Here is a 71,673-nt window from a genome sequence, read left to right as displayed (position 1 = left end):
TGAAAGAGTTAATTGATCAGTTAAATGTGAGATTACTTTTCGTAGAAGCTTGTGCTATGATTCCTGCTTTAAGAAAATACATGAAGGGTATTCTAACAAATTCTTTAACTCTTGAAGAAAACCCATGAATGTAGATCTATCCTGCAAAGCCGAATCCCTGAAAAGAAAAACGATCCTGGAAGCTTTGTACTTACATGCACCATCAATGATGTAGCTTTTGAGCGTGCTCTCTGTGATTTCGGATCTAGCATAAACATGATGCCTCTTTCTGTAGCAAAACGTTTAGGACATCACACTTTCAAGCCCAGTAAGATTTCTTTAGTACTAGCTTATCGTTCCGTTAGACAACCTGTAGGTATCTTAGTAATGTTCCCGTCGAAATCGAAAAATGTTCCATACCAACCGATTTCGTAGTTCTAGAACTAGAAAAAGAACCTAAGGATCCACTTATTCTTGGAAGACCATTCTTATCTACAGCCGGAGCCATAATCAATGTTCCTGAAGGAAAAATCGACCTTCATCTAGCCGGTTCAGTTATGCAGTTTGACATGAACAAAAGTTTCGATAAACCAACTTTGGATGGCAAAATTTGTTGGGTTGATGAGTTAGACGGAATTATTGAGGAAGTCTATGAAGATCTGCTTCTAGACGACCCTTTAAGGGTCTTGCTTTCACCCGCAAAAGATGAACGCAATTTCCTTGGAAGAATTTCGAGTGAATGCGCACGTATGCTTGATAAGTCCGAAACTTATAGGAAACCTCTACACTATCTAGATCTTAAGGACCAAACAAACATTCCTACACCTCCTAAAGACACTGCCGCCGCAATTAATGATCCTTGGAGTGAGCTTAAAGCCCCTAAAGTCGAGCTTAAACCTCTTCCCGTCGGACTTAAGTACGCCTTCCTTGGACCAAATTCAACTTATCCTGTCATTATAAACTCTGGTTTGACGGAAGAAGAAACCACAATGCTGTTGACTGAGCTGAGAAAGCATAGAAAAGCCTTAGGATATTCACTTGATGACATACCTGGAATCTCTCCAGATCTTTGTATGCACAAGATAAATCTGGAGGATAATGCTAAAAACTCAATCGAAAGTCAAAGGAGACTGAACCCTAATCTCATGGATGTTGTCAAGAAGGAGATTATGAAGCTTTTAGAAGCTGGAATAATTTTTCCTATCTCAGATAGCACTTGGGTTAGCCCAGTTCATGTTGTCCCGAAGAAAGGAGGAGTCACTGTCATTAAAAATGATAAAGATGAAATGATCGCTACAAAAACAGTAAATGGACATCGTATGTGTATCGATTACCGGAAACTGAATGCAGCAACTAGGAAGATCATTTTCCACTTCCATTCATAGATCAAATGCTAGAAAGATTAGCTAATCACCCTTACTATTGCTTCCTTGATGGATACTCCGGATTTTTCCAAATTCCTATTCGCCCGGAGGATCAAGAAAAAAAGACATTCACTTGTCCATACGACACGTTTGCTTACAGACGTATGCCTTTTGGATTGTGTAATGCATCTGCTACCTTCCAGCGGTGCATGATGTCGATCTTCACAAACTTTATCGAAGACTTCATGGAAGTATTCATGGACGATTTTTCCGTCTATGGATCTTCTTTTGAAAAATGCTTAGGCAACCTTGGTAAAGTTCTGCAAAGATGTGAAGATAAGCACTTAGTATTAAACTGGGAAAAATGTCACTTCATGGTACAAGACGGAATCGTGCTTGGGCATAGAATTTCTGGAAAAGGAATTGAAGTTGACAAAGCTAAAATCGAAGTCATGACCAGCCTACAACCTCCCACAAACGTAAAAGGAATTCGTAGTTTCTTAGGACACGCAGGATTCTATAGGCGTTTCATAAAAGATTTTTCTCAAATAGCTAGACCTCTTACGCGTTTGCTTTGCAAGGAAACGAACTTTGAGTTCGATGATGAGTGCTTAGTCGCGTTTCATAAGATCAAACAAGCCCTTGTCTCCGTTCCAGTCGTGCAAGCACCTGATTGGGAACTCCCGTTCGAAATCATGTGCGATGCAAGTGACTATGCAGTCGGAGCAGTGTTTGGCCAACGAAAAGATAAGAAACTGCATGTAATCTACTACGCTAGCAGAACTCTAGACGAAGCTCAATGCAATTATGCTACAACAGAGAAAGAACTTCTGGCTGTCGTATTTGCATTTGAGAAATTCCGTTCTTATCTCGTAGGATCTAAGGTCATAGTTCATACTGATCATGCTGCAATCAAGTATTTAATGTCTAAGAAAGACGCTAAACCACGGTTGATAAGATGGATCCTCTTACTGCAAGAATTTGATATCGAAATTCGAGATCGAAAAGGCGCAGATAATGGAGTTGCAGACCATCTTTCACGAATTCGAGTTGAAGAAAGATTGCCTCTAAATGACAGTTTGCCTGAAGAAAACATCTATGCTATAGATACTACCCCCAATGCTAATGCTGCACCACCACGTCCTCTAATGCGACGAGCAGATGCTTTCAACACCCCATGGTTTAGGCACATAGCAAATTACCTAGCAGCTGATGTAAAACCACCACAATTCTTTGGTTATAGGAAGAAAAAATTTCTGAAAGACGTAAGACATTATTTTTGGGATGAACCCTATCTCTATAAGAGATGTGCTGATGGGTTATTCCGAAGATGCGTGGCTGAAGAAGAGGTGGAAGGAATTTTATTCGGATGCCATAGCTCGTCTTACGCAGGACACTCTACAACCTTCAAAACCGCTTCAAAGATCTTACAAGCAGGTTTTTGGTGGCCTACTTTGTTCAAAGATACTCAAGCTTATATATCGCGATGCGATAAATGCCAATGGATGGGCAACATAAGCAAAAGGAATGAGATACCTCAAAATTTTATTCTCGAAGTCAAAATTTTCGATGTCTGGGGAATAGATTTTATGGGACCCTTTCCTACTTCTTTTGGAAACCAATACATCTTAGTAGCAGTAGACTACGTCTCTAAGTGGGTTGAAGCAGTCGCTAGTCCCACCAATGATGCAAAAGTCGTCATGAAGCTGTTTAAATCTGTTATATTCCCGCGTTTTGGAGTTCCTAGAATTGTGATAAGCGACGGAGGATCGCACTTCATCAACAGAGTTTTCAAGAATCTTCTTAGAAAGAATGGAGTTACACATAAAGTTTCTTCTCCATACCATCCCCAAATCAGCGGTCAAGTGGAGATCTCAAATAGAGAAATCAAGTCGATTTTGCAGAAAACAACTGCAGTACATCGCAAGGATTGGTCTACAAAGCTTGACGATGCATTATGGGCGTATCGAACAGCATTCAAGACACCATTAGGAACAACACCATTCAATCTAGTTTATGGAAAAGCATGTCACCTTCCAGTAGAACTCGAGTATAAGGCGCAATGGGCTATCAAGGAGATGAACATGAACCTGAAAACAGCTGGAGAAAGAAGACTACTTCAACTTCATGAGTTAGAAGAAATCCGACACAATGCTTATGAAAACTCGAAGATCTACAAGGAGAAGACTAAAGCATATCATGATAAGAAAATTATCCATAGAACTTTTGCTCCTAACGATAAAGTTCTTCTTTTCAATTCTCGTCTTAAGCTTTTTCCAGGAAAATTACGTTCAAGATGGTCAGGACCCTTCACGATAAAGGAAGTCAAGCCATACGGAGCCATTGTCCTGTGGGACAGAATCGGAAACTCATTCACAGTGAATGGACAGCGTGTAAAGCCATATCTGGCTGAAGAAACCGAAGACGAGAGAGAAGTGATGTTTTTGATTGATCCATCATCGGCCAATGATGAGATCAAGGAGTGTCACGACCCCGGTTAAGTCTAATCGAGCAACAATGTCAAGCTAATGACTTGAAACAAGCGCTTAGTGAGAGGCAACCCACTTGGTATTTTATCTATTTCCCTTTGACCTTTATTTTCTATTTCCATTGCTTTGTTTCTGTTTCATTTAATTTCAGATTTTCAATAAGGAAGAATAAATAAAAAAGACGAGCAGCACTCTCCAACACGATAAGTTCACTTAAACATTTCTATTTTTCTATTTTCTTTACCATTCATTCCAAGATTTATCACACTGAGGACAGTGTGAAATAAGTCTGGGGGAGGATGTTCATCCGTTACTAATGAAATTTGATTTGTTTTGAGTTTGTTTTGGACACATAAAATTTTTCAAAAAGTTTTTCATAAAATTTTTCATAAATCGTTTTCAAAAAATGTCTTTCAAAAAGTTTTCAAACCAATAACACAATAAACATTACTATGATGAATTAGACCAGTGTGCTTCTACGTTGTTTCCTCGTTTTTTACTCTTTTTGTGATTTAGGCCTAGACTAGGCGGTAGCTAAGTACTTGCATTACGAAATCCCACCAGAGGACTTCTGTTCATGGAGATTCTTTCTGACAGGATATACTAGCTTATTTTATCCGGACTTAATTTTGACTTAATTCTCTCATTAAAGCGTTAAATCAGGGAAACGAATCATAAATTCAGGACTCCTTTATCCTTTTACCATTCTTTGTTGATCCTGAATGGCTAGTTCATCTTTAGCTAGTTCCCCACCGAATCTAACCTCTTTCAAACCACATGCATTCTTGTTTTTCATTACCCTATATGCAGATATGTGCAAAAACGTCGGAGAAAGAGGATCAATGCGGTTTTCAGTCACCGAAGACGGAGACCTGCGATTTCATTGGAATGATTCAACAAAAGGAGATAGTTCAGTTTGCGATTTCATTGGAATGATTCAACAAAAGGAGATAGTTCAGTTTGCCTTGGAAAAACTTCAAAATCTTGGTACAATTTCGTCCCTTACACTCTCTCTTTATAAAATGTTATTTCCTCTCTAAAAAAAAAAAAAAAAAAAAAATTCCGAAAAAAAGAAAAATATGAAGGGAGAGGAAATTAAAACCTTAGAGAGTCGAGGAGGATTGAATGTTATACTTGAGGCAAGCTTGAATTGTATTTATGGAGTTTTGGAGATTATCCTTATGATTCCCGGAAAAGATCTAAGTCTGGGGGAACAGCTGTTTAGAACAAAGGAGGAAGGATTATGCAACCACATTTGGCAAAGGAGAAGTGACTGAAAATCTGCGGTCATCAACAGGTCCTTCTCTCTCTTGCGGTTTTGCATAATATCTTGCATCCTCCATATTCTTCAGGTAACCCTAAACACCTAAGCTCCACCACTTAAATAGCCTTAATGCCAAACGCCGTCTACCCTGAATAATGTCTTTGATGAGAATTCACTACTATACTTAATGAATGTAGAGAGCTAATTGACTGAAAGTTAGATCTAAGTGTGTAGATTTTCGCATGACGGATTAACGGACTAGTTTGCTTGTATTTTGGTGAGATTTTTCTAGACTAGATCCAAATAGATGTTTCACGATAAGTTATAGTTTAGAAGGACGGTCACTGAGATATTGTTTAGTTCCTGCGATTTTTCAAAAATTTATTTCCTGACTTAAGTTTGTTTGAGGACAAACAAAAAGGTAAGTCTGGGGGAGTTGATAACACCGTAGTTTGACCACTTTTATGGATCATAATTGTATCTTATGCAGGTATTTAGGGTTTAGGAATGGTGAAAGAAGGTGCAAAAATGATGAAACGGGTATTTTGGAACCTCTCAGGACAAACCTGTACCACAGGTCGACTTTTCTCGGATAAAAACCGTACTGTGGGAAGGAAAACTCGGCCAAAACACTTACCGCGTGCATAATCCTCGGCCAAAAATCTTCTGTATCGGAAGGTCTTCCCGTCAGATTCAGCTTCCGGGGTCTTCAGCAAAGATCAAGATAATTGAGTCAAGATTCCAGAACAGTTGGGATAAATGGATTTGGAGCTGTGAGCTGAAAGATATGGCTAATGGAAGACGAACCTGTCTCGCATTCATTCCAGACCAATCCAATACGTCTCAAAGACGCCGTTACTGGAAAGCCTTCCCGTCCAATCCAGCTTCCGGGGTTTGATAGCATTGAATTTAGTTTCCAGAAAGCTTAGATTCATGAGATTTGGAGCTGTGAGCTGGGAGATAAAGCAAACGGAGAAAGCACAAGTCTAGAAGCCAATTCGGACCAGTGCAATGCACTTCAAAGATCGGCCGTCCGGGAATCCTTGCTCTCCCCGGATTGATAACTAGAGTTTTGATAACACCGTATTTTGACCACTTTTATGGATCGTAATTGTATCTTATGCAGGTGTTTTAACTCTGTTTTCAATGTTTTTAAAGTGTTTTCAATGTTTTAGAGTTTCAAAAGACTTTACAGGAAACTTGGGCAAAAGATATGCAATTTGGAACAAATGAGCAATTTTGGATAAATGCAGACCATCAGAAGTATGACAAGCGATGAAGACCTTCTCACCGTCCGATCACCCCCAAAATTTGAGACAACATAGAGGATCCAACCAGCTTTCTAATGCACTTAGTTTGGAGACAATCCAACGGTTAGATCTTCAGATACTCCCGATGCAAGAATGACAGAAAATGCAGTTCCGGAAGAGAGCAAGTGCCGGGACCGCGGCAAACACCTATTTTCCCGCGGGTAGAGCCACCGCGACCGCGGACTTTGGTAGTTCACTTTCCCAACGACTTAATTAAAGCCCATATCAATTCCTTTTGTTATTTTTGAAGCCCTAAGTGTCCAGAACCACCCCAGAAGCTATAAATACCCCCTTTGGTCATTCCTAAAGGTGTAGAGACGAGATAAGATAAAAATAGAGAGAGAATTCGTGTGGGTGCTTCACAAACCCTAGAGAGGCCGCCGTCTTCGAAGAGGAGCCGCCGCAGGAGTGACCATCGCACCTCCTTCTGCTTCTCCGTTCTTCGTTCTTCTTATTTCTTTTCTTTAGTTTCCTGCACTTTCAATTTCGTTTATGATGCTTTGTTACTATATGTTTGAGTAGGTACCCAGTTGGGTTTAAAGGGATTATTCGAAGGGAATTTCATGTGTCTTTGCTTATGAATCGATAGATTTAGGATTTATAATCTTCTAGATGTTCTTCGTTTGCCTTTAATCTTACTGCGTGATTCTTTGCTGGCCACTTAGAAGCCGATCTGATATGATACTTTGCGAAAGCTTTCATTGATTGTCTGAACTAGGGTGAAACGAGCAATTCTTCTATAGGAGTGGAAACCTACCTGTAGTTGAGTTGTGAATATTGATGAGTCTTGTTCTGCTATTGCATCTTCTCCCTTCGAGAATCAGAGTGGAAACCTACTGATTAGGGTTGCGAGAGATAGTTGTTTAGTGCTGCGAAAGTAGGCTATTCATACTTCCGTGCCTCGAGTTCTAGAACATACGTAGTTGATTACCTTTATCACTTGTTTAAATTGACATAGCTTAGTCCATGAACCCCTGCGAATTACCCTTGAGCCCCAACGTTTGTCTTTCATTGTTTACAACATTCGATTTAGCTTGCTTTCCATTCGCTTGTTCTTTGTTTTCAATCGCCTAGTTTAATCGCTTTTTAGTTGCTTTACTTGCTTTCGTTTTTCAATTGCCTTTACTTTCTTTGCTTTCTAGTTTAGATTTAGTGACAACCAAAACTCAAAACCAAAACCCAAACCGTTTAGTTCTAATCTGATTTAAGCGTTGCAGTGAATTCGTACTGAAACAACTAAGTCTCTGTGGATCGATACCCTAAGTACTACAGCGCACATCTGTGCACTTGCAGACATTTAGGGGTTATAAATTTAAAACCTGAAGCTTAGTAGAACGAAAACAACAAACCCCGTTTACAACTCGCATCAAGTTTTCAAGGCTCTAAATGAGGGGTTATCAATCCCTTTTGTATCTTTGCAGTACAAAGGGTATCAAACCATCATGTGTAGACACTAAGATGCAGGATTAGTTCTTAATTCAAGCCAAATGAGTGAGGTTTTGATGTTACTTTCACTAAAAAAAGTTAAAACAAAAATTAAAGCTAATGATCAACTTAAACAAGCAAGTAAAAGAGCTTAAAATGATATGAGAATGTAGATATGATGATGAGAAAGGTCTTAGACATGATAGTGGATTAGGGTGCCTTGATGCCAGACTAATGAGCTAATGAATCATGATGATCAAACAAGCCATTCAACTTAAACTCAATCAACCAAGCAAATCCTCTCATGAAGGTATTAACTTCTAAGTTATAACAGCTCCTAACCTAATTATCATTAGTGAAGCATGAGATAACCAGCATTAAGAATCAGTTTAATCAGTCATTTAAGCAACAAACAATTAAACTCTTGATGAAAGTCGCTTAAACCCTTACAAGCATGGTTTAGGCATTTCATCAAACACTTTTGGTGCATGAAATGCCTATAGATCTAGACCACATATGATGTGTATGGATCTAGCAATGATGCTTGCTTGTAAGGAATGGAATATGCATGATCTAATTCCTAAACTCATTAATCTAACACCTAATCACCCTAATCTACATATCTAAGACCTTAATATGGATTTACTCACTAATCATAATCAACACACAAGTTCTTTTGCAAGATGTGTTGTTAATCATGATTAGAAGTGTTGTTTGATGATTAGAAATGATAAGACAAGATGGAAACACTCTCAAATCGATATTAAACTCAAGCAAAGGTCTTTAACCAATGGTTTTCACCAAACAAGAAAGGAGATAAGGATAAGATAAAAGTTGATAGCAAATTAGGTCTAAAATGTATTTATACTAGTCTTGGACGAACCGGGTCAGCCCGGAACAAACCGGGTACTGACCCGGCTTTGATGGGTAAAAATGAGGGTTGCCACGGTCAAGCAGGTCCTGGACAAACCGTGGCATGTGACCGTGTCAAGGCTGAATCCTTTGCTCTTGATGAATCTTGGTGTCACGGGCTCTCTCTAGTCTTGATGCATGGCCGCGTCTAAGTTTTCTGGGTTCGGATGAAGAACAGGTTGGAGATGGCACGGTCTGGCTTGGACAGTGTCTCCTGGGCGTGGCGAAAGCGTGGAACATTCGGTGATTGCCACGGCCTGATGATTGGCCGTGTCTCTTGGTCGTGTAGAATCCTTTAAGCTTTTGCCGCGGTCAGGCGCAAGCCGTGTCTTTTGACCGTGTCATTCGCTGAAGGTTAACATTCTAAAGCAGCATCTTGCCACGGTCAAGTGTAGACCGTGGCATTCTCCCCGTGTCATTCGCCGAAGATTGGTAAAACCCTTTTCACGGTCAAGTATGAACCGTGGCGATATGACCGTGTCATGAGCCTTTGTCTTTAGCAAGCATTCAGGTGTTGCCACGCCTAAGTGTATGGCTGTGGCACAGTAACCGTGTCAAATCCCGAAAGACGTCATAACATGCCATGACTAACCTCAGACCGTGGCGTTCTCACCGTGTCATTGTATGACACTTAGCTTAATATCCATCCTTGGACGCCTGATTGACCTGCCTGTCTCCTGCTTCCCGAAACTCACATCTCACAACTCCAAATGACGTCAGATCAAATCCAAAAGAACGATGACTCATCAGGCTCAAACTTTGCTGAAGACACCTTTGATGCTAGGGGAGTGAGAGGTTCTCCGGACGGCTCATCTCTGCAATGCATTGAAACGATCAACTAGAGGCTCTTGGACTAGTGTTCACTCTGGAGACTGTATCTTTCACCACATAGCTCCAAACTGGATGATCTCAGACGTTCTAGAAAGAGAACTTAAAGATCTCGAATCCTGATGAAGATCCCGGCAACTGAATCAGCATGGAAAGACATCGTCCTATGCAATCTCTATGATTCATTGGACCGGTCTTGAAACTGTAGCGAGACAGGTGTGCCTTCCGGTGAGCCTAACTCTCTGCTCACGACTCCAAATCAAATGATTCACCCTTTTCTGGATTCGGGACCTGATCATCTCCAACGTTTCTGAAGACCCTGTAATCTGAATCAGACTTTAAGACTTCCCGGACAGGCGATCTTTCCAGACGTATGGGATTGCTCCGGAACGGGTGCGAGAGAGGTCTGCCTTCCGGTGGCCGTATCTTTCAGCTCGGTGCTCCAAACTCATCGATTCCAACTGTTATGATCTTGATCTTTTCTGAAGACCCCGGAGACTGAATCGCCCGACAAGAGGTTCTGGTTAGGCAATTTCGAAGATGTATCTGTACGTGGGAATTTCGGCCGAGAAACTTGAACAGCCGGTACGTGTTTTGGCCAAGAAATCCACTCGCGGTACATGGAAATCGCCAAGAAAAAGCTCCCTGCAGTACAGGCCAGCGCCGAGAACATCCAAAAGGCTGCTTTCACCATTTTCAAAGCTCTGATCACCATTTCTTTTCCTGGTCTCACCTTTTCAGCTCCAATTAGCTCCAGATACACCTGATAAACACTCCAAACATGCAAAGACTCATTGGGACCTAATGCAACTCCTAAGTCCTAAAACAACACCTAAGGACCTAATATGCATGAGAAAAACATGATTTAGAATGAAATATACAACCTAAATGATGCAAATTATAAACATATCAACTCCCCCACACTTGTCCTTTGCTTGTCCTCAAGCAAAAAGAGCAAATGAGAGAAAGAGGTTGGACGCATTGGGAGTTAATATTCCTTAATGAGAGAGTGTATCACTAATATAATTCAAAGCTCACTGTCCTAGTTGCTAATTCTAAGATGCAGTGCAAACAAGATTACTCACAAAACTTTAGTCATACTCATCATAAAATGCATCAAGCTCAAGCTTAAGTTTTCACAAACAGCCATAGTTCCAACCTTTTGACATTCATTAAAGCTCATGTGAATCATGCTTATGCAAATCATGTGAACTCACTTGTCTTGGGACAAGGTTATGAGACAAAGATGATCTCATTTAATGCTTATGGTTTCCATGCAGCTCAAGGGATCACTCAAGAAGGAATAAACTTTAACAGAATGCTAAGGGTAAAAGGCAACTGGTGCATACAAGAGCAGAATCCCATCTACCCAATGCCCCAAATTGGCCTTTCTCCTTAACTCTACTCCCATGAAGATCACATCCTCTCTCAAGGAATTCATTGCCTCATCAACTCACTCCTCACTTCACTTCTCACTCCAGGGGATTCATCTTTTCATCTTTAAACTCAGGCTTTGGGATCTGAACCTTCCACTTAGCTCTTTCTCACATAACACTGTCTAGCCTCTTTTCTTTTCTTTTCAAACACTTGAGCCTTTTGGCTTCTTTTCTTTCTTTTTACTTAGAGGCTAGACTTTCCTTTTCAAAACACAAGAGCTTTTCTTTCTTTAAACAGCAGACCCCAAACCCCTTTCTTTTCTTTTCCATCCCCTGGTTCTCATCTCAAACTTTCTCTTTTCCACTCAGTGTTTCTCAAGATCTCTTCCTAGCCTACTCTAGACTCATGATGCAAAGCTAGATCTACATGAGATTCTACTATTGTCGCCCTAAACCCAACACTTTCTGTCAAGTTTATTCAGAAAAAGGCCTCACATCTCTCACTATAGAGTTTCAGGCTTCAAGGAAGGTTTGGTTCAAGGCAGGGAACTGTCTCAAGATGAGAGAACAGCTATTTGATCTAGCAAAGAGTGGTAAAAAGGATAAGAGAGCTCAAATATTTTAAGGGTATCCATGAGTTCACAATGACATGCACAAACAATGATAATTAGATTGTCAAATTATGGTTCTCACTTAGATAAGGCTGGAACAAATCAAAACTTGATTCACTCAACAAGTTCAAAGCATGGATCAGTCTTGATTTCTTTCTTGTTTACATGCACCAAAGAACTAGAAACTAGGGCAGTGAACCAAATTCTTAAAGTGATATTCTCTCAAGGAAAAACCTACAATCACTCCCTTGCATTGATGCAGCCTATATGAATATGCAACTAGACTCAATCCTAAAAATGAGAATGCAACTACATGAGCATTTTTTGTGAATTTTTTTTTTGATTTTTTGATTTTTTTGGTTTTTTATATGCACTTAGATGCAACTACATGAATGCTTGCAAGAATGTGACTCAAGACTCAAAGAAGAAAATAAGAACAGAAAAAATATGATTAGTAAAAGATGAAACTCCTCCCCCACACTTAAATAACACAGTCCCTTGTGTTAGAAAAGTATGAGAAAGGAGTAAAAGCAAAACAAACTAGTGAAATGCAGAGAGAAAAAGAAAGACTATATGCATATGTACAAGAGTTGGAGTGGTTACCTCAATCGCTGAGGTCGGATCCCACGTAATAGGAGGAATTGGAGGTGGAGCATGATGGTGTTGGCTCTCTAGGTGGACTGCTCTCTAGTGAATCTGGAAAGCTGTAGCCGGATTGATCCAGTCTTCTTTTCCCGGTGGGAACTCACGGTCACGAGCTGTTGAGCTCTCTCCCACCTCTTCTGTTGTGGCTGGTGCAGGTGAAGTGGCCGAGTCTTTATCTGGTGAGGTGATGCATGTCAACTGTGTGAGGGAACTAGTTTTTACCCTTAACAAAAACAAATGAAAGCTGCATGTGCACAGCTAATCAGTTGTAGTATTTAGGGATCGAATCCACAGAGATTTGTGTGCCTGGTATTCTTCTACGGTTTCTAACTTTATGTCTAGGCTAGATTGGTTTTAAAGGTTGGTTGTTTTTCACGGATTAAACTAAAACAAAAGAAAGCAAATAAATCTATCCTAAGGAACAAGTAGAATAATCGAATGAAAAGGAAGTAAAGCAAGCAAAATATCGAACTAAAGCAATTGAAATGCAGATCTAAATAAGCAAGTAAAAATCGATTGGTTTGTAAACTATGGCTAAAAAGGCTGAGCTTTTGGGAACTCTACAGGGATCATAATCGGTTTCCACACTAGGGTAGATAGATTGGGATTGACGGATATCGATATATTGGGTTCTAGAGCTAGAGTACGGCGGTATGACTACGTTACTGTCGTGATCATAACCAACTGTTTCTCGCAACCCTGACCAGTAGGTTTCCACTCTGGCCCTGGAAGGGAGAGAACGCAAGAGCTGCACAAGACTCGTTAGTACTCACGATCTCGCCGCAGGTAGGTTTCCACTCCTACGGAAAAATCGCCTGTTTCATTCTAGGGCTGATACTTAATGAAAACTTTCGCAACACTAACTATCTAGATCAGATACTAGGTGATCAATCAAGCATACATGCAATAAGAACAAGAACAAACAGAGAACAAAGTTAAAATCCCAGATCTATAAACCTAGATGTCTTAATCGATTGTGAGATCCCCTTTCAGGAACCCTAAGCCCAACTCGGGATCTACTCAGACATGGCTGAGGTCGACATCATCATTGGTTTTAATAAAAGTAATCAAAAACAGTAAAGAAAAGAGATGAAGAAAGCTTCTCTATTGAAGAACTCGGACTTGAACAATCTTCTACAAAAATCACATAAAAACGGCTAAAGGAAAAGGGTTTCTGTAAAGTATGAAGGGTGGTGTCTAAAAACGACCTAAATGACAAGTATTTATAGTCTTCAATACTCCATGGTCTCTAGGGTTCCGGAATTGAGGCAGAGCATGACTTTGGACTTCAGAAATATGGGATTTGGTTCGGAGTTAGCCGGCCGCGGTCGGGAATGATGTGACCACGGGAAATAGGTGGCTGGCTACGGTCGGGAGGCTTGTGACCGCGGGGGAATGGGCTGTTGGCCGCGGTCGCGTGACTTGCTGGCCGTCTTCGAGTGGCTCCGGTGCTAATGGAATATCTTTAGATCCAACCGTTGGAATGTCTCCAAACCAAGTGCATTTGAAATCTGGTTGATTCTTCTATAAGTTGTCCAATTTTGAGGGTGATCAGACGGTGAGAAGGTCTTCGTCTCTCCATGAGAGTTCTGACGGTCTGCATTTATCCAAAAGAGTCTTTTTGTTCCAATTTGTGCCTCTTTATCCCAAATTACCTGAAAAGTCTTTTAAAATCCGAAAACATAGAAATCCTTTGAAAACCTTTAAAAATGGAGTAAAAACACCTGTAAAAGACATTAAAGTGATCCATAAAAATGGTCAAAATCTGGTGTTATCAACTCCCCCAGACTTAGTCTTTTGTTTGTCCTCAAACAAAACAAAGGCTAAATCTCGGCGAGAGGTTTGAAAACGCAGGAACTAAACAAAATCTCAGAGACCAAACTTCTAGACCAATATCAATCAGTATGCATCAATCGGGAATAGCCTAGAAAATTCTCACTAGCGATACAGGCATAACTAGTCCGTTAATCCGTCATGCAGAAATCTATGCACTAAGATCTAACTTCCAGTCAACTAGCTCTTAACATTCATTAAAAATCTCGGTGGTTATCATCAAAGAAAGTCTAGGCAAGGCAAACTAGGCTAGGTGTCAAAAAGGGTTATTCTAGGGGTAAGGCTTAAAGTGTTTACGGGTTACCTGAACATCTGGAGGATGCAGGATATTATGCAAAACCACAAGAGAGAGTAAAGCTGTTGGTATCCACAGTTTTCAGTCACTTTCTTCTTGCCATAGATTCCTGGTCTTCTTCCTCAGGTTCTCTCCTAACTCCCCCAGACTTAGATTTTTGTAAATCTTTCAAAAACATAGCTCTATAAACGCTTAGTAGTTGCTTCTTGCTCCACAAATTTCGACAATCTAGGACTCATTAGGCTCTTTGTTTCCCTCTCTCTTTTCATTCAATCGTTTGTTTTTTTTTTGTTTTTTTTTTTTGAAAGAGAGGGAACACCTTTAGATATAGAGTCATAGAGAGCACGAAATTACCAGTTAAGATTCGTCTTGTAAAGCTTCATGAGGTTTCTGATACTCTTCCTTCCCAATTCCATTCAGTCTCCTTTGTGAGTGACTGAAAACTACGTCGCTCCTCTTCTCTCCGACGTTTTTGCACATATATGCTGATATAAACTAAAGAGAGAATGCATGAGGATTGAAAACAAGGGTTTTGGGTTTAGGGTATGGTATCAGATAAAGATAAACTGGTCATCTAGGACGATAAATAGTGGTAAAAGTGAGGGTAAAAGACGTCCTAGATGTGTATGTCGATGTCTGCCTAAAATCAATGATGAGAAAATTAGATGTCAATATTAAGGTCAAATAAAATGAGCTAGTATATCCTGTCAGAAAGAATCTCCCTAAATAGAAGTCCTCTGGTGGGAGTTCATAGTGCAAGTACTCTAGCTACCGCATAGTCTAGTGCTAACCACAAATGAGCTATCATGCATAGTGTAGAAGCGTGCAGGTCTAAATCATCATAGTTTTGTGTCAAACATTCCTGAAAAATACTTAATGTCGAATAGGTTACATATTAAATTTAAAAAGTGCTTGAAATTTGAAAGTAAAAGCAAGAAAATGATTAGTACGGATAGACATCCTCCCCCAGACTTAAATCACACTGTCCCCAGTGTGAAAAAGTTGGTGAGAAAATGGTGAATAAAAGCGAAATAAAGTAAGATAAAAGAAAAGAAAATGATGATAGAACCGTAATGGCAGTGAAGTGCTGATCAATCACTCATCCTCCGATGTGTCTGCTGTGAACTGGTGATGCTCCTGTAGGAAGGTGACAACGCGCTCAAAGCGTTGTCCCTGTCTCTCAACTCTGCACTCCAGATCAGAATGTGTGTGCGATGATGTCGATGATGAGGTGTGGCCGGTCGAAACAGATGGCTAAAAATGAGCACGGGCCGCAGCTGCATCACGCTTTGCCTTGACCACTATGTATTGGCCAATGGTGAATGGTAGACGAGGTACAGATGGCAGAAACTCATCGGATTCCGGAGTCCATCGCGGACGTCCTCCGTTACACAATCTCAGGACTGATGCTGAAGGCAAGCAGACTCGGTGCTCCTCGGTGACAGTGCAATACTTGTAACCAAACCTGTCCGGATCGAAAGCGGCACGAGAGATAGTGTGATCGCGAGAGAGATAAAGTAGGTCATACCAGACATCGAGAAGTGGATCATCAGATAAGAAATCGAATCCTACAGCCTGTAGTATCGCTGTAATAGCGCTCCCGTAAGCTGGAGTAGCGTCCTCGCAGCCGTGTAAATCATGCTTCACCTTTAGCATGTTCTGTGCTATGATCCAGGAAAAGCAGGCAAGTCGTGGGTCGTCCATAAATGGCATCTGAAGTGTAATGAGCTCGGTCTTCAAAACACATTCCATGTTGGCTCTAGAGAAAATCGTGTGTGCTAAGAGTTTGTGCACAACTCTCACTGCAGGAAGAGTAAGAAGGGCTGACTTGGATCTCCCGCTATCATAGACTCCATGACCCATCTCTCTCCACAAGTTAAAATCGGGTTCATCTTCAAGGTAAATGCCATCGGTGTATGGAAGCTTAAGAGCCTCGCAAAGTGCATAAATGGTGAGCGAGTAAGGCTGTCCGCGGATAGAGAATGACAAGATGCCATCTGATGCTCTGGGGTTCCTCCTCTTTGTGTGGTGTAGTGTAATAGTTGCTAAGAACTCGCGGAAGGTTCAGCTCCATGTAGGGTCTTAGCCTGAGTGCATCGATGTACCAGATTACTTATTCTCTAATTCCAAGCATCTCAAGTGTATGATAATCAATGCAAGGCGTGGGTTTGATGTTCAGCTTCTTTAAACGTCTTGCATAGTCCACTCTCGGTTTTATATCCTTGCCAATGTATCGGATCTTTGGTGGCTCGGGAGTTGCTCGTGTTTCTCTTGAGTGCTGGAGCAATCTCATCACATAGTTTCTTCTTCTCGGTCTGGCTTGGTTCAGCATGTACTCTCCAAGAGTAGCATCATCGGGAATGTCCTCAGAGCTGTCACCAGTGCGACGGCTTCTTCGAGATCTAGTTTGTTCCATTTTTCTTACTTTCTTGTCTTGCACGCAACAGAGGTTTAAACTTACGGAAAATTTTAACGGGCTTTACCGGGAATACTCCAGAAATCACCGGGAAACTCCGAGAACTTTTGAAATGCGGTGGAAATCCGCATTCCCATCTCAACGACCAACGGCCGCGGTCAGGAGACGCGCGACCGCGGCAATCATGGGCTCGGCCGCGGTCACATTCACGGTGCCGCGGTCGATGCTCCCCTGGCCGCAGGTCGGTTGGTCGCGACCGCGGCCCTTTCTCATGCGGCCTTTGTCCAACTTTCTTGTGGTCGACGGGACCGATAAGCTAAAAACATATCATTTTCTTCTTGGTTTTTCTAATTTTCTGATTTTTTTTTGTGTTTTTGTTTTATAAAATATCTGAAACTAAAAAGAAAAAGAAAACTTAAATTGTAAAAAGGAAAAGAAAACTAAAAGAAAGAGTACCTAAATGAGTTGCCTCCCATTAAGCGCTTTTGTTTTAAGTCGTTTAGCTCGACGTAGGTATGAAGAACCAGACTGATTTGAATGGCACTCCACTTGATGTGCCCTTATAACTTCCGGTCGCTGGAGGTTTTACTTCTTCTCATTGAGGAGCCGTCTTCTTTCCTTTACTCTTCTTTCGGACTATAACATTGTTTAAAACCCTTTTTGTGTTTTCGATCTGCTCCTCGATTTGGTCCTCACTAGTTTCTGTTGCATCCGGTGGAATGATGATCTTGATCTTTGCAAAAGCTTTCAGCTTCTCCTTTTCTTTCTCTTTTGGCCGGTTTCCTTTGCTTGAAAAATCATCTAGGATAGTCGGATAAAACCTTCTGCGATCTACATTGAGGAAAACAGCATACCGGTTTGCGTGATCGATTACTGCTCCCACGGTAGCTAGAATGGTCTCCCGAAAATGAGTGGCCTTTCCTTGTCTTTATCCATCTCCAGGACTTGGAAATCAGCTGGAACAATATTGTCTTCCACTAGAACTTGTAGATCATGATACACCCCTTCAATATCTTTTTGAGATGAATCTCCAAAGATAACCTTAACCGTCGATGTCCTTAAGGTTTTTATGCCCAATTTTTCGGCAAATGTCTTTGACATGATGTTGACATTGGCTCCGGGATCGCACAGGCAGTCTGTAAAACTGATTCCTGAAATGAAACATTGGAAAACAAAACATCCCGGATCGTCGGCTTTTGTAAGCCTTTGCTACCATGCCCAAGGCCGAGCATGAACTTTTGCCCACTTCTTCATTCCTTTGTATCTTGCAATCGCTTTCCATGAGGTCAAACTCAAACCTGTGACCTGTAGACACTAAACAAACCCATCAAAAAATCCTAAAACATAAAAAAAAAAAGAAAGAAAAGAAAAGATCAAAAGCATATTTACAAAGGATAAGCTTGGGGTGCCTTCCAAGAGCACTTTGTTTAAAGTCTTTAAGTTTGACTTTGATACTAAGTTTATGCTCATGGTGGATTAAGAAGGGGACCTGATGTAGCTTCCTCCTTCCTTTGTGAGACTAGGTAGTGCTTGATCTTTTGGCCATTGACCACAAACTCTTGACCATCTTTACCTTCTAACACAACAGCTCCATATGGCCTAACCTCAAGAATCTTAAAGGGACCAGACCATATAGACTTAAGTTTTCCAGGAAATAGCTTAAGCCTAGAGTTGAACAGCAACACCAAATCACCTTTCTTGAACTCCCTTTTCAAAATCTTTTGATCATGTAGAGCTTTGGTCTTTTCCTTATAGATCTTCGAGCTCTCAAAAGCTTCCAACCTGATCTCTTCAAGTTCATGGAGTTGAATTATTCTTTTCTCTTGAGCTGTTTTGATATCAAAGTTCAGCAACTTCACAGCCCATAATGCCTTGTACTCCAGCTCAACAGGAAGGTGGCAGCTCTTCCCATGTAGCAAATTGAAAGGAGATGTCCCAATTGGAGTCTTAAAGGCTGTTCTATAAGCCCACAATGCATCATCCAGCCTTTTGCTCCAATCTTTTCTACTTGAGCTAACAGTCCTCTCAAGAATAGCCTTAATTTGTCTATTAGACACTTCAACCTGGCCACTAGTTTGAGGATGATAAGAAGTAGCTACCTTATGTTTAACTCCATGCTTCTTCACCAATCCAAGGTTTTGTTCACAAAATGAGACCCTTCATCAGAAATAACAACCCTGGGTACTCCAAATATTGGGAAGATTATGTTCTTGAACAATCTTACCACCACCTTGGATTATTGGTAGGGGAAGCAATAGCCTCAACCCACTTGGACACATAGTCCACAGCCATTAATATGTACTGATTCCCATAAGATGGGATGAAAGGCCCCATAAAGTCCACTCCCCAACAATCAAAAACTTCAACCTCTAATATTGGATTTTGAGGCATCTCACTCTTCTTTGAAATGTTCCCATGCCTCTGACAGGCATCACATGCTGAAACAACCCTCTGAGCATCCTTGAACATAGTAGGCCACCAAAACCCACTCTGAAGAGCCTTGGCCAGCATCTTGAATGCTCCATATGACCCCCAAAAGCTGATTCATGGCACTCTTGCAACACAGGTTGCATCTCCTCTTCAGCAAGACACCTTCTATACAGCTGATCTTTGTTCAGGACATACAGGTAAGGTTCATCCCAATGGTATCTTTGGACATTTCTCAAGAACTTCTTTCTGTGATAGGCATCAAGTTCTGGTGGTTACACTCCACAAGTAAGAAAGTTCATAATATCAGCAAACCAGGGCATTCTCTTCTCTTGGATGCTATCCACTTCTTCAAACTCCAAATAAGAGTTGAGCACCATCAATGATTCCTCAGGAAGACTGTCATTAAGAGGGACTTCAGAGTCCACTCTTAACCTAGAGAGATGGTCTGAAGCTCTATTCTCTATACGCTTCTTGTCTTGTACCTCTATATCAAACTCTTGAAGTAAGAGGACCCTTCTCAAGAGTCTAGGCTTGGCATCCTTCTTAGTCATTAGATACCTGAGGGCTGCATGATCAGTATACACAATGACTTTTGATCCCACCAGGTACCTTCTGAATATATCAAATGCAAAGACTATTGCCAACATTTCCTTCTCTGTGGTATCATACTTCTCCTGGGCAGAATCAAGGGTTCTGCTGGCATAGTAGATAACATGAAGCTTCCTGTCCTTCCTCTGACCAAGCACAGCTCCAACTGCATAGTCAAAAGCATCAGTCATAACCTCAAAAGGAAGGGACCAGTCTGGGGCCTCAAAAATAGGTGCACTGACTAATGTATCCTTGATCTTCTTGAAGGCTTCTTCACACTCAGCATCAAAGACAAAGTCAACCTCTTTACACAACAGCCTTGTCAAAGGTCTGGCTATTCTTGAGAAATCTTTGATGAATCTTCTGTAGAAACCAGCATGCCCCAAGAAACTCCTTATGCCCTTCACTGAACTTGGAGGCTCCAAATATATCATGACTGCCACCTTAGCCTTGTCAACCTCTATTCCCTTCTCAGAGATCTTGTGCCCAAGTACAATCCCTTCCTGCACCATGAAATGGCACTTCTCCCAATTCAGCACCATGTTATGTTGCTCACATCTCTCCAAGACCTGCGACAAGTTAGAAAGACAATCGGAGAAGAAGGAACCATAGACAGAAAAATCGTCCATGAAGACCTCCACCTTCTCTTCAATGATGTCTGAGAATATATGCATCATGCATCGCTGGAATGTGGCAGGGGCGTTACAAAGGCCAAAAGGCATGCGCCTGTATGCAAATGTCCCATAAGGACAAGTAAATGTGGTCTTCTGGATCTATGGGGATTTGAAAGAATCCAGAGTAACCATCTAGAAAACAAAACAAGGGATGGCATTTGCAAGCCTCTCTAGCATTTGGTCAACAAATGGCAAAGGAAAATGGTCTTTCCTAGAGGATGCATTGAGCTTTCTATAATCTGTACACATCCTGTGTCCAGTTATAGTCCTAGTAGCTATCAGCTCATCCTTCTCATTCCTTATTACAGTCATTCCCTCCTTTTTGGGCACCACATGGACTGGTGAAACCCATCTAAAGTCTGAGATTGGATAAATTATCCCAGCCTCTAAGAGTTTGAGAATCTCTTTCTTCACTACCACTTTTAAGTTGGGATTGAGACGCCTTTGGTGCTCTATGGATGACATAGAATCTTCTTCCAAGTGAATCCTATGAGTGCATAGGGAGGGTGAGATACCCTTTATGTCATCCAGAGAGTAGCCAATGGCTCTCCTGTGTTTCCTCAACTCTTCTAACAACCTATGCTCTTGGTCCTATAACAGCATATCATTGATAATGACAGGATAAGACTCACTGAGACCTAAGAAAGCATACCTGAGCCCCTTGGGAAGAGGATTGAGTTCCAGCTGAGGTGCCTTAAACTCATCCCAATCAGCACTGAAGCTGTCTTGCTCACACGGCCTAGCATGCTCCTTCACCTTAGAACCCACGGCCATGACTGCTTGAACTGCTCCTTGGCTTGTGTTTGAGCCTCTGATATCCAAGACCTCAGGGCCACTTTGTTCCAGCTCCAAAAACCTTGCGTCAGGACCAAGTTCTCTTGCATTGTCCAAATACAGCTTGTATCCTTCACTTTCCTCTGCTAAGAACCCATGGTCTCCTTGTGCTTGGGTTAAAGCAACTTGAAGAGGATCATCAGTATTAAGTTCCTCAAGCAACTCATCAGCTAGTTGATCCATGGCCTCTACATAGAAGCATTGTCCTTCTATGGTGGGCTTCTTCATCATTTCATTAACATCAAGTTGAAGCTCAATGATGCCACCTCTCACATCAATAATTGCTCCTGCTGTGGCCAAGAATGGCCTGCCCAAAATAAGAGGATCAACTAGTTCCTCATCCATCTCTAGCACCACAAAATCTGTAGGCACTTCAAAACCACCTATCTTTACTGGCAGATCCTCTAGCATTCCAACAGGTAACCTAACAGATCTATCAGCAAGGACAAGGGAGATTCTTGCAGGCTTAAAAGTTCTAAAGCCAAGCTTTATGGCAATGGAGAAAGGCATTAAGCTTACTGATGCACCCAAATCACAGAGACACCCAGCAAACATCAGGGGACCTATAGCACAAGGGAGTGTGAAGCTCCCTGGATCAGTTAACTTCTTTGGAATTGACTTTCTCTGAATGATGGCACTGCACTCATGGCTCAATACCACCATACCTTGAAGCTCTTTAGTCTTGTTTAGAATAGCATCTTTTAAGAACTTACCCATTTTTGGCATCATTAGAAATGCATCAATGAGAGGCATTGTGAGTGGTGTCTCATTGAGAGCCTTCTCAAATACAGCTCTTGCCTTGTCTAAAAGCTGCTTCTTGAATCTCCCTGGAAATGGGAGCTTGGGTTGGTATAGAGGTGGTGGAACATATAGCTTTTCCGGTTCAGGTTGTTTTTCCACCTCTTTACCCTTTTCTTTCTTTGATCTTTCAGCGACTTGATCAACTTTTAAGGCTGCCTCCCCCTCAGTTTGATCATTGTCCTCAATGATCACATTGTTGTGCTCAATATCAGGTAGCTCTTTGCCACTTCTCAGTGTAATGGCTTTAGCATATTCTTTGGGATTGAGTTCAGGCTTACCAAGTAGTTGGCCTTGGTTCCTTGAGCTAGAGGCCTGATTTTGCTTTAATTCCTTGATGTCCTGCTGCATGGATGCATACTGGCTTGCAAACACTTGTTGACCCTGAAGCAGGTGTTGTAGAATCCGAACCATATCTGACCCCATCTGTGGCTGCTGGTGAACATGTGCTGACTGAAACTGATGCTGAACCGGCACCTGCTGCTGGAACTGTGGTGGACCAAACCCTGGTGGTGCCTTTGGCGGCTGCTGTGAACTGAAACCAGAACTCTGAAGTGGTTGCTGATGCTGACTGTAGCCCTGATTCTGAGCAAACTGATTCTTTGGTTGAAAAGACCCTTGAAAGTTGTTCTTGGGCTGTGGAGCTTGAGAGGTAGGGTAGACTTGGTCTTATGGGTTTGCTACATTGGGATTCCTGTAAGAGAGGTTCTGATTGGCATTGGCATACTGATATCTTTGGAACCTCTGATTCCCAATATAGTTTAGCTCCTCCTGAGTAAGACCTTCTTCACTGATGTTCTCAAAGCATTGAGAAGGTTCCTCATACTCTCCTACAAAGTGCATTGGCTTTTGAGTGGCCAATAACACCTTGTCCAGCTTTCTTTCAAGTATTTTAAAGTCCTTCTCATACCTTTGATCCCTGCTTGAACTCTCACTCCTATTGGCTCTATCAAAGTATTCTCCATATGTATCATTGCTCATTGCTAAGTTCTCAACCAGCTCTAAAGCAGCATGAATCTCCTTCCCCAGAAAGTTTCCATTGGATGCAGTGTCCAGCTGGTTCCTAATCTTGGGAAAAGCCCCTCTATAAAGTGTGCTGAGAAGAGAAGCCTCACTTAACCCATGGTGTGGGCACTGGTTAGTGTAGCTCCTGAATCTTTCATATGCTTCACCAAAACTCTCATTGCTATGTTGAGTGAAACTGGAGCTTTGTTTTCTTAGCTTTGCTGTTCTGGAAGTTGAGAAGAAATTAGACAGAAATGCCTGCTCGCATTGCTCCTAGGTCTGAATGGAGCCTCTTGGGAGATTCTTCTCCCATTGGTGTGCTTTGTCACCAAGACTGAAAGGGAATAATCTGAGCTTGAAAATGTCCTCAGATACTCCATTTATCTTTGTCAAGTCACAAACTTTATCAAATTGATCCAAGTGTTCCAAGGGATCTTCCATTGCCAATCCATGGAACTTGGAGTTTTGGACCATAATCAGCAAAGATGCCTTGACTTCAAAATTGTTGTTTTACACAGGTGGTGCCTGAATTCCAGCTCCATACTGATGAGCATTGGCCCTGTCATTCTCACCTACATAGACCTGTGGCTGCTCATATCTCCTTGGTTGGTATTGGAAGGGCTGTTGGTGGTGAGCTTGTTGTCTTTGCTGTACATTGGCCTAGTGCCTTTGCTGATGAGCTGGAGCTTATCCCTGGTGGACATAAGCTTGCTGTTAATGCACCTGTTCCTGCTGAACATTACCCTGATTTAACCCTTGACCAGCTCCATTACCAGCTGCATTATCAGTTCCATTACCCTGCTGCACCTGAGCCTGTTGCCTCTCTTGAACCGGCGGCTCAATGTCAACCACATGCTGTCTCTGATCTTCCAAAGGCCATCTAAGGAGAACTGGATATGAGTCATCTTTGGTCTTCACTATGTATAGATCGACAGGTGCTATGCAATCTCCAATTCTTAGAGGAATATCTCGGACTATCCCTCTTGGTGTTGAAATGGAATCATCTGCTAAGCTAATCTTTGTCCTGGTACCTGAAATGTGTTTAATGCCAAGTCTCAAAGCAGTAGCTTTGGACATCATGTTAATGCAAGCTCAAAAAATCACAAAGAATATTGAGAATCTTTCACCTCTAATGTCACAAAAGATAAGAGATTGACCTTTGTCTTGAAATTTGTGCAGAGTTTGAACTGGTCTACCTTCTTGGGCGTGTGTGAACAAGTCTTTCATCTCTTGGATAGATGCTTTTCTGTCACAGAAGAAGTGGCTGATCATGTAGTCTTTACTTGCTTTGGCAAATGAAATTCATTTGGGCAGAGTCTGAACTACTTGATTGAACTCTTCAAGTGCTTCTTTGCTGATCTTGTTTGTGTAGTCACTTGTTTCTTGGGGATCTTTGAGATGGATCCTGTAAATGGCTGCATCAGGTGATGATCTAGGAAAAGATAGATACCTGGCTCTTCTGAAATAAGTGTAGATGTTCTCCTTAGTCTCCTTGCTGTATCTGAAGAAAACTTGAAGGCATCCTTGCTTCCAGATGTCATCAAATCCGAGATAGAGAGGAATGGACTTGACAAGTTTGTTATATTCGATTAGTCTCTCTCTGGATATGCTCTTAATTATTGGTTCTAAGTTGTCATCAGATGAATTATCCCCAGGGTTTGGATCTTCAACAAACAGACCATACTCTTCATCTTCTGAGAATTGCTCTTGAAGCTCATTGTCACAAGTGTAAACCATGTTGCAAGATGCATAAGTGTTGGATTTCTCCTTTTCTTTTGATGCTTGTGCAGTGATTGAGAAGACAACTTGATCAAACAACCTAGATCTGGTCACATGAGGTCGGTCGTCAGTTGAACAGGTTTCAGAAAGAGGTTGGAAGTTCTCCCAGTATGAAGAATCATGCTCCCCCGCGGGTGAGGATCTCAGAGCCGCGGCTGAAATGCTCACAGCCGCGGTCAGCTTCCTCCGGCTCTCAATGCTTCTTCAATCTTTTCTTCTTCATTGTTGTTCTGTTGCTTCCAGTGGATGTCAGGCACGTCTTGGGTATCCAAATTATTGGTTCAAGTGTTCAGATCACACTCCTTATGATCTTTAGAAAGTTTTTCAACTTTCTCTTCTACTTCATCTAAAGCATAAACAACTTTATCTAAAGTAGCATCAAGCTCTTCTGTCTTGTTTGTGATCTTTGCCATCTCTTCACTCATCTCTAACTTGTCCCCATCAGAATACCACTTGCTGTCTTTGAAATCTCTTTCCAAATCTTTGATCAGGACATTGCAGCCTCTTTGTTCCTTAAGTGCTTATTAAGGGAGATTGTGTTCTTTGCTTCTCCTTCATCAACGTCTTTAAGTCTCCGCTCTAGAATTGCATTATCTTTGAGCTTTTGTTCCTCTAGAGTCTTCATTTTATCAGAGAGACATTCGAACTTCCTGCTAAAATCAGAGGACATTGATTCCAGTTTCAAACAAAGGTTAGATTCAGCAATAGCTTGTAGATCAAGAAACTCATTCAGTGTAGTGGCTAATCGATCTAGTTGGAGCCTAAATCGATCAGCCTCAGTGTTTTGGTGCAAAATCTGATGAAGAAGAGGTTGAGATGGTCGACAATTCACCAGGTGTGGCGAATAGGGCTCATCTAGGTGGTGTGGAGTTTGCGAGTCTCCATGATGATGGTTCGGAACATGATGATCAGAATCACGCCTGGATGGTGATTCAAATGGGCAGGGAGCTTCACACAGGTTGCAAAACCTTTGCTCGGGATTAAGGTTTCTTCTCGGATGATCCATACTTAAAGGAATCTAAAACTAGGGCAAACATAACAAAGAATAAGCAGAAAAATAATAAGTTAGGGTGTTTATGAGTTTGGTTTACTTCCTATGTTGTTTTGGCAGAAACACGACATATATATAGTCGTCTGCCGCTTCAACCTCCCAGTTTTAGACCTCCAGCGACTAAAAACCTCCCCGGTAACGGCGCCAAAAACTTGATGGGCTTGCGGGCCTAGAGTTTGTTTTTAACAAGCCCGTTGGTTCTCAAAAAATTTTAAAATTATAAAACTCTAGTGTCTGCAAGTGCTCAGAAGTACGTTGTAGGTTTTAGGGTGTCGATCCACAGGGAGAATGTCTAATCTGCGAGAAACAAGAAACTGGGAAAGTATGCAAAGTCATAAACTCATGGGATTTGGGGTTTTTGGTTAAGAATCCTAAACTAAACCTAATCTAATATTAACAAGAAATAAGATGCAATGCATATGAATTGTTAAAAGAATATCTCAAGCATATCGACTCAAATTATAGACTCTAAACTCATAGGTGGCGATTTAGACGTCTCCGGTTTACTCTAATCGATGTTTGGTGACATTTCCAATTAGCTTCCGGGCAATTTATCTTCATCTGTTTCTGGAATCTGCATGGAATTAGAATAGACATGTGTATGATTAACCAACTCTCACCATCTTAATCAACTACTCACTCAGATCTGACAATTAACTCTTGCTCTCATGCCAGAAATAAGATCATGCATTAGACATTGAATTCGTATGCTCACATCTTCTCTATAGGTAGCTCCCGAATCTTATAGCGACTATCTTTTTCTGAAGCTAGGTATGGATGACCTGATACAGCACTCTCGTGGCTCTGATCGTTCCTAGGCTCAGAGAATAGGTCATGAATCTACTCTCATGCAATATAAACAACTTAGAAGAGATGAGATCCAGAATACGGTTTAGAAACTTAGAAATCCTAATCGATATGTATGCCTATCAAAAATTCTTCAAACAACTTGACTCTCTGGGATAAATCTACATGATGCAAGGAATGATAAAAGACATAAAAGAATGCAAAAGATGAAACAGAAAAATTAATAAGATAGAAAGGAGAAAGAACAATGGATCTGGGGAAGAATCCCCATCTCCATCGCCTAACCCTAGAAAACAAAGTTTGGTGGCTCAAAATCTCATTACAGGAGCACACACCCGTTTAGGACTGCTAAGAAATGTATTTATAGGTCCTACGGTCTTCCAGGTCTCATTTAGAGCTTCTTTGAAGAGGAATGGTGAAGTGGGCTTTGATGTTGGGTCTTGTGCCTCGTCCTTAGATCCCCCGGGGGTGAAAGTGTTCCAGGGCAGGTAAACTGCTACTTTCCCGCGGGTGAGAGTCTTCCGGGGCCGGTGAATTGGGTCAACTTGTTCTCCATGTATCTTCAGATTGCACCGTTAGATCTTCGTGATGTAAAGTGCTATGGAAAGCTGGTTTTCTCCTCTTGATTGTTTCCAAAATTGAGCTGGATCAGACGGTGAGAAAGTCTTCATTTGTGGCTGAACTTCTGACGGTCTGACTCTGAGCTGAAAAAGTGAATTTCTTCCATTTTACCATCATTTTCCCTAAGTTTCCTGAAAAGAGCCTTGAAATTACTAATAAATGAAAATCATAATAAAATTTCCTAAAACTGATTAAAACCTTTGAAAAAGCATTTGAAATCAATGGTGAAAATGGGTACAAATACGGTGTTATAAAGTGCAAAGCAAAACAAGCAAAATTCAAAGTGAAAAACAAGATCTATATGCATATATACAAAGGGTTTGGAGATGGTACCTAATCACTGAGGTCAGACCCCACATAGTATGAAGGGTTGGAGGTGGAACATGATGGAGATGGCTCCCTTGGTGGGCTGCTTTCTGGTGACTCAGGGAGAAAGGCTGTTGCTGGATCAATCCAAGTTTCTTTACGCGGTGGCAGCTCTGGTGCACTAGCTGTGGAACTCTCTCCTATCTCTTCTATTTGAACCGGTGCTGGAACTTTGGCTAGGTCTTTTGCTGGTGAAACAGGTGGTGTGAGCTTCTTGACCTTCTTCTTGAGTTGCCTTACACAGTTAACAAGCTTGTGGTTGGTCTTGTCCTGCAACTTACACCACTGCTGCAGCCCACTTGTTCTCTCATACTGCTTGCGACCATGATAATCAGGTATTCCCCAAACAGTTGGATCAATATGGTACCTGTTTGCACCATATCGTCTTGGGGGTCTTTGGGGCTGATCACCACCAGACTCAACATCAAGGGGCTCTTCTTGTGGTCTACTTGGACCAGTTTTGACATAGGTTTTGCTTCTCTCAACTGGTGGATCAACTTCAGAATTGTAGAACTGATCTTTTAAGAGAATGAAAGAGACATTGCATGTCTCTTTTAGTGATGTGATGGCCTGGTTTGGAGGAAGGACTCTAACATTTTCATCAACTAGTTGTTTGAAGCTGTAGCACAGGCTGCCACCAACATTACCCTCTAATAAACCAGTCTTGAGAAGATAAGCCTCATTTAAGCAACCAGGCTTTGCACCATATTCAGGGAATACAAACCCTTTAGCTTTCAAGATCTTGGTGATTAACCATCCACATTGCAAACTCTGTGGCTTCCCTCTTCCTCTATCACACCATGGATTGCTCTTATAAGCCAGCAACTGAGTTCCCAAGAAAGCACCAAGACATGGCACTCTATAAGGACCATAGTACTCCTCCTTGTTCTGTGTGTGCTTGATGAAAGGCTTGAGACCATGACCCAATAGTTCTATCTCACAAGCATGAACGACTCCAGTGTTGTAGGTGGTGAAGAACATGCTTGCCAAACATTGAAAAGCATATCTGATGGCTGGATTTCTAATCGAGCTTGTCTTGCTCTTCTAACCACAATAAGGGCCAAAAGCTATGGTGTCCCAAAGAGACCTGATCTTCTTCTTGTGGTATCTGAACTTCTCCTCAAAGCCATTTTCTGGGAACCCAAAGATGTCATTCAGGTCCTTGAAACCAACTTCATATTGTACACCATTCACTACAGATTCAATGTAGCCACAACCATTGCCTTGAAGCCTCTTGGGGTGTCTTGAAGGGTTTTGTAAGCTTCAAAGGTTGAAAGAAACTGCTGGGTGATCTTGTCATGAGTAATCTCCTTCATGTCAAAGAAAGCTTCCAACCCCATGTTTTTGAAGATCTGCTTCACATCATCATAGATCTGCAGCATTTTAATCACCACCTCATCAGGGAAACAAGCCTGAATCACTGTAGCCCTATCAAACTTCCTTTTGAGCTGCTCAACAGTGATGTTATCTCTTTGCAGATGTCTCTCCTCAGCCGGCTTGGCTGGTTCCTTTGCTTTAATGGCCGGCTCAGATACCAATTCCCTCTCAGCTCTACTTTCTTCCCCTTCATTGTCAGAGATCACATCTACAGCTTTGCCTTTTCCCTTTGGATCAGGCACAACAACAAGAGCCATTTCATCATTCTTGGCAGCTAGTTCACCATTTTTCTTCTTGCCACTGCTCTTGGTGTTCTTTTTTGCATCACCAGCCTTAGCTGAAACCACACTCTTCCCTTGCTTTGTTTCTTCTCAGCTTCCTTTTTCTGGGCAAGAGCAGCTGTTCTTTCTGTCATCTGGTAGAAAATACCTTAAACAGAGAGTAAATTTCAAGACAAGAGCATCAAAGCCACCAAATTCTCAAAACATTCATGAGAAAGGTTCAAGAACCAAAATTTCTTTCAAAGATCAATGGGAAATGTTTCTTTAAGTCAAGAGTGATAAAGAAATGTTCAGAAACAATTCCTAAACTCAGTGTGAAGCACTCAACTCAAGAAAGAAAACATTTTCCACCAAAAGCGATTTTGAGGTTCATATTCTCAAGAATTTTAAAAATCAAGACCAAATGAATTCCTGTGCAAGATCAAGTTTTTCAAGCTCTATCCAACCCAAAAGAATTTCTAAAATTATTCATAATGAACAAAACAAACTAGAACCATTTTTCCCAGAGTTTACAACTCAAGCATCGCCATTAAAGAGCAAGGAGAAACAGTGATGATTTTGGATTAAATACCTTGGGAATCAGTGAGTTCGAGTGAAATGTGATTGGATAGCAAGAAAATAGACTTTAATACGATCTCAATGCAACTAGAATCACTCAATTTGGTGCAGAGATGAAAGAGATACGATGCTTTAAAGTGAAGTGAAGGGAGAAGAAAGCAAACACGGGTTTGGCTGTAAAGGTGCTGTCTCTGCTTGAAGAAAGGGGATGGTCCGATGGGTTTAAGCATCTTGACTGGTCAACATCTTGACCCTTGACCTCCAGAAAATATTTGTGACCCCACTTTTCAAAATGGCCATATTTGTTCATGCCTTGACATGGGTACCTCGGCATAGCTCATGCCGAGGGTTTTATGCTGAGGGTACCATGATTCTGGGTTTGTGCTCTTTCCTTGCAGTCTACCTCGTCCAAGATGAAGAACACCCTGAAGAATAATTCCTTTGCACTCTTGAACTGACCATTGGTTTGTGCTTGACCAACTGACTTCCTGAACATCTGAACACTTTGATCCCAGCTTCAAGAACCCTGATTCTGAGCCCACTTCTTTGTGTTGATCCAAAGCTATCCTGTAGGCTTCACTCACTTCAGCCAAGTAACCACGATCACCATGTCCTTTAGTCAAGGCTATTTGAAGGTGATCTTCAGTGTTCAGATCCTCTAAGATCTCATCAGCTAGCTCATACATAGTTTCCACATAGAAGACTTGTCCTTCTATGGTGGGTTTCTTCATCATCTCTTTCACATCAAACTTGAGTTTCTATGATCCAAGCTAAAGTTCAATCATGCCAGCCCTTACATAAATGATGGCACCAGCAGTGGCAAAGAATGGTCTGCCTAAGATGAGAGGATCAATGGGTTCCTCATCCATTTCCAAGACCGCAAAGTCTGTTGGAACCTCAAAGCCGCCAATCTTGACTGGTAGATCTTCAAGCATTCCAACTGGTAGTCTAAGAGACCTATCAGCTAAAGACTAGCGAGATTCTTGCTGGCTTGAACACTCTGTACCCCAACTTTTTTGCTATTGAAAATGGCATCAAGCTCACTGATGCTCCTAAGTCACATAAAGAACCAGCAAACATCAAAGAACCAATGGCACAAGGAAGTGTGAAGCTCCCTGGATCTGATAGCTTTCTAGGGATTTCCCTCCTTTGTATGATTGCACTGCACTCATGACTCAACACAACCATCCCTGTTAGCTCCTTTGTCTTGTTGAGGATGGCATCTTTTAAAAATTTCCAAGCTTTGGTATCATGAGAAAAGCTTCTATGAGAGGCATGGTGAATGGGGTTTCATTAAGCAGCTTTTCAAAAACTGCTCTAGCCTTGTCTGAGAGTTGCTTCTTTAACCTTCCAGGGAATGGAAGTTTAGGTTGGTATGGTGGTGGTGGAACGTAGGGTTTCTCAGGCACCACCTCTTGTTCCACCTCTTTGCCTTTGTCACTCTTGACAATCTCCTCTTCTTGCTCACTTTTTCGAGCTGCCTCCCCACCAACTTGCTCATTGTCCTCAATGAGCACTAGCTTAGGTTCTCTATCTGGTAGTTCTTTGCCACTTCTTAGAGTGATGGCATGAGCATATTCCTTTGGGTTTGGCTAAGGTTTTCCAGGTAGATACCCTTGCTGTCTTGATGTTGAGGCTTGGTTCTGCTTAAACTCCCTTATCTCTCGTTGCATTGCAGCATACTTTGAACCCAAGTCTGAAAAACCACTCTCAACCCGCTGCTGACCCTGAAGAAGCTGTTGTAGCACTCCATACAACTCAGACCCCATCTGTTGTTGATTCTGAACCGGTTGCTGCTGACCCAACTGATGCTGACCCAACTGCTGCTGACTGAATCCTGGTGGATATTTCTGTTGTTGAGGCTGGCTAGTGAAGTTGCTCCCCTGAATCGGTTGCTGTGACTGTCCATAGCTTTGTTGCTGCTGAACAAACTGCTGTTTAGGTTTAAAGTTCCCCTGATAGTTGTTTTTGGGAACAAAACTCTGCTGACCCTGAGGAAGAGTATAAGCTTGATCTTGAGGGTTAGCCACATTTGGGTTTCTATATGAGAGGTTTTGGTTTGAGTTGAAGTTGTTGAACCTCTGATACCTATTCTGATTCCCAATGTAGTTTATCTCCTCTTGAGTGAGGCCATCTTCATTGATATTTTCAAAGCTTGGGGGTTGATCATCAAATTCTCCAACAAAGTGTAGTTGCTTCTGAGTTGCCACCAACACTTTGTCAAGCTTGCTCTGAAGCTCTCTAATGTCTTTCTCCATCCTCTGCTCTTTGCTGGAGCCCTCACTTCTATTTGCCCTGTCAAAGTCTTCCCCATAAATATCATTACTCATGGATAGATTCTACACAAGTTCCAATGCAGCATTGATCTCCTTGCCCAAAAAATTCCCATTGGAGGTTGTGTATAACTGGTTTCTGATCTTTGGGAGTGCTCCTCTATACAATGTACTCAAGAGTGAAGCCTCTGAAAACGCATGATGTGGACACTGGTTTGTGTAACTCCTAAACCTCTCCCAAGCTTCCCCAAAGCTTTCATTATTATGCTGGGTAAAGCTGGATATCTGGTTTCTCAGCTTTGCAGTCCTTGAGGTAGAGAAGAACTTAGAGAAGAATGCAAGCTTGCACTGCTCCCAAGTTTGGATGGATCCTCTAGGCAGATTCTTTTCCCACTGATGTGCCTTGTCTCCCAAACAATCTAAGCTTGAAACTGTCCTCAGAGACTCCATTGATCTTTGTTAGATCACATACCCTGTCAAATTGATCCAAATGCTGCAAGGGATCCTCCATTGGTAGACCATGGAACTTAGAGTTCTGAACCATGTTGAGAAAAGAACCCTTCACCTCAAAGTTATTATTCTGAACTGGTGGAGCCTGAATCCCTGCTCGGTATTAGTGTGCATTGACTCCATCGTTTTCACCAACAAAGACTTGTGGAGGTTCTTGTCGCCTTGGAGCTTCTGGCTTGTGCTGAGAAATGTTGTGAGACTGCTGCTCATTCCTGTTAGCTTGCTGCTGGTTCTGCTGAGCTTGGCGTTCATTTCTTTGTGCCATGTTCTGATTCACATACGCTTGCTGCTAATTCCTCTCAGCTCAGCTTGAGCCACATTTACTTGAGCCTGATGCTCAGCGTGTTCCGCTTGATGCTCCATATCCAACTGCTGAAGATGATCTTCTCCTTCTTGGTGAACAGCTCTGTCCCTTTCACTTTTGCCTCTTCTATCCAGCAGGTTTATGTTGTCAATAAAGGGTTCAGCTGCTTCACAACTCCTGCTTCTAGTCCTTGTTCTATGTAACATAAACCTGAAACTTCAGCACTTTAAGAGTTTACTCAGTAAAACAAAAGGTAAAACAGGCTTGATCTCAAGAAAAGTATCAAAGACAAATGTTAAGACCACACTTTGGCAATGGCGACAATTGATAACTTAGAGTTTTCAGGCCCTTAAGGAGGTTATCAGTCCCCTTTATCAGTTGTAGGATAAGGGATTATCAATCCAACAATGTTGTTTAGACACTTATCTATGAGATAGTTTCTTAATTCAAGCAATACAAGTGGTTTGGTTAGTAACAAGTGCTTAAACTGAAAACTGAACAAGACAATGACAAGTGATTAAAGTAAACAAAAGCAAGCAATAACAATAAACAAGTGATGATGATATGAATATGATGAGGGAAAGGTCTTAGACAAGATAGATGGTTAGGGTGCTTTAATGCTAAACTAGAGAGTTAAATGAACAAACAATCAAGCAAAACCATTTAACATACACTCTTAAGTAATATAATCCTCTCATGAGGGCATTAAACTCCTATGCTAATCCTCTTTCATACCAAATTTCCATTTGAGAAGCATTAATTAACAAGCATTAAGAATCATTCTAATAAGTTATTTAAGCATTAAACAATCACTCTCATGATGAAAAACACTTAAACCTCTAACAAGCTTTGTTCAGGTGTGTGTGTCGAAACTTGCACAATCAATATTTGTTAAGGAAAAAGAGGGATCTAAAGCTTCTAAGTGAAAATCTCAAGAACAAAGATCGAAAAGTAGTTTTATTGCTTAGGGTTTCTGTGATTGCGTAAAAGTTACATAATTAGAGAATTACATCGACTATTTATACTAAATCTACAAACCGCCTAGCCGAGATTTTCTCCCAAGATTCTCGGAATTTTTCCTTTTCTCTTGTGCGGCTGACGACTTCGATCCTTCTTAGGGTAAAGTCCTCTTGGGCTCGTTTACTGGATCTTCGCGGTTACTCGGCTCGGCCCATCAATGCTTCCTACCCTTTGGCTTGGCCCAATACACTTTGTTTATGGGATTGCTCTTCGACTGAAGTATGCGGGAAGATCTTCCGAACTTGACCCGGCTCGGTTCAGTTCTATACTCTCCCTGGTTTGGCTCGGTCGGATCGAAAGCCTCTGATTTGGCTCGGTTTAACCGAACCATCTTTTGGTTCAGCTCGGTCTGAGATCAAATCCGAATCAGCTCGGTTTAATTGCTTATTTGGTTCGATTCCTCTCACCAAAATCATGGTCTTGAACTTTTCGAAACCCGATTCCGACACTTAGTCTTTTTTCGAGCAGTTAAACTCGTGGGGGTGAAAACCGACCCCAACAGTTTTCCCCCAGCTCGTCAGTTTCGTATACGAAGATGTCGAGATTAAATTAACGAAGCCGAGGTTAACTGCCGGATCATACGATAAATCTCCTTGTCGAGGCTTTTGGCTCAGCTCGATTTTTTGTTTTGTTGTTTTTTTTTTTTGGTTTTGCCGGGCCAAAAGAGCGCTTGACGAGCCGAGATAAAATTCTGCTCCAGTCTTTACCGAGCCAAAGCGAAGGGAGCTTAAATGGATTGAGTGGCCGAAGCGAAATGACGGACACTGTAGCAAACGCCGCCGAGCGAAGCGAAAAATGTTTGCGAATGTCGCCGAGCTAACTAATTTTGCCGAGGCGAGGAAGAACTTCGGCTAAAGTTGCCGAGCTGATTGATTTTGCCGAGGCGAGAACGATCTTCGGCTAGAGTTGCCGAGCTGGCTTGTTTCGTCGAGGCGTTAGCGTGGCTCGGTGAACTATTGTTGTTGAATGATGTCGCGATTTTTTTTTTTTTTTTTTTTACTGAATATGCAAGTTGGCAAATTTTGTCGAAAGAAAGATCTTCATAGCGAGTTCCGAGCCACTTTTAAATGTGATTATACCGAGCTTGGGCTTTGCTTTCGAAAGAAAGACCATTTTTGTATATTTTTTTTAAGAAGCTCGGGCTTGGGCTTTATTTTCCAAGCCCAGTATTTGTCGCGGGACCCACACCCAGATTTCTATATATAGGCGAGCTCCCCCCCCCCTTCATTCTCACAATCTCTTCACTTCTTCAAAACCTCATAAGGTACTCTTTCTTCGGTCTCTCTTTTCTCTTTCTCGATTTTTTTTAGCTCTCTTTCTCTTTTTTTTTTTTAGCCGCCGCCCCACCTAGGGTTTTACTCGGGGTGCGGTGAGTTTTTAATGTTTCCGATCGGTTTGTCGATCTCCCGATCCACCATTAAATTTCCCGATCCTCCCATGACAATTTCCTGTTTTCTCTTCCATCAATCTTCCATAACCCGAGATGTCGGAACAGAGCGAGCCGAGATCTCCTGCCGATTTTGCGAGTTCCGTTTCACGCCGAGATTCCGAGTCCGCTTTTGGGTTCGGATTTCTCGAGATGCCAAATTGATGAACTTGTCTGATAGCGTAAAACCTGAGCCCTAGGATTTCGATTTCGATCCTATCGCGGCTAGACGGGAACTTGAAACCGTGATGGCAAAGTTTGGGGTAGGCCCCTCGAAGCCTCAAAGCTCCGAAAGGTTAAAAAGAAGAAACCGGATCCGCCTGGTTCATCTCTTTTGACCGAGGAATCGCTACATAAGCTAAGGCAGCGTTGCAGGATTTCCGAGGCGGTCGAATTCGTTGCGCCCGAACCCTTTGATCGTGCCGATGAACCCCCGCCGAACCATTTCACAGCCTACGAGTGCTTTTTCGAGTTATGTTACCAGTGGTTCCCTCTACCCGAGCCAATTTTGCGATATCTTTGGCTGCATGAGATCTTGCTGGGGCAGATCATGCCACGGGGTCTTCGGCATATGATCAGTATTTTGGTTCGAGGCTACGAATGCGGTATCGACATCGGAGTTAACCATTTTCGTAATTTTTTGGAGATTCGACGATCTTCGAAACCGGGAAGATATTACATTTCGAACAAGAGATCTTGGAGTATAATCGGGGGATTTCCAAACAAAGATAATTCTTGGGACGATTATTTTTTCTAAGTTCATGTGGATGAGGCTTCTGTCGGGAACGACTTTCTTAATTTAACCAAGACGGATTGGGGACCACTTGGTAATTTGCTCGTAGTTCTTGGCTCGCTTTGTTTTTACTTCCGATACTAACGTTTTCTTTTGCCTTTTTATGTTTGCAGTTCGCGATCTGCTCCCGCCAGTTCCCAAAGACATCGCTCAAACCAAGGAAATTCTCGCTGCCCGTAAAGTTAATTGGACGAAGCATTTCTCGTTTGGGAGAGTCGAGAAAGCGAGAGCCTTACTTGCCGGAGCCCCTGTTAGTTCGGATTCTTCTACTTTGTCGGACGACACGATCGGGAGAATGGCGCGTTTATCTATTCTTGACAAAAAGGAAAGAGCCGACAAGGAGCAGGCAAGCCGAGCCCAAGAGAAGGAGACGTCGACCGTCCAGGCCGAGCCGACCCCTTCGGCGCTTAACGAGGTGAATGCCGAGAGTGCGGGCGAAGTTCCTAAAGCCGTCGAGACGAACCCGACTGATGCCGATGTTTCGGGGAAGACTCCCGAGACCCCTTCATCGGGAAAGGGTGCCACTGGATCGTCCGAGGTCCACGCGTCTGGTAGTGAGGGTCGCGTCGTCGTCTTGGGTTTAGCGAGCCGATCATGCCCTCCGCTTCTGTCTTGACGAAGCACAAAGGTGGCTCGAATCGGAAGCGTTCTGCCTCGGAAGGTTACAAGGAAAAAGAAATTGCCGCTCGCGGAAAAAGCGCACCATACTGATAGACGGAGAAGTCGCTCCTTCCGTCGTCGATGATGCTTCCGCTTCGGCAACTCTCCTGTCGAAGATCAACAACAAAGGGGTTCGGTTACCGCCCGCGGATTCGCTTATGAAAGCAAAGTCTTACGCGAGTATGTCGCAGCGAGGCACCAAGGTAATTTTTCGAAACTTTAGCTCGTTTTGTTTAAGTATTGGCTCGCGTTTCACACTTGCGTTTTTTTTTTTTTTTTTTTGCAGTTTTGGCTTCGATAAACAAGATGATCGTGGGATACAAAGCGGATGCTCGCAAGGATCAACGACGAATTGATGAGGCGAGGAAGGACGCTGTCATGCTTCAGATAAAATGGATGAGGCCGAGCGGAAATTTTCCTCTGCCATGGCTCAGGCTAAAGCTCGGATCAAAGCTCTCGAGGCGGAGAAGAAGATGTTGAAGGACGAGTGTGTTAAGGCCACCGATATGGCTGTTTGTCTCGAGGAATCAAAAGCTAAGAAGGATGCCGATATTGCGTCTTTGCAGAGGCAATTGACCGAGAAAGATGCTCTTCACGAGGCGAACATCAAGAGAGCAGTAAAATCTGTGAGGAGAGACCTGACCGAGAAGATGCGAGGCCGTCTCAGCAGCGCGGAGAAGAACCTTAAAGATTTGGCCGATGCGAAGGAAAATGAGTTGGATCTTGCGCAGATTGACTGCAACCTACAGCTCATCGAGCTCCTCAAGAAGGACGATGCTCCAACTCTTGACGCCGAAGCGGAGAAGCTGAAACAGTGGCGAGTCGACTTGGTGGGAGCCGACGAGGGATTCGAGAGGATCGCTACTTCCCTTAGATGCGAGCTAACCTTGAGTCCTGTTTCCGAGGATTCGGTTGGAGCTAACCTCGGGAATGAATCGGTGGAGGCTGTTGCACAGTTGGTTGGTGTGTCCGAGCCGACGGGCTCCAACATCGGGACGCTGCGAGTCGCCAAGCTTGTCGAAGAGAGGAGGAGTTCTGGGAGGTCTCCGAGAGAGTGATTTCCGCGGTTGGTGTAACACATTGTTTTCCTTCTGTTTTGTTGTTTTTTTTTTTGTTTTTTGCTTTAGACTTTGTTGCCTGGATGGCTTTATCCGCTTATGCTACTTCTGAACTATGTTCTGTTGGTTTTGTTTCTTTTGCCGAGCCGAGGTGCTCAGAATCACTTATGCCTTGACGGCAGATGATATCGGTTTTAGGACTTATTGAATTGCTTGATCCTTGCGTTTATTTATGATTTTTCGATCGTATAGTTTCTACTCTCAGAACTCGTAGTATATAAAGAGCGTTGTGAAAACGGCTCGGTGTTGCTTCCGAGATGTTGATAACCGATGTGTATCGGGTTTAAGTGTTTAAGATTTGCGATGTGTATCGGCTTACTCATCCGTAAACTATTGAGGGATCGATCAGAAAATTTATATAGCGCGCTGTTATCCTATGAAGGATGTCATTGAAGTGGTTAAAATTCGTTTAGAGAATTTGTTTTTAGCTTATCTTTTGTGGCCAGCAACGAGATAGGAAATGCGGATATGAGATGTTGAATGTTATAAAGAAAATGCTCAAGAAAATTAACTTAAGTTGCGAAAGAAATCAGATGAGTAGCAAATCTATTTTTTGTTTTAAAAAAAAAAAATTAGACAGAAATCCGAAGAAAATCGTAAAATTATTCTTGTAATTATAAAAGGGAAGTATGACGTATACATACCCACTCCCCTCCCCCCCCCCCACCGTTTTAGGAGGGGGGACAGCTGAACCCATCCGAAGATAGGCTGCCTACGTACCCTTTTCAGGGATCAAGCCGTCTCGTAGTTCAGAGTTGTCGGTTGATGCTGCCTAATGATAATATTTCTTCAGATGCATCGCATTCGAGGATCTCGGGATCGGGGCTCCTTCCACGTTTTCTAGCTCATAAACTCCGGGTCGGACTACCTTGGTAATTTTATAAGGTCCTTCCCAATTTTCCCCCAGCTTTCCTGCGTTCCTTTCTGCGGTGTTCTGAAAAACTTTCCGTGGTACCAAGTCATCTTCTTTGAACCGTCGACTTCGGACATTCTTGTTATAATACCTCGCCGTTGCGTGTCGATAATTTTGAAGTCTTATCAATGCTTGATCGCGATGTTCGTTCACTAAGTCCAGCTCGTCTAACATTATTAGATGATTTAAGCCTTCTTGTCCGGGGAGAAGTCTTCGGCGAATTTCTGGGAAATCTACTTCGGGTGGAATAACGCACTCTGCTCTGTAAACTAGAGCAAAGGGGGTTTCTCCTGTAGCTCGTCTCGGAGTTTTTCTGTGAGACCATAACACTCCCTATAACTCATCCGCCCAACGTCCTTTTTTAGCATCGAGCCGTTTCTTCAGTCCGTTTGATATGTCTATATTTTACATCATTTAGATTGCATTTTAGAGTCCTCATCATGTGTTTTCCCATGTAAATTGAGTCTTTAGGCATCAAAATAGGATTTAGGGCTTGCATTAGGTCCCAAAGAGTTTTGCATGTTTTGAAGTCTTTATCAGGTGCTTTGGGAGCCATTTGGAGCTTAAGAAGAGGAGCAGAAAAGAAAACGGTGAAGAAAAGGGTCAAAAATGGTGAGAACCGCTTGGAGGAATTTCTCAGCCAAAACTCGTACCGGCTGGACAGAAACCTCGGTCAAAAAGCTTACTGAACGCTCATTATCGGCCAAAACCCTTACCGATCGACCAAAATCGACCAAAGACGAGTATCGGGTGCAAATTACCTCCGGTTAAGTTTTTGGCCGAGGCGAGAGGAATTTTACGGCTAAAAAGCTTACCGCGGTACATAGCCCTCGGTCATTTTCCTTACCGCGGGAAGCTTTTCTCGGTTAAAACCTGTCCTTGCCCGCGCATTTCAAAGATCAGCAATCCGGGGAACCTACCGGTCCGAATCAGTTGGCGGGGTCTGTATCGAAGATGGAGATAATCAAACAAAGATCCCAGAACAGTTGGAATCATCCAATTCGGACCAGTGAAGAGAAAGATATGGCTTCCGGAGGATGCACCAGTATTGCGCGTACTCGAGAACCGAATAGCGAAATTCAAAGATCATGAGGGACGGAGCCCTTCCAGTCCGAACCAGCCTGCCCGGTCTTCATCAAAGTTTGCGATCTGTGAATGAACTTTCCGGAACGTTTAGAATCACTCAATTCGGAGCAATGGTTTGAAAGATAAGGTCTCCGGAGTTCACATCGGTCCAAAAGCTTATTTTCCGGTGATTCCAATGCGGTGCAAAGATGTGAAATCCAGGAAGCCTTCCACTTCCCAAGCTCCGACGGTTTCTTCACCAAAGTTCGAGCTTATTGAGTCATCTTGACTATGGAACTGGTCCAAGAGAAATTGGAGTCGTGAGTTGAAAGTTACTGCTTCCGGAAGGCAATATGGTCGATACGAGCCTAAATGAGTTGCGATACGCGCTAAGTATTTTCTCAGGCCTCGGTATCATTACCTCGACATTGCTCAAGTCAAGGCTCATATCTCGGAAGTATTTTGGACTAGACCTCGTGCCGATGCCTCGGCATGTTGGGATCAAGGCATGCACACGTAAGAGATGAAGCTGGAAATGACTAAGTGTTGAACGTGCACTTCGGTGTAATGGCCTCGGCGTGCATGCCGGACTCTGTTCTCCCGAACCCCTCGACTACCAAGCCCCGCGACATTTTATGGCGAGGTTCCTTGTCACAAACCCAGAATCAAGAACAAGACGGCTCAAGAACACACACGTGAAGATGGATCAAAGACTAGGGTTCATGCATGTTCTTGACGTGTTCTTCACGAGATCTTCATTTGGATCCTGACTCACGTGCACTCCTCGACATAAAGACCTCGGCTTCACTCTCCGACACACCGTGGCACTCACCCATCAACCCAAGAAGGCGGCTCAGTACCCGGTTTGTTCCGGGCTGAACCGCGACACTTTCCCTTTGCTATAAATACATTTTAGGACCAAAAAACCTAATCATCTTATCTCTTATCATCTTTTAGCTTTAAGAACTTGCCTCTTTTGTGAAACTGGATTAATCTAATTTGATATCTCGTTTTTGCATCAGAATCTTGTTCTTTTTTTATCTCTTTTATCATCCAGTGTAAAACTCCTTATCATGACTAGCTACACGTCTTGCAAGGGACTTAGTGAGCTCGTTATGATCAGTGAGTAGTCGTTTAAGCGGCTTTAGATAGGTAGATTAGGGTGCTTTCAAGATAGATTAGTGGGATAGGTGTCTAGTCTTGCATGTTTCATTCCTTAACCAACAAGATCTCTAGGCTGGATCCAAGCACATCACTTGAGGTTCAGATCTGAGACATATCTCGCATCAAAAGTGTTTGTAGAAATGTCTGAACCACTCAGTTAAGGGTTTAAGAGTCTTTCATCGCGAGAGTGATAGTTTGTTCTCTTAAATAACATTTTTGAACTGAATCTTATTGCTGACTGATTCGTGCTTCTCAAAAGGGATTTTGGTATGAAAGAGGATCAGTTTAGATGTTTAATACTTTCATGAGAAGATTAACATGCCTTGGTTCAAAGTTAAATGAAATTGCTTGATAAAATGATTCATTAACCCATTAGTTTAGCTTGGAAGCACCCGAGTCAAATATCCTGTCTAAAGCTTCTGCCTTTATCACATATTATCATCATCCGAATCTTTTGCTTGTCATTTGCATCTTTACTTACTTTAAATCTCATCTCTTGCTTCATTTTTATGCTCATTCACTTGTAATTAGTTTAGCTAAAACCTTTATCATTCTCTCTTGACTTAAGATCACAAGTAATATAGATTAGTGTCTCCACTACAAGTTTGGTTTGATAACCCCTTGTACTACGAGGACAGGGGTATTGATAACCTCTTTAAAGAGTGAAAACTCTTAGTTATCAATTGGCGCCGTTGCTAACTTGTGGGAGCATTAGTCTCTTATTTGTTCTTAAGATCAAGACTTTACTTTCTTTTGTTTTACTGACTCTTTTGCAAGTTCTTGTTTTGATTTCAGGTGCATGAAAACCAGGTCTCGCAGCACAGAACCGCCTTTACCATACGACAATAACATCAACAGGATTGAGAGGCGAGCTCGCGAGAGAGAACGGCATTTTGAAAGAATTGGAATGGCAGAACAGCAAAGGATCGAGCAACAGGCTCCAGAAGCCGAGCACCAGGCTCAGGCTAATCAGGCACAGGCAGGAAGAAATGAACAACAAGCCTACGTTAACCAACAACAGGCTCAAAGAAACGAGAGGCTTGCTCAGCAAAACCAACAACAAGCGAATAGAAACGAGCAACAGGCCCACCATGTTCATCCGCCACCGCCACAAGCTCAGAGACAACCTCCTCCGGTATTTGTTGGAGAAAACGACCGAGCTAATGCGCACCAATATAGAGCCGGGATTCAGCACCACCGGTTCAAAATAACAACTTTGAAGTTAAAGCTTCCCTGCTCAATATGGTGCAGAACTCGAAGTTTCACGGTCTTGCCGGAGAAGACTCTCTAGAGCATCTAGATCAGTTTGATCGGGTTTGCGACTTAACCAAGATCAATGGCGTTTCAGAAGATAGCTTCAAGATACGCTTTTTCCCATTCTGCCTCGGTGATAAAGCTCACCAGTGGGAAAAGAACCTCCCGAGGGGTTCTATACAAACATGGGAGCAGTGTAAATTGGCGTTCTTATCAAAGTTCTTTTCTACATCACGCACGGCTAAGCTCAGGAATCAGATCTCAAGTTTCACGCAACACAACAACGAGAGCTTTAGTGAGGCCTGGGAACGGTTTAGGAGCTATACTAACCAATGCCCACACCACGACTTCTTAGAGGCATCCCTCTTGAGTACTTTATACCGAGGTGCACTCCCCAAGATCAGAAACCAACTCGATACAGCCTCAAATGGAAATTTTCTTGGGAAAGAGATCAATGCGGCAATGGAACTAGTGGAAAACCTAGCCATGTCTAATGACACGTATGGAGAGGATTTTGATAGAGCAAACCGTTCAGAGGGATCTAGTGACGAACAGCGCATGAAGAAGGATATAAGAGAGCTTCAAAGCAAGCTTGACAAAGTTTTAATGGCGACTCAAAAGCCAATACACTTTGTAGGCGAATTTGATGAGCAAGGGCCAAGTTTTGACAATGTTAATGAAGATGGTCTAACTCAAGAGGAGCTGAACTACATAGAGAATCAGCAGAGGTATCAGCGGTTTAACAACTACAACAGTAACCCAAACCTCTCATACCGAAACCCAAATGTAGCTAACCCTCAAGACCAAGTGTACCCTGCACAACAACAACAACAAAGCTATGCTCAAAAGGCTCCTTTTCAGAATACCTTTCAGCCCAAGCAACAGTTCAATGGGCAACAGCAAGGCTACACTAAGCAAAATCAAGCGGCTCAGGGTAACAACTTCACAAGCCAACCATAGCAACACAAGTTTCCGCCAGGGTTCAATCCGCTGCCGATGGGTTATCAGAAACAGATTCAGGGAACGGGTCAGAATCAGATGGGAACCGATGTCTGTGGGATTTTACAGCAACTGTTACAGGGCCAGCAGAGAGTGGAGAGCCAGCACGCGACAATGCAGCAAGATATCAGAGAGCTTAAGCAAAACCAAGCTTCTACATCATCAAGAGGCCCGGCTTTACCAGGTAAGCCGGAGCCAAACCCCAAGGAGTATGTGAACGCCATCACATTAAGAAGTGGTAAGGAACTACAAGCTCCAGTGCCTAAGACAAAGCTCATTGAGGCCAATGAGCAATTAGAGGGGGAGGCAGCCTTAGATGATGCGCTTAAAGAAGAAGTTTTTGAGAAAGAACCGGTTAAAGACAAAGGGAAAGAGATGGAAAAGACAACTGAGCTTGAAAAGCCCTACGTCCCACCACCACCTTACCAACCCAAGATACCATTCCCAGGGCGTTTCAAAAAGAAAATCCTAGACAAAGCCAAGGCGGTCTTTGAGAAACACTTGGAGAACACGCAACTTACCTTACCCATCATAGATGCTTTGTTAGCTATACCTCAGCTTGGAAAGTTTCTAAAGGACGCAATCCTCAACAAGACAAAGCAGCTCCAGGGTATGGTAATATTGAGCCATGAGTGCAGCGCCATAATACAAAGAAGATCTATACCAAGAAAGCTATCCGATCCGGGCAGCTTTACTTTGCCGTGTGCTTTAGGCCACTTGAAGTTCTCAAACTGTTTATGTGATCTTGGAGCTTCTGTGAGCTTGATGCCTTACACGGTGGCCAAGAGATTGGGATACAAAAGTTACAAGCCGACTAAGATCTCTCTTGTATTAGCTGATTGATCGGTTCGGTTACCGGTGGGTTTGCTTGAGGATTTACCTTTGAGGATCGGTGAGATAGAAATCCCCACGGACTTCATAGTTCTTGAGATGGACGAGGAACCATTAGACCCCATCTTCTTGGGCCGACCGTTCTTAGCAACCACAGGAGCCATAATCGATGTGAGAGGGGGCATGATTGAACTACACATCGGTTCCGAGACTATGAAGTTCAACGTGAAGGAAATGATGAAGAAACCGACCATTGGAGGTCAGGTTTTCTATGTGGAAGTAATGGAGGAGCTAGCTGATGAGCTCCTAGAGGAGTTAAACGCAGAAGACCTGTTACAAGTGGTCTTAACACAGGAACAAAGCGAGCACGGATACTTGAACGATGAAAGCGAGGTGTACAAGCTTCTTTTGGACCAACCTAGGGAACTTGGAGCTGATGCGAGGTTTCTAGAGCTCAAGAAGAGTGGCCTCGACATTTTAGACAGCGAGGGGTCCAAGGGTACAGAGGAGACACCTCGGGATATCATGGCCGTGACAGCTTGTGCCGAGGCCGATGGTGAACCGCGCGAGAACAAATAAAAAGCCGAGGAAGCTGTTCCGGGTCAATGCAGCTTTGATGCCGATTGGAATGAGGCTGATGCACCCCCTGTTGAGCTCAAGCCTCTACCAACAGGGCTCAGGTATGCGTTCTTGGGTCTAAACTCCACTTTTCCTGTGATCATAAACGATAGCTTGCTTGAGCATGAAGAACGTGCATTGCTTAGTGAAATAAGAAAGTTCAGGAGGGCCATAGGGTATTCTTTGGCTGATATTAGAGGGATCTCTCCTGACATATGCACCCACAGGATCCACCTAGAGGACCAAACAATGTCCTCTGTTGAGCACCAACGCCGCCTTACCCGAACCTTAAAGAAGTGGTTAAGAAGGAGATACTAAAGCTCCTTGAGGCAGGGATAATATATCCAATCTCTGACTCTCGGTGGCTATCTCCTGTACACGTTGTGCCCAAGAAAGGAGGGATCACGGTGGTGAAAAACGATAAGGATGAACTCATAGCCCAAAGAACTATAACCGGCCATCGCATGTGCATTGACTATAGGAAATTGAATTCTGCATCAAGAAAAGATCATTTTCCTTTACCATTCATTGATCAAATGCTTGAACGGCTAGCTAATCATCCTTATTTTTTTTTATTGATGGATACTCGGGGTTCTTTCAGATACCCATAAACCCCCGAGATCAAGAGAAAACGACATTCACCTGTCCTTATGGCACTTACGCTTATGATGTATGGCATTCATCATCAATGCCTTTTGGTTTAGGTAATGCACCAGCCACTTTTCAAAGATGTATGATGCACATTTTCTCTGATCTAATTGAAGAGAAAGTTGAGGTGTTTATGGATGATTTCTCCGTATACGGCTCCTCTTTCTCCAAATGTCTTGCTAATCTATCTCAGGTTCTAAAGCGGTGTGAGGAGCATAGGCTTGTCTTGAACTGAGAGAAGTGCCACTTCATGGTCCAAGAAGGCATTGTCTTGGGACACAAGGTATCAGAGAAGGGCATTGAGGTGGACAAGGCTAAGATCGAGGTGATGGTGAACCTACAAGCTCCGAATTCTGTAAAAGGAATAAGAAGCTTCCTTAGCCACGCAGGGTTCTATAGGCGGTTTATTAAAGATTTCTCCAAGATAGCTAGACCCTTAACTAGGCTATTGTGCAAAGAAGTGGAGTTTATCTTTGATGAAGAGGGTGAAGAAGCGTTTAAGAGAATCAAGGAGGCCTTGATCAGTGCACCGATAGTACAAGCTCCCGATTGGTCCCTACCATTCGAAGTGATGACTGATGCATCTGACTATGCCGTGGGAGCTGTTTTGGGGCAAAATAAAGATAAAAAGCTCCATGTTATCTACTACGCAAGCCGCACCTTGGACTCGGCTCAAGAAAAGTATGCCACCACCGAGAAGGAAATGCTTGCCATTGTGTTTGCATTTGACAAATTCAGGAGTTATCTAGTGGGATCAAAGGTCACAGTTAACACAGATCACGCGGCCTTGAGGTATCTGATGGCTAAGAAGGACGCTAAGCCGAGGCTGTTGAGATGGGTCTTATTGCTCCAAGAATTTGACATGGAGATATTCGACAAGAAGGGAATTGAGAATGGGAGCGCAGACCATCTCTCGAGGCTGAGGATTGAAGAACAGGTCCCCGTAGATGATGCTTTACCCGAGGAACATCTCATGTTAGTCTGGTCTTACTTAGAAGTGGAGGAAGCCAACACGATCAAGGAAAGAAGCCTTCCATGGTTCGCGGATCTAGTGAACTACTTGTCTTGCGGTTTAGAGCCACCGGATCTTGATACTTATCAGAGGAAGAAGTTCTTTAGTGATGTGATGAGATATCATTGGGATGAGCCGTATCTTTACGTGCTTAACAAGGACCATCTCTATAGGCGATGCTTGGCCGAAGAAGAGATCCATCCAGTGCTACAAGAGTGCCACGGTTCATCGTATGGTGGTCACTTAGGTGCATTCAAGACGGTTGCCAAAGTTTTACAAAGCGTTTTCTGGTGGCTGACTATGTTCAAGGACGCTCAAGATGTAGTCTCAAGGTGTGAAGCTTGTCAAAGAGGAATGAGATACCCCAAAACCCAATCTTTGAAGTAGAGGTCTTCGACTGTTGGGGCATTGACTTCATGGGTCCCTTTGTAAGCTCATACGGGAACCAGTATATCCTTGTCGCGGTTGACTATGTGAGTAAATGGGTTAAAGCGGTCGCATCTCCGACCAACGATTCAAAAGTGGTGGTAAAACTCTTCAAGAGTATCATTTTCCCACGGTTTGGGAGTTCCAAGAGTAGTTATCAGTGATGTGGGAAGCCATTTCATTAACAAGACTCTCGAAAGTCTTTTGAAGAAGCACGGAGTGAAGCACAAGGTGGCAACCCCTTATCATCCGCAAACCAGCGGCCAAGTGGAGGTTTCTAATCGACAGATAAAGGCGATTTTGGAAAGAACCGTGAGCTCATCTAGGAAAGATTGGAGCAAGAAACTTGATGATGCTTTGTGGGCTTACAGAACCGCGTACAAGACCCCCATTGGAACCTCACCGTTTAACTTGCTTTATGGGAAAAGCTGCCACTTACCAGTTGAGTTGGAATACAAAGCCTTGTGGGCAGTAAAACTTCTGAACTTTGACATTAAGACCGCACAAGAGAAGAGGGTTTTACAGCTCCATGAGCTTGAGGAGATCCGTTTAGACGCTTTTGAAAGCTCTAAAATTTACAAGGAAAGGACCAAGGCGCTCCATGACAAGAAGATACATAAGAGAGAGTTCAAAGAAGGGGACCAAGTTTTGTTGTTTAACTCAAGACTTAAGCTATTCCCTGGGAAGCTGAGGTCTAGGTGGTCCGGTCCGTTCACAATTCTTGAAGTAAGGCCTTATGGAGCCGTCGTGTTAAAAGGAAAAGATGGACAAGGCTTTGTGGTAAACGGTCAGAGGGTAAAACATTACTTGGCATCAGAAACAAGAGAGGGAGCTACCTCAGTTCCTCTTCTTGAACCGGAATCAGCCTGAAAAGGTATGAAAAGTCAAACTTAGCGACGTTAAACAAAGTGCTCTTGGGAGACACCCCAAGCTTATCCTTGTACATATTTCATTTTTTTTTTTTTTTTTTTTATTTGAAGCTTTTTGAAGGGTTTGTTAAGTGTTTCAGGAGTTAGACAGTGAGCCTTGAGGCTGAAAGTGAGAAAAGGCTTGAAAAAGACACGGCCTGATGATTTAAGTCAAAAATTATTCATAGCCTCGGTATCGACCCTCGGTATATTCATGCCGCGGTCACCTTTTACCGAGTAAAATCTTGAGACCCTCAGTTAAACTCCTCGACTCATTTTCATCATGGCCGTGTCTGAGAGTGCTGTAGTGAAATGACTAAGTGTGGGGGAGGCTCACGGTGTAAACACCTCGGTATAATTATACCAAGGGGCGATGTTCACTTAAAACGGTCAAAAACCTCGATCCGAGGCCACGACTAGTTTACACCAAGGCCAGGCCGTTTAAACCCCCAAGCACCAAGTGTTCTTCGTTAAAACAAGTGACCTCGGCATGATGCCCTTGTGGTGGAGCGTGCGGAGGTGCCCGGTTTCAAGAACGATCAAAAACACAAACACTTGGAACACTTAGATCGAAAAAAGGGGCTTTGCGCGGTCTATGGAAAAGACTTGGAGGCCACGGAGATTTACTCGTTAGCATGAGCTCAAACCACTCGTTTTGGTGCCCTTGTGGTAGAACAAGCCGAGGCCGCTCATGTTAAAACAAGAAAAATCACTCTAGACCGTACGGCCCATGTCATTCCCATACCGCGTCAATTTGAAAGCTTTGCGTGGTAATTCGAATTTGAACGCTCGGTCAAGATGGTTTTTGGCGCGGTCAACAGCTGGAGGTGGAGCAGAAGGGGGGACCAGTCCCACAACAGTCCAAATGCCAGCTGGAAAGCGCGCTCCAGCCCATACCAGCCTCCATACTGAGCTAAAACGCAGAGTTTGCCTTCTTCACTCTTTTCTCTGCATTTCGCGAACACAACTCTCTCATTTCTCATTCATTTCACGTGATTCCAAGCGCTTTAGACTCGTTGGGGTGTTGTCTATTCTGCATAAGCATCTCACTGAGCTTGAATCCTAGATTCCCAAAGGTATTTGCATCTTAAAGAACTCATCTTTTTCCTTCATTCTTTGCGAGCTTAAATGTTTGTAAAATGTGAATCGATTCTTTTAGAACATATCGGCCTTTGGGAACAATTTAAAAAATTCCACCAGTATAGACAACACATGAAAAACTGGTCTTTGCACTGAAAATCATTTATTCTTGAGTTTTTAAAATTCTTGAGAAAATACGCTTGGAATCGGCTTAAATGGTGAACTGAGTTGTTGAGCTGAACTGTCTAGATATCTTGCCTCTCATCGGTTATTCTAGCTTGTTGTTAACCTCTTTGATGTTTGAAGAATCTATAAGACCGGTCTTGTTAGAGAAAAAGCTTTGTTCTTGTCATCCTTAGATACATGTGCTTAGCGGTATACTTGATTCTAACGGTTTCCTTGAGAATCCCCTCTGCAGATGACTGGCGAACGAACTGTTCCTGCTCATGTGATGAACAAAAGCGAGGTCCAGGGGAAGGGTACAAAAGGAAAGTCGTGGCTGTGGCACGCAATGGAGGAACAAGCAAGAAACCCTCGGCAAGACCCGATGGTGAGCCAGCCGCTAAACGAGCAAGGAACACCGATCTCACTCCGGCGCCGGCTCTTGAATCAAGGAAGAATGGGAAGCTGGCAGCCGCTGGATCTGATGACAACGAGTTCAGAGCCCTAGTCCCTCATGAAGCCAACTGTGGTAAGAAGACCAAGAAGGAACCGAAGCCCGAACCCGAGGAAGAGCATTTTCCAACTATTGAGGAGTACTTGGACCACTTTAACTCTATAAGAGTGGCTTAAGGTCGGTTCCCTGATGTGGAGATGTTGAGAAAGCTCGAGATACTCGACGATGTTACCCTGATCTTTCAAAACATGGGATTGGCCGAGTTCTTTATGATGAGCGATGTTGCTTACGAGGGGATCACACAACAGTTTCTTGCCACTTTGGAGGTTGTCATCTACCGCAAGAGAGATCCCAAGCGCTTACATGGCAAAGGGTTCGGCCACATTGAGTTTGACATGGAAGGCGTGCACTACAAGGTCAGTTTCAAGGAGCTTGATGAGATATTTGGTTTTGAAAGGAACGGAAGCTCGCTCGACAAGTTTGTGTACCCAAAAGAAGAGTTAGCTGCTCTGTGGGAAACAATCGCTTTTGGACCTTACTTGGGAGGCAAGAGCAAGACGAGCTGCATCAGAAACCCTGCGATCAGATACACCAACCGAGTTCTAGCCTGTACATTCTTCTCGACCTATAACCCTGGTGTTATTCAAACAGCCGAGCTTGAACTGTTAGGACTTGGACTGAAGCCGCTCATCACTCAAATGAAGAACAAGAAGGAGTTCCAAGGACCAATGCATGCACCCTCTTTAGGCGCGTTCTTTGCGATTCAAATGCTTACTTACAGGCACAATGTCTGGTGCGACCGAAAGAAGAAAGGAGCAAGGAGGCTTCAGAACGGTTGGATTGTCACTAAGATTTTGAGAGCTCAAGGGTTCATATTCCCTTTTTAACCATCAAGGCCGAGTCTCATTGATGAGCAATACTTAAGTAAAAGTGGTTTCTTTGGCGGGAAGTCAGGAGACAGATGGGTTTACAACTTCACACTGATGCACAGAGACGGCACACAGGTTCTACTGCCTAACCGAGGCCTCACCATGCTCGATAAGCAGTGCAACGTCTCCTTCTATGTTCTTAAGGACCAGTTGTACAACCCATCTCTTGATCCACCAATGCGCAAGTGCACTAAAGCCGCACCTAGCAAGCCTCAGAACGAGAATGGCCCGGCCGGATGTGAGAATGAGGAACAAAGTCACGCTGAGAGAAGGACTGGAGCAGACCGATATCATTTTGACCCATACGTGTGGGGTGAACCTGAATACCACACCAAGAAGCTGTATTCGCGAGTGAACACCCTCCAAAAGTGGTGTAAGTGGCAAGACAAGACCATTCATGCGTTGGTGGACTGTGTAAGGCACCTGAAAAAGAAAGTCAAGCAACTCGCCAGGCCATCCTCACCGGACAAGACCTGGGCAACCTCAACCGCACCAGTTACACAAGAAGAGGTCGGAGAAAGCTCAAACGCGAGGAGCCCGGAGTTTCCACCAGGCAAAGAGGACTGGATTGATCCTGCCACAGCTTTCTTACCGGAACCCTCGGAGAGCAGCCCACCACGTCAGTCCACACCCTCCTGCTCAACGTCAAATCCCTCGTACTACTTGGGATCAGACCTCTCAGACTGAGGTATCGACTTCAAACCTTTGTAAATATGCATCTTGTATATACCATCTTGCATTTGTTTAGTTTGTCTTTTTACTTCTCTCACACGCTTTTATAACACAAGGGAGTGTGTTATTTAAGTGTGGGGGAGGAGCTTTGTGTTTTCTGATCTTGTTTTCTTTGTTCTTATTTGACTTTTGCATTCTTGAGTCTCATCTAGCTTAGTACATATGATAAAATTAAAAAAAAATTCACAAAAAAAAAAATGCATCATTCTAGTTGCATCTCGCATTCTAAGATCGAGTCTAGTTGCATCATGTAGGATTGCATCAGTGTAAGGAGCAATGATAGATTTTTTTTCCTAGAGAGTAAATCACTTGAGAACTTGAACTAAATATGCTTGTGAAACTCATTCTGTGCTTGTACAGCTTGAAACGATTTGAATCTGAGAAGCAAGTTTGAATTACACTCAACTCTAACTAAGTGATAACCCTGAACTTGAATTGAAAATATCTTTTGATGCATTGCTTGAATAGGCTTGTGGATACCAATATACATACTTGAGCTAGAATCGTTGTTTTTACCACCCTCCTTCCTTAGCTCAAGTAGCTGAATCCGCATCATGGATCAGTTCCCTCACCTTGAACCCATCTTTCTTTCGAGCCAATGTTTGTGTGTGAATTGTAAGGCCACCTTGGACCGAACTTAGCAGAAAGTGTTAGGTTTAGAGCGACAAGGGCATGTCTCATTGAGTGCTATGTTCCAACATCAAGGAACTAAGAGTACTGGCGAGGAATAAGTGTGGGGGAAAAGACTTGTTGGTGAGTGGAAAAAGGTGAGTTGAGTGGAAAAGAGAAAGTGAAAATAGCTAGGGGAATGAAAGAAAAAGAATTGAGTCTTGGATTTGAAAAGATGAGCTCTGATGTTTTTAAAATAAAAATTCAGTCTCTGAAATGAAAAGAAGCCAAAAAGGCTCAAGTGTTCTAAAATAAAAAGAAAAGTGGTTATACGCTGTGAAAGAGAAGAGCTATGCGAATAAATGAACTCCAAGACTTGAGAATGAAAGCAAAAAGTGAGTCCCCTAGTGAAAAGAATACGATTGAGAAGAGTGAGGATCTTGAGAGGGTGAGCAAGTGAGAAAGCTTTGAGTGGAGTGTGGGGTGTGATGAGTCTTGCCCTTGTATGCACAGGTTGCTTTTTACCTTTAGCATTCTGCCAAAGTTTGGTCGTTCATAGAGAGATCCCTTGCTGCATTGCTCCCGCTTGAATATTGATGAGATCATTTTTATCTCATGACCTTACCCTAGCCAAGCCAGCCTATTTGAACATTGCATCATTTGATTCACCGGTTACGAACTTAATGAATGTGAAAGAGTTGAATGAGATGATGACTTGTGGAGATTCCGTGGTTTAGTTGGAAAATATCTGAGTATAGCTTTGCATTGCATATTTGAGCATGAATCCGAGTTCTTATTGTGATCACTTCTCTCTAAAAAGGAAATATGAGCTCCATCTGCACTACAACCTCTCTCTCTCATTTGTTCTTTTCGCTTGAGGACAAGCAAAGGACAAGTGTGGGGGAGTTGATATGTCTATATTTTACATCATTTAGATTGCATTTTAGAGTCCTTATCATGTGTTTTCCCATGTAAATTGAGTCTTTAGGCATCAAAATAGGATTTAGGGCTTGCATTAGGTCCCAAAGAGTTTTGCATGTTTTGAAGTCTTTATCAGGTGCTTTGGGAGCCATTTGGAACTTAAGAAGAGGAGCAGAAAAGAAAACGGTGAAGAAAAGGGTCAAAAATGGTGAGATACGCTTGGAGGAATTTCTCGGCCAAAACTCGTACTGGCTGGACAGAAACCTCGGTCAAAAAGCTTACCGAACGCTCATTATCGGCCAAAACCCTTACCGATCGACCAAAATCGACCAAAGACGAGTATCGGGTGCAAATTACCTCGGGTTAAGTTTTTGGCCGAGGCGAGAGGAATTTTACGGCTAAAAAGCTTACCGCGGTACATAGCCCTCGGTCATTTTCCTTACCGCGGGAAGCTTTTCTCGGTTAAAACCTGTCCTTGCCCGCGCATTTCAAAGATCAGCAATCCGGGGAACCTTCCGGTCCGAATCAGTTGGCGGGGTCTTTATCAAAGATGGAGATAATCAAACAAAGATCCCAGAACAGTTGGAAATACCCCAATTTGGACGAGTGAAGAGAAAGATATGGCTTCCGGAGGATGCACCAGTATTGCGCGTACCCGAGAACCGAATAGCGAAATTCAAAGATCATGAAGGACGGAGCCCTTCCGGTCCGAACCAGCCTGCCCGGTCTTCATCAAAGTTTGAGATCTGTGAATGAAATTTCCCGAACGTTTGGAATCACTCAATTCGGAGCAATGGTTTGAAAGATAAGGTCTCCGGAGTTCACATCGGTCCAAAAGCTTATTTTCCGATGATTCCAATGCGGTGAAAAGATGTGAAATCCAGGAAGCCTTCCACTTCCCAAGCTCCGACGGTTTCTTTACCAAAGTTCGAGCTTATTGAGTCATCTTGACTATGGAACTGGTCCCAGAGAAATTGGAGTCTTGAGTTGAAAGTTACTGCTTCCGGAAGGCAATATGGTCGATACGAGCCTAAATGAGTTGCGATACGCGCTAAGTATTTTCTCAGGCCTCGGCATCATTACCTCGACATTGCTCAAGTCAAGGCTCATATCTCGGGAGTGTTTTGGACTAGACCTCGTGCCGATGCCTCGGCATGTTGGGATCAAGGCATGCACACGTAAGAGATGAAGCTGGAAACGTCTAAGTGTTGAACGTGCACTTCGGTGTAATGGCCTCGGCGTGCATGCCGGACTCTGTTCTCCCGAACCCCTCGACTACCAAGCCCCGCGACATTTTATGGCGAGGTTCCTTGTCACAAACCCAGAATCAAGAACAAGACGGCTCAAGAACACACACGTGAAGATGGATCAAAGAATAGGGTTCATGCATGTTCTTGACGTGTTCTTCACGAGATCTTCATTTGGATCCTGACTCACGTGCACTCCTCGACATAAAGACCTCGGCTTCACTCTCTGACACACCGTGGCACTCACCCATCAACCCAAGAAGGTGGCTCAGTACCCGGTTTGTTCCGGGCTGACCCACGACACTTTCCCTTTGCTATAAATACATTTTAGGACCAAAAAACCTAATCATCTTATCTCTTATCATCTTTTAGCTCTAAGAACTTGCCTCTTTTGTGAAACTGGATTAATCTAATCCGATATCTCGTTTTTGCATCAGAATCTTGTTCTTTCTTTATCTCTTTTATCATCCAGTGTAAAACTCCTTATCATGACTAGCTACACGTCTTGCAAGGGACTTAGTGAGCTCGTTATGATCAGTGAGTAGTCGTTTAAGCGGCTTTAGATAGGTACATTAGGGTGCTTTCAAGATAGATTAGTGGGTTTAGGTGTCTAGTCTTGCATGTTTCATTCCTTAACCGACGAGATCTCTAGGCTGGATCCAAGCACATCACTTGAGGTTCAGATCTGAGACATATCTCGCATCAAAAGTGTTTGTAGAAATGTCTGAACCACTCGGTTAAGGGTTTAAGAGTCTTTCATCGCGAGAGTGATAGTTTGTTCTCTTAAATGACATTTTTGAACTGAATCTTATTGCTGACTGATTCGTGCTTCTCAAAAGGGATTTTGGTATGAAAGAGGATCAGTTTAGATGTTTAATATTTTCATGAGAAGATTAACATGCCTTGAGTTCAAAGTTAAATGAAATCGCTTGATAAAATGATTCATTAACCCATTAGTTTAGCTTGGATGCACCCGAGTCAAATATCCTGTCTAAAGCTTCTGCCTTTATCACATATTATCATCATCCGAACCATTTGCTTGTCATTTGCATCTTTACTTAGTTTAAATCTCATCTCTTGCTTCATTTTTATGCTCATTCACTTGTTAATTAGTTTAGCTAAAACCTTTATCATTGTCTCTTGACTTAAGATCACAAGTAATATAGATTAGTGTCTCCACTACAAGTTTGGTTTGATAACCCCTTGTACTACAAGGACAGGGGTATTGATAACCTCTTTAAAGAGTGAAAACTCTTAGTTATCACCGTTGAGAATCGTCTTATTAGCTGCTTCAGCTTGACCATTTCCTTGTGGATATCTCGGTGTCGACTTGCTCAATTCTCACAAAAAGCTTCAAACCGAGCCGAGATGAACTGGGATCTGTTGTCTGTTACAATCTTGTAAGGGAGCCCATGTCGACAGATGACATTCTTCCAGACGAAATGCTCGACTTGGGCGTCCTTGATGCTCGCGTACGAATCGGCTTCGACCCACTTGGAAAAATAATCGGTCAGAACCAATAGGAATCGTTTCTGTTTAGACTTGTGCAAAGGTCCGACGATGTCCATTGACCACCTCATAAACGGATAAGGAGCCGAGATTGATGATAACAATTCGGTAGGCTGATGAATAGTTGGGGTGTGTCTCTGGCATTTTTCACTTAACGGAGAACTTCTCGCAGTCTTTCACCATGGTCGGCCAGTAGTAATCGTGTCGCTTTATCTTGATTGCTAAAGATCTTCCGCTTGCATGGTTGCCGCATGCGCCACTATGAACTTCTTCCATGATCTTTCTCGCTTCAGATCCTTCGACACATGTTAGCAACGGTCCCGAAAATTGCCACTTGAAGATGTTTCCATCTAGGAGTATATAACGAGCTGCTTGAGTTTTGAGTTTCCGAGCTGCCCATTTGTCCGATGGCACCTCTCTGTCTGCGATGTATGTCTGAATTGCTCCCATCCATTTTTTGTTGCTTCCGTATTCTGTTGTTTCTTGGGAAGTATCTTCGTCCATGTCGGCTACGCCGTTGTCTTCGTTGATCTCTTGCTCTTCTTCGGGAGGATTGACCAGGTTGACTCCATCTACGACACCGATGCTAGGTTTCTCGATAAAATCCACCGGTATAACCCTCTTCAATCCTGGATCAGAGGTCGAGGCAAGGGCGGCCAGGGCACCGGTGGATGCATTTTCCCGCGATGTATTCACGTAAGCTCGAATTCTTTGAACTGCTCCGTCAACTCTTGAACTACTTTCAGATATGCTTCCATCCTGCCGTCTCTCGCCTCGTATTCTCCATTGAACTGGTTCGCGACGAGCTCTGAATTGCAGAAGGCACGGATTTTCTGGATCCGGATCCCAAGCGCGAACCAAAGTCCAGCGATTAATGCCTCGTATTCTGCGTCGTTGTTGGATGCATGAAACGTCAGACGAAATGACTATTCGATGATCTCACCAATTGGTGACGTTAGCCGTATACCTACTCCCGAGTCCTGTTTCGATGACGAACCATCAACATGCAATGTCCAACTAGACTCGGAGGTCGGCTCTTCTACTCCTTCAGTCGGAAGTTCGATCAAGAAATCGGCAAACACTTGAGACTTTGCGCACGACCTGTTCCTGTATTCGATGTCATATTCACTTAGCTCCACCGCCCATTTTGCTAGCCTTCCGGATTGACTCGGGCTATGCATGATGCATCGTAGTGGCAGAGTAGCGAGGACTACGATCGAGTGCGACTGAAAGTAAGGTCTCAGTTTCCGAGCTGGCATTACGACAGCTAGGGCGACCTTCTCCATTTGCGGATAACGCGTCTCTGCCTTGGTTAAACTGCAGCTCACGTAAAAGACGGGTTTTCCCTGACCAGTACTCCACTTACTACAGTTGATGACACAGCGATATACAGAAACAGCGGTTCTCCTTCCACTGGCTTCGCGAGGACCGGCGGATTCGCCAGGTAGACATTCAGGTCTTCGAATGCCTTTTCACACCATTCGTCCCATTCAAATTTCTTATTGCCCCTAAGGGTATCATAAAAAGGCAGACATTTATCGGTCGACCTGGAAGTAAAGCGGTTGAGAGCTGCTACGCGTCCTGTCAATCTTTGGACTTCTCGTTTTGTTCTTGGAGACGCCATTTCTATCAGCGCGTTGATTTGCTTTGGATTTGCTTCGATTTCTCGATGAGTTACAAGGTATCCGAGGAACTCTCCAGACATCACCGCGAATCGACACTTCGCCGGATTCAGCTTCATGTTATGCAGGTTAGCCGCTCGAAACAGTCTTGCAAATGCTTCACGTGATCTTTCTCCTCGAGTGACTTAACCAACATGTCATCAATATAAACTTCCATTATCTTGCCAAGCTGTTCCGCAAACATTTTGTTGACGAGCCTCTGGTAGGTTGCGCCCACATTCTTAAGCCCAAAAGGTATCACTTGTAGCAGAAAATTCCCCGATTTGTTATGAATGCCGTTTTTTCCCTGTCGTCGGGGTTCATGAATATCTGGTTGCAACCCGACAAAGCATCCATATATGTGAGCAGTTTGTTCTTTGACGTGGCTTCGACTAGTCGATTGATATGAGGTAGCGGGAAACTGTCTTTCGGGGACGCCTTATTGAGGTCGGTAATCTACGCACACACGCCATTTACCGTTTTTCTTCTTCACTACTACGGGATTAGCGAGCCAATCTGGGTATGTGGCCTCGGAAATCAAACCAACCTTTAGGAGTCGCTATACTTCGTCGTCACTGCTTTGGCTCGGTCAGGGCCTAGCTTTCTCATCTTCTGCTTCACCGGTTTGAACTTTGGGTCCACGTTGAGCTCATGGCACGCCACATCGATGCTAATTCCCGGCATGTCTTCCGCGCCCCATGCAAATGTTCCAACATTCTGTTTTAAGAAAGCGACGAGCTCCGCTTTAATCGCCTCGTCGAGTGTTGCTCCGATTTCTACGCACCGCTCCGGATGTAATTCGTCTATGCATATCGAGATCACCGGATCACAGCTCGGCACGCTCTTCTCCTCACGCGCCTTGCCGATCTATAATTTCTATAAGAGCTTGGCGAGCTCGTTGGCAGGTTCTTGATTTGTCTTTAGCTTCTTCCTGTTTTTGTCTGCGACCGAGTCTACTTCGGGCTTTCTCATCTGATGCTCGGCCAGGAAGCACATGCGCGACTCTTTTTGGTTTCCCCATATCGTCTTGATTGCGCCAGGAGTTGGGAACTTGACGCATAAATGATAGGTTGATGGAACGGCTTGCATTGAGTTCAACCACGGCGTTCCCATGATTACATTGTAAATCGCTGGATGGTCAGCTATGGAAAACTCCATGACCTTTGTTACTCCTCCTGCTTGCACGGGAAGCCTGATCGACCCGATCGTCATTGTTGTTTCCCATGAGAATCCTGTTAATGGCTTCGGGACAGCGGTTACTTCGGACAAATCGATTCCCATCCTTCTAAGGGTTTCGCGGAAGATGACGTCTACCGAGCTTCTCGTATCGATTAAGATTCTAGCGACATCATGGTCCCTAATAGTAAGCTCAATTACGAGGGGATCACTATGTGGCGCATCGATTCCCACGGTTTTGTCTTCCGAAAACAAAATTGTGGTAGCGGGATAGCTCGGGGGCTCCGCCCAGTTAACACTTGCATCGGCTCTCCTCTAGAAAGCTTTAATCGACGATACGGTGTCGAGACAGTATTGTGATCCGACCATTATCATATTGATCTTTCTTCTGGGGCCATCTCGCGGATCCTCATTATTCCTCCTTCCTCGCTTTTGGGCTTCGCCTCGGTTCCCTTGCTCTCGGTTTGGGGGGTTAACTTCGTCACCTTCTCGCTTCTCGTCTTCGGGCTCCTTGGCAGCTATGGTTTCTTCGGGCTCTCCTGCTGCTCGTTTTGCGGCGAGTCTGGCTGCCAAGAACCAACAATTTGTCGTTGAGTGCCCGTAGCATTGGTGGTGTTCGCAGAATGCCTTTTCATCATATGTTCGGGGGTTCCGAGTCCAAGTTTTCCATGGTCCTTTGCCTCGTCCTGCTCCCACTTGATAATTATGGGCTCCTTGTAGCCTCGGCCCTTCGTGGTGCACATAGTCATTACTCCTCACATTTCTTTGGCGCGTCGTCAGAGAATTTCGGATCGCCGCTTTTGTCGATTCGTACTGCTCGTCTAGGTTTTTCATCTCTTTTTCATTCACGATAACGTCGGCAGAGCGATGTAGGGCATCTTGGATCGTGAGCGGCGTGTTCAACGCCATTTCTCTTTGGAACTCGGATTTATACCATAGTGATCTTTTCAGGGCTTCAAGGGCTGCCTTATCGCTCACTCCTTCCACCTTTGACACCACCGCTTTGAACCGAGCCATGTAAGTTCTCAATGGCTCGTTCGGTCCTTGAGACAAAGTCCATAGATCGGCATCAGAGGTTCCTCGATCCATAAACATGGAGTACAGCTTCAGAAAATGGTGGATAACTGCTGAAAGTTGTTAATGGAGTTACACTCGAGCCTCGAGAACCACTCCAATGCTGCGCCCTTCAGGTGTTCGACAAAGAGGAGACAGAAACCAGCATCTCTTTCGTCTTTGCTGAGATTGGGGGCGTTTCTCGAGAAGGCTCGGCCCATGCCGATCCGAAAAGCTGTGATGTGTGCCTTTGGGTCGGTTGTCCCTTCGTAAAAGGGTATTCTTATCTTTCCTGGTTCAGGGATCCGGGCTTCAGTGATTCGCGCCGTGAATGGCGTGCGCTGTGTTTCTTCCAACATTCGATCTATCTCCGGTGTCGAACTGTTTGCATGATGGACTTGTGATCGGACCGCTTTCATCTCGGCGGCTGTCCGAGCTATAGTAGCTCGGAGCTCGTTCATCTCCTTCATCTGGTTGTTCTTTCGCGGCTCGTCAACTTTGTCTTCGATACTGCCACCATTTAGAGCGGCTTGGCGTGCGTTACCGCGTTGATTCCCTTTTCGCGCCAAGCTATCTTGTTTCATTTGCTCGACCAAGAGCAAGTTTTCCTCCTCTTTCATCAGGTTTTGATTTCGGAGTGCGGCGTCATCCTCTTCATTCGCTCTTGCTCCTTCCAACGTTTCTTCGAGTTTGGCTCAGGTAATGCGTCCTGAAGCACGGCTCGGTTGGAGGACGAGTTCCTCTTCCTGGTCGTCTTCATCATCGACATTGATCATCTCCTTACAGGTATCTTCTGTGGCCTCACCATTTTTCTGCTTGGCGTGTTTTTCGCTGTGCGCTCTTCTTTTCCGAGCTAGCAGAGGTGGTTCGGTCTGTGTGGACTTCTTCACCGCGGGTGTCACCAAGTTGGACGGATTTTGCTGCGCCCCTCCGAGCCTGTTTGCGGGCGTCGCGAACTCGAGGGCGGTTGGTCGCAGGCCGAACCTTCAAATGGATTTACTCACTAATTATAGTTAACACACTTGATCTTTTGCAAGGAGTGATGTTAAGCATGATTAGAAGCTTTGAATGAGATGGAGAAATGATTTGATGCAAAGAGACACTCTTAAAATCGATTAAGAAATGAGAGATATCTCTTAGAACCAAAGTATTTACACTTAAAAGGCAAAGGAAAACATCCTTAGGGTTTTTCCCAAAATGGTATTTATAGTTTTTAAAAAGGAACCAGGTCAGCCTGGAATAAACCGGGTACTGAACCGGTCTTGCTGGATCTTTGGGTCACACCCTTGGGCTGGACAAGTCTTGTGCCGAGGTCATTATGGTGAGGGTGTCTTGCATCTGGATTGAAAGTAGAAAAACACCCTTGAATCTTGCATGGATCCCTGGGTTTAATCTTCTCGTGAAAAGGTTTTGATTTGAGAATTGTTTATGAGCTGAACTCTGCATGAGAAAGCCTCGGTATAAGCTATCCCGAGGTATTTAGTCGAGGTTTGGCTAAGTTCATTCGCAAGCATCCTCGGCTTGACCTTGTATTGAGGGTCTTGAGCCGAGGTGTTTTACACTTAGTCAAATTCGGGCTCTTGAACCTCCTTCCATGTATTGCCTTGGTACAGCTTTAGGCGAGGTAAATGACTGAGGCTTGACCAAAATATTTTGCAAAAATAGCCTTGGTATATCCATACCGAGGTATTTTGGTCGAGGGTCTTTCCCAACACTTAGCAGAATTTCTTGATTTAGAAGATCACAGCCTTGATACTTAGTTGTTTCATGAGAAGCTTGTGATGATGAAATGCCTCGGCTTGGGCTATGGTGAGGCTTATGGTCGAGGTAGAGACAAAACCTTTCGTGAATATGACCCTCGGTATAGGTATCCCGAGGTGTCCAAGCCGAGGTTCTTGTGAAACACTTAGCATAGATTTGCTCCTTGAAACCAGAACTGATATGTGTGTCTTCTGCTTCTTGTAACTTTTATCTCACAACTCCAAATGATATGAAACCAAGTCCACGTGACAGATCAGTCCAATAGCTCAAATTTTGGTTAAGAACTCAATTGTATCCGGGGAGTGGAAGGTCTCCCGGACAGCCAATCCTTACAGTGCATCAGAAAGATCAGAATGAGGCTTCTAGACCCGCGTTCATTCCGGAAACGTTATCTTCCAGTTCAGAGCTCAAAACTGTATGATCTCAAGTGTTCTGGAAAGAAAACTCGACATTCTTGAATCTTGATGAATGCTCCGGAAACTGAATCGGAGAGGAAGGGCATCGTCCATCATAATCTTTAAAACACATCAGATCGGTCTAAAATGGAAGCGTCTTCTGATGGCTTGATAGGCAAGAGTTTTTAAGTCTTGAGGGCTATCAATCCCCTTGTCAAAGTATTGTAAAGGGTGTCAATCCAAGAATGTGGAAGCTAGACACTAGACTTTATGATCTGTTACTTAATTCAAGCAAACAAGTGAGGGTTGGTTTGAACTAATGATTAAAACAATAAACTTAACAAGATTAATAATAACAAATGATCAAAAGCAAGAAACAAGTGATAGCAAATGACAACTGAATGATAACAAGATGAGAAAACTAAGCCTCTAGGTGTAGTCATTGATTAGGGTGCTTTAAATGTAAACTAATGATGTTAAACAACAATGCAACACTTGCTACTATTTCGTCTAGGCTTCTTAATCAAATTAATCCACTCTCATGACAGAAATCCCTTTGCAAATCACTTAATCAAGTCTAACAACCATTAGAGATAATCAAGCAATCAACAAGCATAATGTTCCAAGCCTAATAAGTGACCAAACAATCTCTAGCAAAGAAAGACTGAATCTTATATAGAAAGACATAGCAAGCAATCACATGATCTCTAATCCAATCAACTTAGAGTTTAAAGTTAGACTAATCCTCTCATGAAGGTATTAATCTCTATACTAATCCACTTTCAAACCAAATTCCCATTTGTGAAATATGAACTAGTAAGCATTAAGAATCAACTCTAATATGTCATTTATGCAATTAACAAACATCATCATGGCATTAATGCATAAACCCTTAGTTAGCTTTCATTCAGGCATTTCATCATACATTTTTGGTTGCATGAAATACCCAGATTCTAGACCCAAGTGATGTGCAAGGATCTAGCATTAGGATCAGCTAACTAAGGAAATGAGAAGATAATCTAAGCTTAAACAATAATTAATCTACATCTAAGCACCCTAAATCTACACACCTAGATGCTTAAAGAGAGACTACTCACTAATCATACTTAACTCTCTTAAACATTTGCTAGTAGAGTAGTTTAGCATGATTAGAGATTAGAAATGAAGATGGAGAAGATAGAGGATGATCGATTTCAGCTTTAAACACAAAAGATCCTTGATTTCTTTTGATTCAAACCCAGAAAATGAAGATATCTCTTACAAAGTTTTTGGTCTTTCACAATTAATTAGAGAGAATAAAGCTTAACTCCAAATTGACTCCAAAACACCTGTAAACACTCCAAAAGTGCAAGACTCTCTAGGACCTAATGCAATTACTAACTAAAGTTATAAATAAAGACAAAATAATGTAAAACTACCTAAATGTATGCATGAGACTCAATATTCGGACCAAAAATGCAATCCTAAGTATGCAAATTATGAATATATCAACTCCCCCACACTTATCCTTTGCTTGTCCTCAAGCAAAAAAACAAAGAACAAATGAGAGAAAGATGTTGAATGCATTGGGAGTTCATATTTCCTTTGGAAGAGAGAAGTGACCACTAAGAGAATTCAAGTTCATGCTTAATATGCAATGCAAACACCTCAATCCTCTCCAACTTTGAAGAAGACCCCGAAGCCAAATCTGACGTTAAGACAACCAGCACGACTGATCTTTGATGCGTGTTGGGAACTGGAAATTTATGCCGAGTCTTCATGTAAGTAAGCTTTTTGGCCGAGAATCTGTTCCGCAGTAAGCTTTTTGGCCGAGAATCTGTTCTGCGGTAAGCTTAAAATTCCAACCCGTCTCGGCATAAAACTAAGCCAATGCAGAACTTGATCCTGTACAGCCTTTATCCGATGAAACCTCCACCCGGTAAGCAATTTGGCTGATGGTTGTGTGATCCAGGCACAAGCAACACCCGATAAAACCTTCTCCACCCGGTAAGCAATTTGGTCGATGGGAAGCTTCCCGTGAAGGGTTTTTAGCCGATAGAATCTTTCCTGTGGTACATGCTTTGGCCGATAAACTCAAACATCTTGATTTCACCATTTTTCAACCTCCAAACTCCATTTAAACACCTGGTCTCAACTCTTCTCCTCCAAACACTCCAAAGTACCTGTTTAAGACTTCAAACCATGCAAAGACTCTTTTGGACCTAATGCAACTCCTAAGTCATAAAACAATGCCTAAAGACCTAAAATGCATGAAATGAGACATGATTTGGAATGAAATATGTAAGCTAAATGATGCAAATTATGAACATATCAGTATCACAAGCATGTATATTCTTATTTTGAAATTTAAGAAGTTGACTTACCATGCTTTATAGCTCAGAAATCTCCCTTGACTCATGACCAATGATAGTCTTCTTTGATCTGTCATACTCAGGGTTGTTGTTGCTGTTAGCTACAGCCAAATTTTCGATGAGTGCTCTCCCTTGTAATATCGTTTTCAAACTGAAATCTCCATTGCTGGAAGTGTCAAGAGAAAGTTGATACTTCTGCTGAATTCCTCTATAGAAGGTGCTTAGCAGGTTTCTCCAGAGAAACCATGATGAGGGCAGTCTCTCTTATACTCTTTAAATCGCTCCCAAGCTTCATTCTATTGGGCCTTGTTGGAACTTTGTATCTTGTTTCTCAGCTGGTTCGATCTTGACTTGGTGTGGAGGTGGTTCAGGAAAGCTGACTTGCATTCTTCCCATGAAGTAATAGAACCGGTTGGCATAGATTTTAACCATCTAAAAGCTTTATCACTTAGAGAGAAAGGGAAAAGCTTACACTTCACATAGTCCACAGTGGCTGGAGTGGTTCTCACTGATAACACCGTATTTTGACCACTTTTATGGATCATAACTATGTCTTATGCAGGTGTTTTAACTCTGTTTTCAATGTTTTTTTTTAAATGTTTTCAATTTTTTTTTAAATGTTTTAGATTTTCAAAAGACTTTACAGGAAACTTGGGCAAAAGATATGCAATTTGGAACAAATGAGCAATTTTCGATAAATGCAGACCGTCAGAAGTATGACAAGCGATGAAGACCTTCTCACCGTCCCAAAATTTGAGACAACATAGAGGATCCAACCAGCTTTCTAATGCACTTGGTTTGGAGACAATACAACGGTTAGATCTTCAGATACTCCCGATGCAAGAATGACAGAAAATGCAGTTCCGGAAGAGAGCCATGTGCCGGGACCGCGGCCAACACCTATTTTCCCGCGGGTAGAGCCACCGCGACCGCAGAACTTGGTCGTTCACTTTCCAGACGACTTAATTAAAGCCCAGATCGATTCCTTTCGTTATTTTTGAAGCCCTAAGTGTCCAGGACCACCCTAGAAGCTATAAATACCCTCTTTAGGTCATTTTAAAGAGAGAGAAAGACGAATAGAAACACATACTTAGAGAGAGAGAGAGAGAGAGTTCGTGTGGAACCGTAGAGGCCGCCGCCGTCGATCCCGAAGAAGGAGCCGCCGCTGGAGAGCATCATCGCGCCTCCACCTGCAACTCTGTTCTTCGTTTTCTTCCTTCTTTTCTTTAGTTTCCTGTACTTTCAATTTCGTTTATGATGCTTTGTTACAATACGTTTGAGTAGTTACCCAGTTGGGTTTAAAGGGATCGTTCAAAGGGAATTTCATGTGTCTTTGCTTATGAATTGATAGATTTAGGATTATTAATCTTCTAGATGTTCTTTGTTTGCCTTTAATCTTACTGCGTGATTCTTTGCTGGCCACTTAGAAGCCGATCTGACATGATATGTTGGGAAAGCTTTCATTGATTGTCTGAACTAGGGTGAAACGAGAAATGATTCTTTAGGAGTGGAAACCTACCTATAGTTGAGTTGTGAATGTTGATGAGTCTTGTTCTGCTATTGCATCTTCTCCCTTCCAGGATCAGAGTGGAAACCTACTGATCAGGGTTACGAGAGATAGTTGTTTAGTGCTGCGAAAGTAGGCTATTCATACTTCCGTGCTTCGAGTTCTAGAACATACGTAGTTGATTACCTTTATCACTTGTTTAAAATCGACATAGCTTAGTCCATGAACCCCTGTGAAACCCCTTGAGCCCCAACGTTTGTCTTTCATTGCTTACAACCTTCGATTTTCTTTGCTTTTCATTTACTTATTACCTGCTTCCAATCGCTGTGTTTAATCGCTTTTTACTTGCTTTACTTGCTTTAGTTTTCTTTCAATTGCTTTTTACTTGCTTTCTAGTTTAGATTTAGTGACAACCAAAAACCCAAAACCAAAACCAAAACCTTTTTAGTTCTAATCTGAATTGGGCGTTGCCGTGAATTCGTACAGAAACAACTAAGTCTCTGTGGATCGATACCCTAAGTACTACAGCGCACATCTGTGCACTTGCAGACATTTAGGGGTTATAAATTTAAAACCTGACAACAAACCCGTTTTGCTCGACATCAATTTTTTGGCGCCGTTGCCGGGGACTTTGATTTGTTTCGTTACGAATCCGAGCTTAAATCCGTTAGAACACTTGTTTACTTTTACCTTTTCTTTTGAATTTTTCAGGGTTTTCTGCAATGAGAGACCCGGAACATGTTCCCGGGACTCTTGGTGATCCACCATATCGTGTGGATGGTGATCCAAGCGATGATGACCTGACTGATGATGAGTTTGAAGAACCGATCTATGATGACAATGAGCTAATCGGATCGACAAAACGTAAAGATAATGATGAACTAATTGGAAGTTTCGATTCACTCGAGAATTTCTTGGGAGATCGAAGAGCTATTCAACCAGCCTTACCTGAGGATGGCAAAACCGAAATTAAGGTACCCTATATCCATTTAGTTCAACAAAATCAATTCCATGGTTACAATTCCGAACACCCGATTGACCATATCGAGACGTTCGAAGAATTATGTGCAACCATAATAGCAAATGGGGATTACCACAAATGTAGTCTTTTCCTATTCTCTCTTAGAGATAATGCCAGCAAATGGCTAAAATCTTTGCCACCTGCTTCACTAAATACGTGGGCAGCGTGTAGAACTGCTTGATATATTCATAAATTCCATCATTTAGTGTACATATTTTAGTCCAAATCATGTCTTATCTCATGCATTTTAGGTCTTTAGGCATTGTTTTAGGACTTAGGAGATTGCATTAGGTCCAAGAGAGTTTTGCATGTTTTGGAGTGTTAAACAGGTGCTTTTGGAGCCAATTTGGAGTGGAGGATGTGATTCAGATGAAGAAATGGAGTTGGAATGATCAAAAATGTTGAAAAGGAGCAATTTTGGGTTTCTCGGCAAAATGGTGTACTGAAGGTCGAAGGTTCTCGGCCAAAATCCTTCCCGCGGGTAGAACTCGGGGCCAAAAACACGTGCCGCGGTTAAGTTTCTCGGCCAAAAATCTCGAGTACAGATACATCTCGGAAATCACATTACCGGAAGGTCTTTCCGTCAGATCCAGCTGTCGGAGTCTTCATAAAAGTTGGAGACAATTGAGTCAAGAGTTTAGAACAGTTAGAATCAAACCATTTGGACGACGGAGCTGAACGATATGGTAATCGGAAGACAGACTTCTCTCGCATCCATTCCGGAGCAATCCGATACTCCTGAATGATCGCCTGTCCGGGGAACCTTCCGGTCTAATTCAGTTGTCGGGGGCTTCATCAAAGTTGGAGACGATTGGATCATGGTTCCATAGCAAGTGGAATAATGGAATTCGGACGCGTGAGCAGAAAGTTGAGCTCGTCGGAAGAAACCCCTGTCTCGCTACCGTCTTGGACCAACCCGATGAGCTCTGAAGAATGCGAAGGACGGCGCACTTCCAAGCCGATTCGTTTTATGAAGCCTTCATGAGAATCAGAGATATTTGAGTCCTCGTTCCAGAACGTCAGAGATCATTCAATTCGGATCTATGAGCAAGAAGTTAACGTTTCCGGAATGGACACATGTCTAGACGCCTCTCTCTGATCGTGTAAATGCACTGCGAAGATAAGCCCTCCAGGAAGCCTTCCACTTCCCAAGCGCCGATAGTTTCTTCACCAAAGATTGAGCTGAATGAGTTATATTTCTCATGGAACTGGTTTGAGTTCATTTGGAGTTACGAGCTAAAAGTTACACTGAGCAGAAGAGAAGCTGGTCAATTCGGGTTTTAAGAGATGCGACTGTAAGCTAAGTGTTGTGCCCTACCTCGGCGTGAATACCTCGGCATGTTATGCCAAGGAGGCATGTTTACGAAGCTTTGAAACTATACCTCGAGGTAGGACTTCGGTCTTTCAACACCAAGGCTCCCTTGATCACCAAAATGATCCCAAAACGACTAAGTGTTGAAGCAGACTTTGGCTTAAACCCTTCCGCATGTTATGCCGAGCTCCTATGTTACACAAACCTCGGGTACCAAGCCCCTCGGCATGTTATGCCGAGGTCCTCATCTCTCCAACTCAGATTACAAACAAACCCTCTTCACGTTTCAAAGCTTTAACCGGATCAAAGGCCAAATCTCATGCATGTTCTTCAAGTGTTCATCAAAGTTTCAACCCAGCACATGACCCCCTGGTGTATGGCCCTCGGTGTGAGACTTCTTCAGATGGCGAGGGGTGGCTCCAGCAACCCAGAAAGGGCGGGTCAGTACCCAGTTTTTCCTGGGCTGACCCGGCCCACACCCTTTTATATAAATAGTTTTTAGAGACTAAAACCCTAGTTATGCTTTACCTTATCTTCTAATCTGTTTTCTTTTTGTTTTCTCTCTGCTTCTTAGTGTAAAAACGAGTTTGATCAAGAGATATCTAGCAGATTTAATCATCTTAAAGCTGTTTCTTATCATCTAATCATCTCATCTCTGCTTCTAATCATGATTAACACCACCTCTTGCAAAGGAAATAGTGTGTTAATCATGATTAGTGAGTAGTCATCTTTTAAGCTTCTAGGTGTGTAGATTAGGGTGCTTAGATGATCGGTTTATGATGTTTAGTTTCTAGATTCTCATCTCCTTTCCTTAGTTAGCTGCTCTTAATGCTAGATCTTTGCACATCACTCTGATCTAGACCTTAGTCATTTCTCCACCCGCAAGGTGTTTGATGAAATGTCTGAATGAGCTAAGCTAAGGGTTTATGCCTTTTTTCATCATGGGAATGATTTGTTAAATGCATGAATGACATATTAGAACTGTTTCTTAATGCTCACTGATTCATATTTCACAAATGATGATTGAAAGTGGATTAGTGTAGAGATTAATGCCTTCATGAGAGGATTAGTCTAGATTTGAGTTCTAAGTTAATTGGTTTTGAGATAATGTGATTGCTTGTTGCTGCTTTTTGTGTAAGATTCGGTCTATTTGAAATAGAAACCGTTTGGTCATTATTAGACTTGATACTTTATGCTTGTTGATTGCTTGATCTTGCTTAAGGTGAATTAATCTTGATTAAGTGATTTACAAAGAGATTATTGTCATGGGAATGAATTAATCTGCTTTTGAAGTCTAGACTAAAGAGTAACTTGCATTGCATTATTGTTCTTAGCATCATGAATTGATATCTAAAGCACCCTAATCAATGATCACATCTAGAGGTTTAGCTTTCTCTTTGTTTTGAATGTAAGTCTTTGTTTTGTTGTCTTGTTGCTTGTTCTTAAATACTGCTTGTTTTTGTTTGTTTTATGTTTTAGATCACCTTGTTACCAACTCATCTGCTTGTTAGACTTATATTAAGATAGCTCCTCATAGTTCTAGTGTCTAGAATCTCTCCATTTGGATTGATACCTCAAGTGCTACAGTGACATGAGTAGTTGAGGAATTGATCAAGGATTGAAAAATTCCTGCTATCACTGCTTTCCTAAATTGTTTTAACACTAGAAATCGTTCAAATCTCTTAAGAAACAAGATAAGAACTTTTAAACAAAAAGAAGATGAAGATCTTTCAGATACATGGAAAGATTTAGGGAATACCAAAGAGATTGTCCACACCATGGATATACCGAGGAATACCTGCTGGGTATCTTCTATCGCGGTATAACTCCAGAGTTACGACACTCTTTCGACACAGCAAGTAATGGAGATTTCTCAACTAGATCTGTAGAAGATGCTCACGTTTTCATTAAAAATTTTGCAAACAGCATCCAAAACCAAGTAACTTTTGGTAATTCTGCACTTCCTCAGAAGAAAGAAGAAATTTTGGAAGTTATGAAGTGTCTCCATCACATAATGAGTCACTTTGGATTGCAACAACCAAACAAGGTACACAATACGTGTAACTTTGATGGTTGGGATAACCCAATGCATTCTTATGATCAAGGGATGGTTAACACTGCAGAAGTCTATCAAATTCAAGATTTTCCATTCGTTTCTGATCACCGCGGGTCCATTCATTCAGACCGCGGCAAACCAAGCTTTCACCGCGGTCATACTGCTTCTGACCGCGGCCAAGACCTGTTTCACCGCGGTCGCGAGCCTTCTGACCGCGGGAAATTGTCTTCTGAACTTGCCTGGAAACCACCTTCCGAACCAATCTTGGCTATTCAATCTAATCCTGTTCCATATCCTAGTTTTCCCTCTTCTGAAGCTGAAAACCTAAACAAAAAGATTCTAGAGCTTGAAAATTCTAGGTCTCAAGAGATTAATGGTCTTAAATCTGAACTAAAAACGATGCAAGAGGATTTCAATGAAAAATTTTCCACCCTCCTTAGCCTGATGATCAAAACCAATTCTAGAAACAGAGAAAATTCTGAAGAGGAGCCAAGTGAAAATTCTTTCGAAAACTCAAGCGAAGCAGATCCCTCCGATCATGTGAAAGCTATCACACTTAGGAGTGGATTAGCTTACAAAAAGCCTGAATTTCCTAAATATCCCAAAGATGAGGAAAAGGGTAAGGAAAAGGAAAAAGAAAGAGAAAGAATCAGAGCTGAAGATGTTGAAAAAGAAGTGGTAGGAGAAAAGGATGGAGAAGAAGTAAGAGAAGATTCATCCCGGGAAGTCCTTAGAGAAGACCCGATTCCACCTCCACCAACTCGTGTCTATAAACCTAAACCTCCATATCCTAGAGCCTTAAGAGCCCCTAAGAAAGAGAAAGAAAAAGCTAAGCTGAAAGAGTTGATCGATCAATTAAATGTGAGATTACCTTTCGTAGAAGCTTGTGCTATGATTCCTGCTTTAAGAAAATACATGAAGGGTATTCTAACAAATTCTTTAACTCTTGAAGAAGGCGTTATGATGATAACACATGAATGTAGTTCTATCCTGCAAAGGCGAATCCCTGAAAAGAAAAACGATCCTGGAAGCTTCGTACTTTCATGCACCATCAATGATGTAGCTTTTGAACGTGCTCTCTATGATTTGGGATCTAGCATAAACATGATGCCTCTTTCAGTAGCAAAACGTTTAGGACATCACACTTTCAAGCCCACTAAAATTTCTTTAGTACTAGCTGATCGTTCTGTTAGACAACTTGTAGGTATCTTAATAGATGTTCCTGTCGAAATCGAAAAATGTTCCATCCCTACCGATTTCGTAGTTTTAGAGCTAGAAAGAGAACCTAAGGATCCAATTATTCTTGGACGACCATTCCTATCTACAGTTTGAGCCATAATCAATGTTCCTGAAGGAAAAATTGACTTTCATCTAGCCGGTTTAGTTATGCAATTTGACATGAACAAAAGTTTCGATAAACCAACTTTGGATAGCAAAATTTGTTGGGTTGATGAGTTAGACGGAACTATTGAGGAAGTCTATGAAGATCTGCTTCTAGACGACCCTTTAAGTGTCACGCTTTCACCCGCAAAAGATGAACGCAATTTCCTTGAAGAAATTTTGAGTGAGTGCGCACGTATGCTTGATAAATCCGCAACTTATAGGAAACCTCTAAACTATCTAAATCTTAAGGACCAAACAAACATTCATACACCTCCTAAAGACACTGCTGCAGCAATTAATGATCCTTGGAGCGAGCTTAAAGCCCCTAAAGTCGAGCTTAAACCTCTTCCCGTCGGACTTAAGTACGCCTTCCTTGGACCAAATTCTACTTATCCTGTCAAAATAAACTCTGGTTTGACGGAAGAAGAAACCACAATACTGTTGACTGAGCTGAGAAAGCGTAGAAAAGCCTTAGGATATTCACTTGATGACATAC

General features: G+C 42.8%; 2 protein-coding genes, 4 non-coding genes and 1 pseudogene across 6 annotated transcripts; 3 read left to right on the top strand and 4 right to left on the bottom strand.

The window, feature by feature from the left end:
• Positions 1 to 23,188: 23,188 nt before the first annotated feature.
• LOC112083659 lies at positions 23,189 to 23,295 on the top strand. Its single transcript, XR_002897795.1, has one exon. It is a non-coding gene; the product is annotated as a small nucleolar RNA R71 (small nucleolar RNA).
• A 9,088-nt stretch (positions 23,296 to 32,383) lies between these two features.
• On the top strand, positions 32,384 to 32,489 carry LOC112083591. The gene has a single exon (XR_002897727.1). It is a non-coding gene; the product is annotated as a small nucleolar RNA R71 (small nucleolar RNA).
• A 10,170-nt stretch (positions 32,490 to 42,659) lies between these two features.
• Positions 42,660 to 42,766, bottom strand: LOC112083574. The gene has a single exon (XR_002897710.1). It is a non-coding gene; the product is annotated as a small nucleolar RNA R71 (small nucleolar RNA).
• A 14,945-nt stretch (positions 42,767 to 57,711) lies between these two features.
• Positions 57,712 to 58,443, bottom strand: LOC112083489. Its single transcript, XM_024151518.1, has 2 exons — positions 58,120 to 58,443; positions 57,712 to 58,029 (listed from the first exon to the last, which is right to left on the bottom strand). The coding sequence occupies exons 1-2, from the start codon at positions 58,441 to 58,443 to the stop codon at positions 57,712 to 57,714; spliced, it is 642 nt and encodes a 213-aa protein (XP_024007286.1).
• A 210-nt stretch (positions 58,444 to 58,653) lies between these two features.
• LOC112083488 lies at positions 58,654 to 59,433 on the bottom strand. Its single transcript, XM_024151517.1, has one exon. The coding sequence runs from the start codon at positions 59,431 to 59,433 to the stop codon at positions 58,654 to 58,656; it is 780 nt and encodes a 259-aa protein (XP_024007285.1).
• Positions 59,434 to 64,138: 4,705 nt separating this feature from the next.
• LOC112083739 lies at positions 64,139 to 64,205 on the top strand (annotated as a pseudogene).
• A 5,211-nt stretch (positions 64,206 to 69,416) lies between these two features.
• On the bottom strand, positions 69,417 to 69,523 carry LOC112083753. The gene has a single exon (XR_002897882.1). It is a non-coding gene; the product is annotated as a small nucleolar RNA R71 (small nucleolar RNA).
• Positions 69,524 to 71,673: the final 2,150 nt, after the last annotated feature.

This window comes from Eutrema salsugineum, unplaced genomic scaffold (assembly GCF_000478725.1).
Source record: "Eutrema salsugineum unplaced genomic scaffold, Eutsalg1_0 scaffold_6, whole genome shotgun sequence".
Taxonomy (NCBI): Eukaryota; Viridiplantae; Streptophyta; class Magnoliopsida; order Brassicales; family Brassicaceae; genus Eutrema; species Eutrema salsugineum.
Note: the sequence above shows the minus strand (reverse complement) of the source record. Positions and strands in the feature narration are given on the sequence as shown.

Bases quoted from the DNA above. Each gene is read 5' to 3' on its own strand.
- LOC112083488 (XM_024151517.1), bottom strand. From the start codon at position 59,433: ATGTTTATGGATCGAGGAACCTCTGATGCCGATCTATGGACTTTGTCT.
- LOC112083489 (XM_024151518.1), bottom strand. From the start codon at position 58,443: ATGGGAATCGATTTGTCCGAAGTAACCGCTGTCCCGAAGCCATTAACA. The intron at 58,030-58,119 runs GTAGACTCGGTC...TAGAAATTATAG, and splicing joins ATCAGATGAGAAAGCCCGAA to ATCGGCAAGGCGCGTGAGGA.